The 71790-nt window shown below is 44.0% G+C and overlaps 4 protein-coding genes across 4 annotated transcripts; all 4 read right to left on the bottom strand.

The window, feature by feature from the left end:
- Positions 1–45243: 45243 nt before the first annotated feature.
- Positions 45244–59544, bottom strand: LOC125520104 (3-phosphoshikimate 1-carboxyvinyltransferase 2-like). Its single transcript, XM_087531784.1, has 7 exons — positions 59417–59544; positions 59249–59334; positions 57433–57678; positions 55433–55554; positions 55032–55242; positions 45645–45706; positions 45244–45550 (listed from the first exon to the last, which is right to left on the bottom strand). The coding sequence occupies exons 1-7, from the start codon at positions 59542–59544 to the stop codon at positions 45332–45334; spliced, it is 1074 nt and encodes a 357-aa protein (XP_087387910.1). The 3' UTR covers positions 45244–45331.
- A 447-nt stretch (positions 59545–59991) lies between these two features.
- On the bottom strand, positions 59992–63558 carry LOC125520103 (3-phosphoshikimate 1-carboxyvinyltransferase 2). Its single transcript, XM_048684926.2, has 8 exons — positions 63226–63558; positions 62333–62577; positions 62089–62242; positions 61669–61883; positions 61013–61130; positions 60716–60926; positions 60492–60553; positions 59992–60404 (listed from the first exon to the last, which is right to left on the bottom strand). The coding sequence occupies exons 1-8, from the start codon at positions 63541–63543 to the stop codon at positions 60186–60188; spliced, it is 1542 nt and encodes a 513-aa protein (XP_048540883.1). The 5' UTR covers positions 63544–63558; the 3' UTR covers positions 59992–60185.
- Positions 63559–65302: 1744 nt separating this feature from the next.
- LOC147957595 (uncharacterized) lies at positions 65303–67516 on the bottom strand. Its single transcript, XM_087531783.1, has 6 exons — positions 67286–67516; positions 66890–67191; positions 66087–66798; positions 65920–66000; positions 65620–65845; positions 65303–65574 (listed from the first exon to the last, which is right to left on the bottom strand). The coding sequence occupies exons 1-6, from the start codon at positions 67514–67516 to the stop codon at positions 65303–65305; spliced, it is 1824 nt and encodes a 607-aa protein (XP_087387909.1).
- A 275-nt stretch (positions 67517–67791) lies between these two features.
- On the bottom strand, positions 67792–69668 carry LOC147957594 (uncharacterized). Its single transcript, XM_087531782.1, has 2 exons — positions 69623–69668; positions 67792–68897 (listed from the first exon to the last, which is right to left on the bottom strand). Exons 1-2 carry the CDS (start codon positions 69666–69668, stop codon positions 67792–67794), a joined length of 1152 nt encoding a protein of 383 aa, XP_087387908.1.
- Between the last annotated feature and the right edge of the window lie 2122 nt (positions 69669–71790).

The raw sequence follows: 71790 nt of genomic DNA, 5'->3' as shown, positions 1-71790 counted from the left end.
ACGCTGTGAGTTATTAGTTCTCATGCCCTAATGAATTCTCTTCACTATACTGTGACTGGAGTGTGGGAGAAGAGGAGCAGAGTGGGGATGAGGAGCTGCAGGATGACGATGGGCATCAGGCTGAGGATGACCTAGCGCTGGTAGTGGCTGACCAAGGGCAAGAGATGGTGGTGGCTGACCAAGGGCAAGAGATGGAGGTGGCTGACGATGACCTAGCGATGGTCGTGCCTGAAGGTGGCCTCGCGATGGTGGTGGTGCCTGACAATGACCACGCACCGGTGGTGGCGCCGGCGATCCCACGGCTGGGCAACATGACCATGCCAATTGAGGTAGAAGACTACATCCCACTGCCTCCACCGCCTCCACCGCCTCGCCGCTCTTGGCGCAACAGGCTGAGGAAGGAGAAGGAGAAGAACAATGCATGAGAACTGAACTTTGTCAGGTATGTCAGATCTCCAAAATGATATATATATATATATATATATATATATATATATATATACTTAGTTACCTATGTTATCTCTAATATGCTTAGTTTCCTATAGGTTTGCTTCATTTTACCTAAGTTGGCTCTAATATGCTAACTTAGAGCTTATATGCTTAGTTTCCTATAGGTTAGCTCCAAAATAACTTATGTTAGCACAAAATGATCAAGTTTACATAATAAGCTTATAGTCTTTTTCTTATTCTTCTTCTTTTCCAAAATGACATAGCTTAGCTTCATTTTACCTAAGTTGGCTCTAATATGCTAACTTAGAGCTTATATGCTTAGTTTCCTATAGGTTAGCTCCAAAATAACTTATGTTAGCACAAAATGATCAAGTTTACATAATAAGCTTATAGTCTTTTTCTTATTCTTCTTCTTTTCCAAAATGACATAGCTTAGCTTCATTTTACCTAAGTTGGCTCTAATATGCTAACTTAGAGCTTATATGCTTAGTTTCCTATAGGTTAGCTCCAAAATAACTTATGTTAGCACAAAATGATCAAGTTTACATAATAAGCTTATAGTATTTTTCTTATTCTTCTTCTTTTCCAAAATGACATAGGTTAGCTTCATTTTACCTAAGTTGGCTCTAATATGCTAACTTAGAGCTTATATGCTTAGTTTCCTATAGGTTAGCTCCAAAATAACTTATGTTAGCACAAAATGATCAAGTTTACATAATAAGCTTGTAGTCTTCTTCTTATTTCTTTCCAAAATTCTTCTTATTCTTCTTCTAGTGTTCTTTTTCTTCTAGTATTCTTCTAGTCTTCTTCTTTTTCTTCTTCTAACTTCTTGTTTATCATTTTGCAGATTTGATTTAATTCACGGAAGGTTGCATGGATGGAGTGCTTCTTTTCCATTTGTGTTTTTATTTTGTATCAATGTGAAACTTTTGTGAATTGATGGATAACGGTGTTGGATGAACAATGTGAAACTTTTGTAATATGTAACGATGGAACTATGTGTTGGCTATGTATGTATATATGATGGAACTTGTGTGTTGGCTATGTATGTATATATGATGGAACTTGTGTGTTGGCTATGATTGTTATATGGATGCTTGTTGTATATATATGTGTTGGATATCTCATAGGTGAAATAGTGACATGAGATTAAGAAAAAAATTAAAAAATTGTTACTAATGGCGCACTAACGTGTGGTGCGCCATTAGTATAGCAGACACTAGTGGCGCACTGTGGGCAAAACTAATGGCGCACTGCCTGGTGCGCCATTAGTATACCAGATACTAATGGCGCACCACTGGTGCGCCATTAGTAAAAAATTCTAGTGGCGTGATACTAATGGCGCACCAGTGATGCGCCATTAGTAGGCAAAACTGGTGCACCATTAGTAGCCCTTTTCCTAGTAGTGACTACTCCTACAAGTGCCTAAAGCCTATATCATGCATCAAAACTACTTTTGACCATATAAATTTGACATGCAAGCTCAAGAACAGGGTCACCTAAGCAGCAAAAATTTGCAATGAATAAAGCACTAGAACAAAAACTAATTGGACCAATGGAGGAGTCACATACCAAGGAACAATCTCCCCAAGCAGTTTTGTGAGAAGTGCTTTGAGCAAGGAGATCGAAAATGGCAGCAAGATGAGCTAGAACTCGTGCTTGAGCTGGATATTCGTGTTTGTGGGAGGAAGAAGAAGTGTGTGGGTGCAGGAATAAATGGAGGAGGGTCACCGTGGGCCCACGAGGCAGGGGGGCGCGCCCTCCACCCTCGTGGGCAGGTGGTTGGCCCCCCTGTTGTGTTCTCAGTGCCAAATATTCTCAAATATTTTAGAAAAAATCATATTTAAATTTCAGGGCATTTGGAGAACTTTTATTTTCAGAGTATTTTTATATTGCATGGATAATCAGATAACAGACAGAAAAATATTTATTTTTATTTTATTTAATATAAATATCAGAAAGTAAAAGTGGGGTACAGAAGGTTGTGCCTTCTAGTTTCATCCATCTCATGCTCATCAAAAGGAATCCACTAACAAGATTGATCAAGTCTTGTTAACGAACTCATTCCGAATAACATGGAACCGGAGAAATTTTGAATAACACTATGTTACCTCAACGGGGATATGCACATCCCCAATAATAAGAATATCATATTTCTTCTTGAAAGTTGGAAGAGGAAATTCAAAACCTCCAAATATAATCGATGGAATTTTTCCAATAGAGTTGATACTATGAACTTGAGGTTGTTTCCTCGGAAAGTGTACCATGTGCTCATTACCATTAACATGAAAAGTGACATTGCCTTTAGTGCAATCAATAACAGCCCCTGCAGTATTCAAAAAGGGTCTTCCAAGAATAATAGACATACTATCGTCCTCGGGAATATTAAGAATAACAAAGTCTATTAAAATAGTAATGTTTGCAACTACAATAGGCACATCCTCACAAATACTGACAGGTATAGCAGTTGATTTATCAGCCATTTGCAAAGATATTTCAGTAGGTGTCAACTTATTCAAATCAAGTCTACGATATAAAGAGAGAGGCATAACACTAACACCAGCTCCAAGATCACATAAAGCAGTTTTAACATAGTTTCTTTTAATAGAGCATGGTATAGTGGGTACTCCTGGATCTCCAAGTTTCTTTGGTATTCCACCCTTAAAAGTATAATTAGCAAGCATGGTGGAAATTTCAGCTTCCGGTATCTTTCTTTTATTTGTAACAATATCTTTCATGTACTTAGCATAAGGATTCATTTTAAGCATATCAGTTAATCGCATACGCAAAAAGATAGGTCTAATCATTTCAGCAAAGCGCTCAAAATCCTCATCATCCTTTTTCTTGGATGGTTTGGGAGGAAAAGGCATGGGTTTCTGAACCCATGGTTCTCTTTCTTTACCGTGTTTCCTAGCAACAAAGTCTTTCTTATCATAACGTTGATTCTTTGATTGTGGGTTATCAAGATCAACATAAGGTTCAATTTCTATATCATTATCATTACTAGGTTGAGCATCATCATGAATACTATTATTAACATTATCACTAGTTTCAGGTTCATTACCAGATTGTGTCTCAGCATCAGAAATAGAAATATCATTTGGATTCTCAGGTGGTTCAATAATAGGTTCACTAGAAGCATGCAAGGTCCTATCATTTTTTCTTTTTCTTCCTTTTAGAAGGACTAGGTGCATTTATATTATTTCTCTGATAATCTTGCTCAATTCTCTTAGGGTGGCCTTCAGGATACAAAGGTTCCTGAGTCATTTTACCACCTCTAGCCATAACTCTAACAGCATGATCATTATCTTTACTATTCAATTCATTGAGCAAATCGTTTTGAGCTTTAGTTACTTGTTCTACTTGAGTGGTAACCATAGGAGAATGTTTACTAATAAGTTTAAGTTCACTTTTGACATTAGCCATATAATCACCCAAGTGTTCAAGCATATTTGAATTTTATTTCAATTGTCTACCAAAATAAGCATTAAAATCTTCTTGCTTAGCCGTAAATCTATCAAACTCATCTAAGCATGGGCTAGCAAACTTAGTAAACGGGATTTCAGCTTTATCATATCTATAGAAAGAATTTACCTTTACTACCTGTGTCGGGTTATTAAGACCATGTATTTCTTCAATAGGTAATGGATTAAGATCATATGTTTCTTCAACAGGCGGTAAATTAAGACCATGTATTTCTTCAATAGGAGGTAAATTCTTAACATCTTCAGCTTTAATACCTTTTTTTCATAGATTTCTTTGCCTCTTGCATATCTTCAGGACTGAGAAATAGAATACCCCTCTTCTTTGGAGTTAGTTTAGGAATAGGCTCAGGAATTGGCTCCGGAGGTGTCCAATTATTTTCATTTGTCAACATATTATTCAATAGAATTTCAGCTTCATCCGGTGTTCTTTCCCTGAAAACAAAACCAGAACAACTATCCAGGTAATCTCTGGAGGCATCGGTTAGTCCATTATAAAAGATATCAAGTATTTCATTTTTCTTAAGAGGATGATCAGGCAAAGAATTAAGTAATTGGAGAAGCCTCCCCCAAGCTTGTGGGAGACTCTCTTCTTCAATTTGCACAAAATTATATATATCCCTTAAAGCAGCTTGTTTCTTATGAGTAGGGAAATATTTAGCAGAGAAGTAATAAATCATATCCTGGGGACTATGCACACAACCAGGATCAAGAGAATTAAACCATATCTTAGCATCACCCTTTAATGAGAACGTAAATATTTTAAGGATATAAAAGTAATGAGTTCTCTCATCTTTGGTGAACAGGGTGGCTATATCATTCAGTTTAGTAAGATGTGCCACAACAGTTTCAGATTCATAGCCATGGAAAGGATCAGATTCAACCAAAGTAATTATATCAGGATCAATAGAGAATTCATAATCCTTATTGGTAACATAGATAGGTGAAGTAGCAAAAGCAGGTCAGGTTTCATTCTAGCATTTAGAGATTGCTTGTTCCATTTAGCTAATAACCTCTTAAGTTCGTTTCTATCCTTGCAAGCTAAAATAGCTAAAGAAGCTTCTTGATCAAAAACATAACCCTCAGGAATAACAAGTGATTCTTCATCATCACTTTCATCAGTATTATCAGATTCAATATTTTCAATCTCTCTATCCCTAGCAATTTGTTCATCAAGAAATTTACCAAGTGGCACAGTAGTATCAAGCATAGAAGTAGTTTCATCATAAGTATCATGCATAGAAGAAGTGGCATCATCAATAACATGCGACATATCAGAACGAATAGCAGAAGCAGGCATAGGTGTCGCAAGCTTACTCAAAACAGAAGGTGAATTAAGTGCAGAGCTAGATGGCAGTTCCTTACCTCCCCTCGTAGTTGAGGGATAAATCTTGGTTCTTGGATCTTTCAAGTTCTTCATAATGATAAGCAGATATAAATCCCAAGTGACTCAAATAATAGAGCTATACTCCCCGACAACGGTGCCAGAAAATGGTCTTGATAACCCACAAGTATAGGGGATCACAACAGTTTTTGAGGGTAGAGTATTCAACCCAAATTTATTGATTCGACACAAGGGGAGCCAAAAATATTCTCAAGTATTAGCAGCTGAGTTGTCAGTTCAACCACATCTGGAAACTTAGTATCTGTAGCAAAGTATTTAGTAGCAAAGTAATGTGATTGTAGTGGTAACGGTAGCAAAAGTAATGTTTTTGGTATTTTGTAGTGATGATAGAAATAGCAACGGGAAAGTAAATAAGCGAAGAACAATATATGGAAATCTCATAGGCAATGGATCGGTGATGGAGAATTATGTCGGATGTGGTTCATCATGTAATAGTCATAACCTAGGGTGACACAGAACTAGCTCCAGTTCATTGATATAATGTAGGCATGTATTTCGAATATAGTCATACGTGCTTATGGAAAAGAACTTCCATGACATCTTTTGTCCTACCCTCCTGTGGCAGCGGGGTCCTTATGGAAACTAAGGGATATTAAGGCCTCCTTTTAATAGAGAACCGGAACAAAGCATTAACACATAGTGAATACATGAACTCCTCAAACTACGGTCATCACCAGTAAGTATCCCGATTATTGTCACTTCGGGGTTAACGGATCATAACACATAATAGGTGACTATAGACTTGCAAGATAGGATCAAGAACACTCATATATTGATGAAAACATAATAGGTTCAGATCTGAAATCATGGCACTCGGGCCCTAGTGACAAGCATTAAGCATAGCAAAGTCATAGCAACATCAATCTCAGAACATAGTGGATACTAGGGATCAAACCCTAACAAAACTAACTCGATTATATGATAGATCCCATCCAACCCATCACCGTCCAGCAAGCCTATGATGGAATTACTCACGCACGGCGGTGAGCATCATGAAATTGGTGATGGAGGATGGTTGATGATGACGATGGCGACGGATTCCCCTCTCCGAAGCCCCGAACGGACTCCAGATCAGCCCTCCCAAGAGGTTTTAGGGCTTGGCGGCGGCTCCGTATCGTAAAACGCGATGAATTCTTCTCTCTGATTTTTTTCTCCCCGGAGCACAATATATGGAGTTGGAGTCGGAGAGGCATCAGGGGGCCCACGAGGTAGGGGGCGCCCTAGGGGGGTAGGCGCGCCCCCCACCCTCATGGACAGGTGGTGGGCCCCCTGGCCTTCATCTTTTGCAGGTATTTTTTATATTTTCCAAAAAGTTGCTCTGTGAAGTTTCAGGTCATTCCGAGAACGTTTGTTTCTGCACATAAATAACACCATGGTAATTCTGCTGAAAACAGCGTTAGTCCAGGTTAGTTCCATTCAAATCATGCAAGTTAGAGTCCAAAACAAGGTCAGAAGTGTTTGGAAAAGTAGATACGACAGAGACGTATCAATACCCAAAGGAAACTGTTGGGTACACCTTCTATCACAGATCCGAAGGCAAGATATTTGTTGCTAAGAATGGATCCTTTATAGATAAGGAGTTTCTCTCGAAAGAAGTGAGTGGAGGGAAAGTAGAACTTGATGAGGTAATTGTACCTTCTCCTGAGTTGGAAAGTAGTACATCACAGAAGTCAGTTCCAGTGATTCCTACACCAACTAGTGAGGAAGCTAATGATATTGGTCATGAAACTTCTGATCAAGTTACTACCGAACCTCGTAGGTCAACCAGAATAAGATCCACACCAGAGTGGTATGGTAATCCTATTCTGGAGGTCATGTTACTCAACCATGACGAGCCTACGAACTATGAGGAAGCGATGATGAGCCCAGATTCTGCAAAATGACTTGAGGCCATGAAATCTGAGATGGGATCCATGTATGAGAACAAAGTGTGGACTTTGGTTGACTTGCCCGATGATCGACAAGCCATAGAGAATAAATGGATCTTCAAGAAGAAGACTGACACTGACGGTAATGTTACTGTCTAGAAAGCTCGACTTGTTGCGAAAGGTTTTCGACAAGTTCAAGGAGTTGACTACGATGAGACTTTCTCACCCATAGCGATGCTTAAGTCCGTCCGAATCATGTTAGCAATTGCCGCATTTTATGATTATGAAATTTGGCAAATGGATGTCAAAACTGCATTCCTTAATGGATATCTTAAAGAAGAGTTGTATATGATGCAACCAGAAGGTTTTGTCGATCCAAAAGGTGCTAACAAAGTATGTAAGCTCCAGCGACCCATTTATGGACTGGTGCAAGCATCTCGGAGTTGGAATGTACATTTTGATAGTGTGATCAAAGCATATAGTTTTATACAGACTTTTGGAGAAGCCTGTATTTACAAGAAAGTGAGTGGGAGCTCTATAGCATTTCTGATATTATATGTGGATGACACATTGCTGATCGGAAATGATACTGAATTTCTGAATAGCATAAAAGGATACTTGAATAAGAATTTTTCAATGAAAGACCTCGGTGAAGCTGCTTATATATTGGGCATCAAGATCTATAGAGATAGATCAAGACGCTTAATTGGACTTTCACAAAGCACATACCTTGATAAAGTTTTGAAGAAGTTCAAAATGGATCAAGCAAAGAAAGGGTTCTTTCCTGTATTACAAGGTGTAAAGTTGAGTCAGACTCAATGTCCGACCACTACAGAAGATAGAGAGAAAATGAAAGTCATTCCCTATGCTTCAGCCATAGGATCTATCATGTATGCAATCTTGTGTACCAGAACTGATGTGTGCCTTGCTATTAGTTTAGCAGGGAGGTACCAAAGTAATCCAGGAGTGGATCACTGGACAGCGGTCAAGAACATCCTAAAATATCTGAGAAGGACTAAGGATATGTTTCTCATTTATGGAGGTGACAAAGAGCTTGTCGTAAACGGTTACGTCAATGCAAGCTTTGACACTGACCCGGATGACTCTAAGTCACAAACCGGATATGTATTTTTATTAAATCATGGAGCTGTCAGTTGGTGCAGTTCCAAGCAGAGCGTCGTGGCGGGAACTATGTGTGAAGCAGAGTACATGGCTGCTTCGGAAGCAGCAAATGAAGGAGTCTGGATGAAGGAGTTCATATCCGATTTAGGTGTCATACCTAGTGCATCGGGTCCAATTAAAATCTTTTGTGACAATACTAGTGCAATTGCCTTGGCAAAGGAATCCAGATTTCACAAAAGAACCAAGCACATCAAGAGACGCTTCAATTCCATCCGTGACCAAGTCAAGGAGGGAGACATAGAGATTTTCAAGATACATACGGATCTGGATGTTGCAGACCCATTGACTAAGCCTCTCTCACGAGCAAAACATGATCCTCCATGGGTGTTAGAATGATTACAATGTAATCTAGATTGTTGACTCTAGTGCAAGTGGAAGCCTGAAGGAAATGTGCCCTAGAGGCAATAATAAAGTTGTTATTTATATTTCCTTATTATGATAAATGTTTATTATTCATGCTAGAATTGTATTAATCGGAAACTTAGTACATGTGTGGATACATATACAAACAGAGTGCCACTAGTATGCCTCTACTTCACTAGCTCATTGAATCAATGATGGTTATGTTTCCTAACCATAGACATGAGTTGTCATTTGATTAACGGGATCACAACATTGGAGAATGATGTGATTGACATGACCCATCCGTTAGCTTAGCACCGTGATCGTTTAGTTTGTTGCTATTGCTTTCTCCATAACTTATACATGTTCCTATGACTACGAGATTATGCAACTCACGAATACCATAGGAACACTTAGTGTGCTATCAAACATCACAACGTAACTGGGTGACTATAAATATGCTCTATAGGTGTCTACGATGGTGTTTGTTGAGTTGGCATAGCTCAATATTAGGATTTGTCACTCCAAGTATCGGAGAGGTATCTCTGGGCCCTCTCGGTAATGCACATCACTATAAGCCTCGCAAGCAATGTGACTAATGAGTTAGTTGCGGGATGATGCATTACGGAACAAGTAAAGAGACTTGCTGGTAACGAGATTGAACTAGGTATTGAGATACCGACGATCGAATCTCGGGCAAGTAACATACCGATGACAAAGGGAACAATGTTTGTTGTTATGCGGTTTGACCGATAAAGATCTTCGTAGAATATGTAGGAGCCAATATGAGCATCCAGGTTCTGCTATTGGTTATTGACCGGAGATGTGTCTCGATCATGTCTACATAGTTCTCGAACCCGTAGGTTCCGCACGCTTAACGTTCGGTGATGATCGGTATTATGAGTTTATGTGTTTTGATGTGCCGCAGGTTGTTCGGAGTCCCGGATATGATCACGGACATGATGAGGAGTCTCGAGATGGTCGAGACATAAAGATTGATATACTGGACGACTATATTCGGACACCGGATGAGTTCCGGGGGTCACCGGATATTTATCGGAGTGCCGGGGGTTATCGGAACCCCCGGAGGAACTAATGGGCCAACATGGGCCTTGTGAGAGAGAGAGGAGAGGTCCTAGGGCTGGCCGCCCCCCCCCCCCTTGGGAGTCCGAATTGGACAAGGGGGGGGCGGCGCCCCCTCTTTCCTTCCTCTCTCCCTCTCCTTCCTTCCCCCTTCCCCCTTCCTAGTAGGACTAGGAAAGGGGGAGTCCTACTCCTACTAGGAGGAGGACTCCCCCCTCTCCTTGGCGCGCCCCAAGGCCATCCGGCCTCCCCCCTTGCTCCTTTATATACGGGGCAGGGGGCACCCTAGAACACACAAGTTGATTGTTTCCAGCCGTGTGCGGTGCCCCCCTCCACCATAATCCACCTCGGTCATATCGTCGTAGTGCTTAGGCGAAGTCCTGCGCCGGTAGTTTCATCATCACCGTCATCACGCCGTCATGCTGACAGAGCTCTCCCTCGACACTCTGCTGGATCGTGAGTTCGTGGGACGTCACTGAGCTGAACGTGTGTAGATCGCGGAGGTGCCGTACTTTCGGTACTAGGATCGGTCCATCGTGAAGACGTACGACTAGATCAACCGCGTTGTCATAACGCTTCTTCTTACGGTCTACGAGGGTACATAGACAATACTCTCCCCTCTCGTTGCTATGGATCGCCATGATCTTGCGTGTGCGTAGGATTTTTTTTTAAATTACTACGTTCCCCAACACTATCTCTCTCTCTCTCTCTCTCTGTGTGTGTGTGTGTGTGTGTGTGTTTATGTGTGTTTTGACTACAAGGGCGCTTTGCCTTTTCAATAGATATGCAACCAAATTGAAACAATAGATTGGAATGATGGGGTGGTGTGCAACATAACACCGAAACCTTCCATGCATAGTAGACTGGTTGTAGGCTTAAATCCATTAAAGGGAAAATGTGAATGGTTATAGTAGGGAGTCCGTGGCTGATGAGAGCCTATGATGCAGTAAATAAGTGGTTTTACCCCGCATAATGGTGGTGGTACCAAATCTGAGCTCACTAAAGAAGAATATTGCATATGCTGAAATAGTATAGGTCCACGCAGGGCATGCAATGTGGTGGGACACCGGGGCACCTTCATGTCACTAGTTCCCAACCGATAAATACCAATCTCTTATGCGCCTCTTAGTTCCAGTTTCATTTCCTCAAGCAACGATGTATGAACAGAGACAATCCACACATCTGTAGTAGAAAGCGTATTTTGTATGATCACAAGTTGCATAGGATTGAAAGGCACCAAAAAATATTTTACCGTGAAGCAGAAGCTTCCTCTCCCGTCCGTGTACAACAACATGGCCCGAATTATCTTATTTCCTTTCACATGGGCATCTTTTGGAATAAAAAGACAACAACCATAGAGTTAACATGTTAATAATAGGTGAAGCAACCTGCTACTTACGCCGGGAAGCCACCTCTACAGGGTATAATATGTTCGACTTGAACGGCGCTTTTAATGAGAGGTTGAGGGTTGGTGGTTTGGGGAACTGTTGGCCATGACACATACGGTGTGGTTATTTCTGTTGCGCTACGATAGTATCGGGGTTGCGATGTCCGCACTGCAAGCTGAAGATGAGGACCTATATCATGCCATCATGTGTGATGATCATACATGCATTGGTTGAGTTACTTTTTTCCATGGACTGCATGATGTTGAAGCATGCATTGGTTTTTCCCAGTATGGACCATACGCCCATGGGATTAAAGTTCAGGCATTTATAGTTTTTCCACTTGACTAATTCATTGTAGCCTATTTCTTGTTTTGTCCTCGTGATTGTAATAAACCTTTTCATGTTCTCACGTCTTTGTGTGTTGGTATTGTTTAATAAATTCGGTCTATGTGGTTGACTGAGGTACCATGTTTTTTCGCCTGTTTGGTGATTGGCAGTTTAGTCGTGTCTCGGTGGAAGATCACGTGATTTTATTTCAATGTGTTCTATGTCTAGAATAAGATTCTAGACGTTTGGCCTGGCTTCCCAATTGTGCCAGCTTATAGTTGGAAGGCATGCAACCAACTTGAGCATATGGTGCAATAAAGATATGGTTTTATCACACATAAAGGTGAATATAAAAAATTTAAAACTGGTAAGAGAAGAGCATCCCATGTGCTAACATGGTACTAGAAGCGCACACAAGCAATGTATGGTGGTGGCCAGCATGCACCTTCATGTCACATATACCCCATTGATAAATAGCGGTCTTTGCAGTGTCTCGGCTCCAAGTCCAGTTTCTCTAGCAATGATAAACATAGACCGTCCATATATCCAGAGATTGGAAAGCGCCCGTAATATTTATATAAATTGTGTAGGCTTGAAAAACACCGGGAATTGTTTTCCGGCAAAAGGGAAGGCTATCTTAATTAGTTTTATTTGTCCGACCTCAGGCAATGGAACACGGCAATTAGCCTCGGTGGAAAGAATATTTACTGTCTAGTAGCCTCGTCTCTAATGTACTATGTCTCTCTCTTAGGCAAGGCACACACATCCCGGCCTGAGGCTATGAACATATGAAATAGGATGACAATATGCCATTTGGAGGTGGCTGTGACTTGTTAGAAGGGTCATGGGTTTCAATACGAAAAAATATTCTTGTTTTCATATTGTTTACAATTCTCAAAGAGTTCTGGTATTTCAGAAATATTCACCTTTTCAACTTTTGTTCACAAATTTAAGAAATATTTGCGCTTCGGATTTTTTTAATAAATTCTAAACATAAATGACTGTTTTGCAATTTGTGTCCAAACTTTTCATCAATTATTGAGAATTTGTTAAATTTTGTGGAATTTTTTTCAAGTTTATAAAATTTACATACACAATTTGAAATTTCAAATTTGTTGACCAATTTCATGATATCATAGGACATAACAAAACGTTCATGCTGATTGATAATGATAGAAAGTTAGAATAGGAGAAGCATTGAAATTAGGAAAAACATCATGCTCATGGATGCACCCTGTGGCCTAGTCTCACTCACACCTCTCAATGGTGTTTTTTGGACTATGGATAAATGACCTCAACTTCTTGCAGAAGCCAGGCACGAGACGCATCCATGTCAGGTTTGGATGACTTTTAACACCGTTTGCTTGTTGCAACACATCGAGCAATTTATCGGTCCTTTTTTTATAGCGAAAACTCCAGACTTGTCAATGACCCAAACAACTTGGCATATGCATTGAATTGGTCATAGAAGTTGTTCGAAAACATTTGTGGCCATTTGACGGATGTTGAAAAATAACATGCTTTCAAACGGGCACTTCTGGCCTACGGAGCACCCTCAGTTGAGTATGGTCTATTTTTAGACATCCTTAAAATGACCCCAGCTTTTGTAAGCAGGTGGGAAAAGATCATGGTACACATGCATGTCTGGTTTGTACGACTTTCGACACCGCATGTAGGTTGCGACATGTCCGAACATTTATCGGCCTTTTTTAACTGAGGAAACAATAGAAAATGCAAAACTTGTCGAAAACCCAAAAAACTTGTATGGTGCATTACATTGGTCTTACAAGGTTGTGAAAAATTTGGGGACATTTAAGGGATGTCAAGAAACGAGGTGCTCCCAAATGGACCCTTCTAGCCTACCCAAGCACTCTCCGTTGAACATGATATTTTGTTTAGAAATGACGCATGACCACAACTTCTGCAAGCAGGTGGGAATGCACATGTTAGGCATCCATGCCTGGCTTGAATGACTTCTGACATCGTATGCATGTTGCTACATGTTAACCAGAAAATACAAAACTTGTAAAAAAAACAAAAAACTTAGCAAGGTGACTTGAATTGGTCGTGCAAGGCCATGTAAAAAAAAGGTCATTTCAAGGATGTTGAGAAACAACGTGCTCCCATATGGGGCATTTTGGCCTACACGAACATCATGCGTTCAATACGGTCCTTTTTCGAACATCCTTGAAATGACCTCATTTTTCTCAAGCAGGTGGGCATGCCCTCAGTAGGCATCTATGTCAGGTTTGGATGAATTCTAACACCGTTTGCATGTTGCCACACGTTTGGACATTTATCAACCTTTGCTCACAAGAAAAACTCCAGAAAGTGCAAAATTGTCGAAAACTTGAACAATTTGGCATGGTTCGTTGAATTGGTCATATGAGGCCATGGAAAAAAATGGGGCATGTCGAAAAACAATGTGCTCTCATGTTATAAAACAACTAAGCTGCTTGCGCCTTGCTGGGCCGGCCCAGTAGCGCAAACTCCTGTGACTGGCGTATACTTTCCAGCAACGACCCGGAAGTGGGTACAATTTGTCAAAATATTACCCTTTATATGTTTAGTAGAGAGGGTTGTATCGAAGAGGGGCTTGTTTGAGTATTATATTTCAAGCATTACGTTGAGAGCTATGCTCTTTGTGCTGAGGGAACGCTTCCTCCTTTCCTATAGCTTGCATGCTTAAGATCTTCCTCAAGCAGCAGCATGACATCTAAATCATTGAAGGGTAAATTATTTCATATTCGTAAAACAAATACTCTGTGCAATAGATTTGATTTTACCAAAAGGACCATGCACTACAAAACTGATATTATAAACTCATACATCATCTCATGAGAAGACCAAAAAGAGTAAAAATTCCTTAGACCATGGACAGGCTACAAAGTGCAAGCACAATTCGTTGTAGATTTTCCGAGGCTAGTTCTTCACAAAGGTGCTTAGCACGTCTAAGTAGTTGGGGAAGGTCTTGTGGGAGGTCCCTGATGGTGACCAGCACCTCGGTGCAGGCCAGCAGGGAGAAGGCCATGGCCATCCGGCGGTTGTCATAGGTGTCGATCGCCGTCCCGTTCAGGTCTTCCTCGATGGCGTGATGACGCACTAGGCTTGGTCTTCCTCGATTGGTGCTCCCGGTCATAGGGCATAGGAACGACAGGTCAAATGAAATGCCGAGGGGTGTTACTACCTTCGTTAGCTCAGTCCAGATGGCACCCATTCACACGTTTTCCTTCACTCTCCGAGAGGTAACTACAAAACAGAATGAACAAGTCTCAAGACCAAAATTTGCAAAAGAAACCAACAAACATGTAAGAAGGTTATTACTGGCCTCAGGGGCGAAACCATAGCGAACGGTCGGAGGAGGCATTGTGGCATCAACAATCTGATTATCAATGGTGCGCGGTCTTCGGATCAAGTTGTTATTATGGATCACGTGCGGGACTTCTTCTCTGCTTTGCTTGGGGCGAAACCTCCTTCGGGCTTCTCGATCTCCCCTTCTCTCTGGAACATGGGTTTAAAAGTTTCGGCCGAGGACAACGCCTCGTTGATGATCCCCCTATCTGATCAGGAAATCTGGGACATTGTTAACTCTGCTAACCCGAATGCGGCATCCGGGCCTGACAGCTTTTCTATCCCTTTCTTCCGAAAATTCTGGCATCAGTTAAAGCAGCTGGTTTGCAGTGTCATACAGGGCTTTTGCCTTGGTTACATCGATATCTCCCGCTTGAACTACGCCGTAATTACTCTGATTCCCAAGGTCAAGGGGGCTGAATTAATCTCTCAATTTCGTCCTATTGCTCTGATTAATAATTTTGCCAAATTCCCGGCTAAGGGCTTTGCTAACCGCCTTTCTCCTGTTGCTCATAGAGTTATTAGCCCCTTCCAATCTGCTTTCATTAAGGGCCGTTTTATTTTAGATGGTATTCTTTCCTTGCACGAAATTGTGCATGACCTGCACTCTCGGAGCTCTAAAGCGATTATTCTTAAGTTAGATTTTGAGAAAGCATACGACTCAGTCAGTTGGTCTTTTCTGAAGCAGGTCCTGCTCGTGAAAGGTTTTGATGGAGCTTACGTGCATCGTATCATGCAGTTGGTCACTGGGGGCCACACTGCCGTGTCGGTGAATGGGCATATTAGTAAATTTTTTGCCAATGGCAGGGGTCTTCGTCAAGGGGATCCTACTTCCCCTATTCTTTTTAACTTTGTGGCCGATGCCTTTTCCTATATCCTCACGAGGGCGGCTCAATGAGGTCACATTAGTCCGGTGGTCTCTCATCTAATTCCGGAAGGGGTTTCTCACCTCCAGTATGCCGACGATACGATCATTATGGTTGAGCTGAATGATGCGTGTATTGCCAATTTGAAATTCATCCTTCTTTGCTTTGAAGCGGTCTCTGGCTTGAAGATTAACTTCTCCAAGAGTGAGGTTCTAGTTACTGGTGTTGATGATGCGGAAGCCTTGCGTGTGGCCAGGCTTCTTAACTGCTCTTTAGGTTCCTTTCCATTCAAATATTTGGGCCTCCCAATTTCCCCTCTTAAACTTCTTGTTAAGGACATTGCCCCGGCTGTCGCTAAAGTGGGGAACAGGGTCCTTCCTTGGTGCGGCAGATACAATACTAACGCTGGCAAGGTGGCCTTAATCAACTCCTGTCTTTCATCCCTTCCTATGTTCCTTATGGGCTTTTATCTCCTATCGGCTGGCACCCACGCTGGCTTTGACAAACACAGAGGTGCATTTTATTGGAATGCGGCGCATAATAAGCGGAAATACGGACTAGTCAAGTGGCAGCTTATGTGCCGGCCTAAGAACCTTGGGGGTTAGGCATTATTAATACGTTGGTGATGAACAAATGCTTATTAATTAAGTGGTGGTGGAAAATTATGACTACTGGGCCGATTCTCTTTGGTACTCTATCATCAAGGCCAAGTATTTCCCTCAATCTAGCCCCTTGTTTGCTTCTGCTAGACGAGGGTCTCAATTCTGGAAGAACCTTGTCAAAGTCAGACCAATTTTTTTGGAGCATGTTAAATTTATCGTGGGCAATGGTAGGTCTGTTCGTTTTTGGCGGGATTGGTGGTGTGGAGATGCTCCTCTGGCTGCTCAGTTCCCGGTTTTGTTTTCTTACTGTCCTAAGCTGGACATCTCCATCGCGGAGGTGGCGGATAATAATTGGGACCTGGCTTTTCGCCGCTCCCTGTCTCCTGAAGAGTTGGAGGATTGGCAAAGTCTTTCTGCCCTCTTCCCTGTGCTCTCCGAGGCTCCGGATTCTGTTGTTTGGCCTCATTCGTCTTCTGGCAGATTTTTGGTCAAGTCACTTTACTCTAGGCTAATCGGAGGTACCCCCTCGAATAGATTCTCTAATATCTAGAAGTCCAAAGTGCCTCCTAAGATTAAGATATTTCTTTGGCAAGCTTTCAGACGCCGGCTTCCTGTGGCTGACCAGATTCGCAAGCGCAATGGTCCGGGATCGGAATTTTGTCACCTCTGTGGTGCTTTGGAAAACACGAATCATATCTTTTTCCATTGTGTCCTGGCCAAGTTCGTTTGGAGTTGTGTCAGTTCATGGCTTCAGGTCTCTTGGAATCCCTCGTCCTTCTCTGAGCTTAGGACCCTAGCCAAGGTTCTGGTTGGGGTCACCAAGAGGGTGTTATGGGTTGGCTTGGGTGCCTTATGTTGGGCTCTTTGGACTATTAGGAACAAATTTACTATTGAACATATCTTTCCTTCTAAACCTGCTGACGTTCTTTTCAAATCTTGTATCATATTGCAGCAGTGGAGATTATTGACTAAAGAAGACGATCGGGATGCCCTGGACGTGCTCATCGCTAAAATTCGGGCTTCGGCATCCTTCTTCTCAGGGCTGGGCCCAAACGGATGATCTTTGCCGCGGTGGTTCTGTCTCTTTGGTGGTAGTCTTCTTTCCCCCTCCGGCCTGCGCGCCGTGTATGGCTGGGTGCCATGTATCGCTCTGAAACTTCTTTCGCCTGCTCCAGGCTTTCGTTCGCTGGACTCGCGGTGTTTCGCTAACTGTTTGGGTTATTCAGGTCTGTGACGCTGCCATGTGGCTTTATTTATAAAGTCGGGCCAAAGCCTTTCCTCTAAAAAAAGAAGGTTATTACTACACAAAATAACCTATCCCGACACATAATACTTTCCAGTCCTCTATCCCCAAGTGGATACTACGGAGTAATCCCTTCATCACGACATCCTCGAAGGAGGAAGCATTCACAGTCATCTCTACTCCTAATGTCTCAGTTGGTAGGTCGCGTTCCGGGTTTTATTTTCGTCCCACCTCATCCGGTATTTTTTGGTACTTCTTTGGTACTTCTTTTTTCGTCCCACCTCCCACTTCGTCCGGTTTAATTTCGTTGGTTATTTTTCGCCGGGTAATTTTTCGTCTCGCCTCTCTACCTCTCCCACCGATTATTTTATCGTTGCCTCGTCCCATTACTCCCATCCGAGATGCTCCTCTCTTCCCTCTCCTATGCGCTCGATCCCCTCTCACGCCTACGGTTCCTAGAGATTGCGTCGCCACCGCTTGGCTCCGCCTATCCCTTCCCTCCCCCCACCTCCAGCCACACCCGTCCGACTACCTGCCGGATCCCGCGCCGCCACGCCTGCATCACTCCGGTCTTCTCCCACAACGCGCGCATCGCAACGGCGCTCGCGCCCACGCGGTCTCCTCCATGACCTCGGCGTGCTCCCGTCCTAGCCATCTTTGCCGTCGGGATCACTGCCGCGTACGCCCTCGACGCGATGAGGCTTCGGCAGGGAGCCTTCTCGCCAATTTTCCCTGCCCAGGATGCCAAGATCCGCCAACTAATCTCCTCGGCAAGCTTGGCAACAGCTCACTCCCTCACCTTCTTCCTCCCCTCCTGGGCGCCCCGGGCGGCTCCGCGTAAGGCGATGTGGTCATTGTTCTCAACCACCGCCTTGCTGCTGTCCCATGCCTTGGTGCCCAGCATGGTCGTATCTTCGAGTGTGGCCGCCTGCGGCATCGAGAGACAAGGAGGCCTCTGGACGATTACATTGAGGAGCATCTGTCCTAATCTGACTCCATCACCACCCATCTCTAAAACCTTTGCATTACCCAATCACGACCCATCTCTAAAACCTTTGCATTACCCAAATTAAGGCGATCACTGTTGGTGCGCCGGAGTTGTTAGCCACGCTAGCCGGCCGATTGGTTTATGATGAGATGGTGTGCTATGTACAAGGAGCAAGCTAGCAGGCAGGTGGATGCTTCCGTGGAAGCTAGCTAACCACGAGCCCACTACTTGATCGATTGATCTCGGCGGAACAGCACACGCGAAAACAAGCAATTTTGATGGCTAATAATTGCACGGAATGTGGATTCCGAGGACTATGCCTGATACGACCTGCTCCTCCCGGTGCTCCCGCATAAGGTATCAATTTGCTGCTTCATGGTCTTAGTATTCTTTGCTTGATGGTTTCAGCAGACGAGGATGACTTGTGTTGGATGGGCTGCGAGTGGACTGAGAGCAGCTTGGAAAGGAAGAAGCTGGGCTATTGTTTTACTGCAGATTTTTTTAGATCATTATGCTTTGTGCCACATTATACGCACATATGAACAAAAGTAACTCTTTTATGTCATTGTGATAAACTCGATGATCTACTGATTAGTTGATCTATGCTTCATCGCCTACTGATTTTTCAGTCTGTTTTTAGTGATGTTTCTCAATGTTTCCAAGAGATGTAATTGGCAGTATTTTTCGTATTTCTATCACTGAACAGTTCCATTTGCTTGTTCGGCTAACTTGCCTTTAGAAGCACAAAGGAAAATTTATTGGTTTGTTAGCAGGTTTAGTGAATTTATTTTGTAGATTTTTACAGTGCCTAATTTGAATCGTTAAGGATCATGATATTGCATTATCAGACTATGTTCAGTTTCTATGCTAAGCTAGAAATTTGAAGAAAAAAATTAAGGTGTGTCTCTGGTGTCAATATTAAAAGAAAGAGCCTTCATTTTTCTTTTCAGTTAGAGTGTAGAAATTAAGGCATGTGTATCTTTTGATGAAAAACATAACTATGATATCGATGAGGTAATCTCATGTTACCTTTCTATTATGTTAGCTTGCTAATTTCCTATATCCAGTTCATAATATTGTGGCTATTATCATGAACTAAGTAATGATTGACAGTATACACATTGGCCTATGATCTACTATCAAGTAACGGTCTACTACTCCTTCGCTTATTACTGTCATCGGCATCTTTTTTATCAGCGCTGTGGGAGGTACTCTTATTACTGGCAAGTTGGCCCTAATCATATTATAATAGTTTATTACTTGGTCTCTTAGTTGTGTTATTTTCCTGGGTGTGCATAAAAAATTACCTGAAAATCTACGCATGCTTTTCTCCAAGTCTCCATCATTGATTTGTCTAAATCTCCATATGAGTTATTCATGTGTGGTGTACTGACCATTTTGTTGCTTCAGGTCCCGCAACAAACTGAACAGCTGGTTTTCGCTGAATTTTTTGGCAGATTCAAAGGATACGATCGAGCCAGGGAGGGGGGGGGGGGGGTGGTATGCATCTGTGGGATGTGTGACACCGAGCACCAACGGGAGCACGCAAGCCACGTCGGGAGACGACCACACTCTCGCGCTCAGTAGTAACAACGGATTCGGAAGAACTGCTGCGCGGGTGCTGTCATCCGGCCTTAATTTCAAGGTACGTGGGAGACACACCATTGTAGTGAAAATCCTTTTCTTCTTCTTTATTTTATTTTACTTTCATCTGCGTCATTGTGTGATCACTATTTGTAGGAGTACATTATATGGCAGCCAGAGGATTAGGTGTCTAGAATGGACAGCACCAACCGTTCCTAGGGACCATGGTAAATGCAAAAGGTATAACTATGCATGTACAATTGTTCTTGACTATCAGCAATGTTCATTGCAAGTTCTGCCATGAATCCCCCCCCCCCCCCCCTAATTAGCTTACCCCTGCCGCACAGCCAGCTTTGCACTGTGATTCTTACCCAGACTAGCTTTGCCATTCATTTATGCTATTGGGAATCATGATCATCCATAATGAATAAACCATTCTTCTACTTCTAAACTTGATGGTTTAGAAGCAAGAACTGACGCTGATATTCAAGTGCTCTGCTTCTGCTCTGACATGTCACAGTTATGTATGTAAGTGGTCTACTAACGAAAGTTCAGTGGTGACAAACTAACACTGATATTAAGATCATAATATGGCCAATAAAGCTTAGAAAAAAAACGTGGATGAAACTTTCAAAACATAGAATCCACAATTATATGCATACCTTTGGAAAGCAGGCTCTGCACTATATGAAATTGTTCTGTACTTTAAGGTTTCAGGCTAATTCTAATGAACTACAAGCTGAAAGTGTCAAACAAATATTGTGACATCTATGCTGACCTAACAACACATACACGACCAGAACTTTACATATTCTGTGTGACAGTAGTGCGGCATCGTCCTTTTCATTCATCATCCTTTTTTGTTAGCCATGTGTTAATTGTCCTACTTAATTTCTAACTCATCATATTGCTCTTGATTTTTAGTCATGCTTCGAGCTTTGGTCCGTGCATCTACATGAAGAAAGCATGTCTTGGCTAAAGGTAAAATTGAAACTTGTAGGTGATCAAATCATATGCTTTGGTCTGTATAAGAGTGTAAATTAAGGATTACAAATTTCTTGGCACTAGATTTTGACCTGGCCTGAAGTTCAGATTTTTTGAAGTTGATATATATCTTCTGTAGATCTTTTATTTTTCCTTTGGGTTTGGGGCCAGTATATACAGATGGAAAGTATTATTTTTTTAGAAAAATAAGATTTTGTTCTTCTATTTCACCATAATTCATGTTTACATAGTTTTGAGAGGCACTTAACTTAAGTTTCCTCTTCAACTGACTAATTGTCAAGAAAGGAGATCAAAAGAATATTTCGGCGTGTAAGGAGACACAACGCTTGCATGCGAGGGAAGCTGCAGCAGGGATGATCAGTTTGTCGCTACATGAATGGAGACCACATGCCATGATGTTTGACACACAATTCTTAATTAGAGAAAAAATTAAATTACTTGTTTTTATTCCGTGGTGCAAGGTATGCATGCATGCCACACACATATATCAGTTGTTGCAAGTTGAGATCATCCGCCAACTATCTTAAAAATCAATCTGCCAACTTAATTAATCAATCATGTTGAATTGTTGCCAACTTAATTAATCAATCATGTCGATTTTTAGACGCGGTGACTAGAGGATGCAAAATTCCTGTTTAGTTGATTTTTAGTAGAAGGTTTTGTGCCAATGTAGAACAAAATCTGATTTGATTGGTGTTATATATTGATAGGACTAATTAAGCTGCGTGCATGCTGAATGCCCTTCCTGATGTTTCCTACTGTTGAGATTACGCTTTTGGCTCAAGGGGCATCATAGGTGGTGCACGCCTCCTCCCCTTCATAGTGGTGGCGGATCGGCACGAACTTGTGGGGATGGAACCAGGACGGAGAGTGGGGCGCTTGGCGGTCCGTGGGAAAATACGGTGTGAAGAAGAGAGGGCACCATGGTGAAGGAGAGGTGGACATCATCCGTTTTTAAAGGAGGGGGCTCTAACGAGAAATGCCCCACTACAGCGGGAAACCTAGCAGGAATGGAAGGGTCTGGCAGGAAAAGGAAAGGGTTCATCTTGGGTAGGGCTTTTGTGTTGGGCCCTCTCTCCTTCGTGATGGATAGTCTGGATAACCACATTCTACACCACACATATGGTCTGGGTTTGGATGAACCGTACTATCCGCATTTTGGGGAGCATGCTGGACGCCCGTTTGATGTCCGAACACGCCCGAACGCATTTAGGGAATATAAAGAGAAGAAGGCATAGCCCATGTGTAGTTTGGAGGCAAACAAAGCATCATTCAATACAGTCACTAAATGAGGATGTGGTGGAACAAATGTTTCCTGGCTGAGTCCTTTCTCTTATTTAATTTTTAATTCTTTTTTCTTATTATTTTGTACTAACATGAGGCGCCTTATGAATCACCATTAGTTGTTGGTGTTCCAAATATATTAGAGAGCAACACAACGACTGAAAAGCCACAAACATAGTCAAAGGGCAGTGAATTGAAAGATGAATGATGTAGGGATGTAGAAGGTGACCGATAACAACTTGATGGAAAGGTCTGCTAGAGGGGTGAATGGTGTTTGTTGAAAAGAGAAAGGAAGATGCTTGTGTTTGTTGTCCCATGGAATATCACACACAATATGCGCATTCATGGACAAAAACTCAAGCAATATTTACATTCATTTGTTGGCCCGTGGCAACGCACGGGTTTTTTTTTCGTCCCACCTTCTCTGGGTTGTTTTCGTCCTCCCTCCCACCTCTCAATTTTCCCGCAGTAACGATCCCACCTCCCAGTTTTGTCGGTTTTTTTCGTTGGTTTTTTTTCGTTTGGTTTTTTTCGTCTCATCACTCACCACCCCTCCCACCTTAATTTTTTCTTCTTCCCACTTAAAACCGAATCACATCTGATCCTCCTTCCATTTATTCGTGCTTGCTTTGGCAAGTATCGATTCAATTCAATCATGTAAATATTTTGGCAAGTTCTGATTCAATAAATCGAGAGCAATCAGCGTAGCCAGATTCGGTAATTGGTAATTGAAATCGTAGGCAAGAGATCTCCTCGGGACGAGACTTGCCTGCTCCCCCGGCGTGCGCCCATCTGTGCTCCTGCATACGTGGCATGGTTTGATTGGAACAAAATAAGGCCTGGCCCCACCCCCTTAAAATCAGGGGGGAGATGATTAGATTAAAAAGAAAAAAGAGAAAAAGACAGCCATAGGATGGAGTGGGTGCACGGATGGGAGCATGGGGAGGGAGCAGGCAAGCCGGATCCATCTCCTCGTCCATCAGTGTTAACTTCCTTTTTTTTGACAATATGAGTCCCATCTTCCTAGCGCCAAAGTGTAATATATGGAAACAAACTCAACGAATTATAACAGTGATTAACCCGATTATTACATACCAAACATCAGGTACGTCATTAATTCGCTTCCTTCCCTTCCCTTCGTCCCTCAATCCCACGCTCATGGTGCTGTAGTGGCGGAGTTGCCGATGGCGAGAGGACAACCCGTGGCAGCCCCCATCCTACTCCCTCACTTCCTCCAAATTCCTCGACCCCTACCGTCTCGATCCCGTTCACGCTCTGATCCGAAGGCCGATGCAGCTCTGGCCGATTGACAATGCAGGTTCGGGATCGTTCCTTTCAGCGCCCACTCTTGGAAGAATCGGCAGCGTGCCATGCAGATCGAACCCGGCCGAGATCACGGGATGCTTGCACAGGGCTTGCCGAGATTGCTATTCTGAACCTTTTTGTGAACAAAATGAAGAGTGGGACAGGATCTGCACTTGTGCTAATATAAAATATACTTGTGTAGTTGCAGGTTTTGTTTTAAAAATCCAATTGTTGTTTATCTTTTGTCGCTGAAAAATGATTACTAATTATGACATTGATTTTATTTCTTCTGGAAGTTGTATATTCTTGGATTGAAGGGACTCCCTGACAAGGTGAAAGATCAGGTTACATCTGCATGTCGTTCTATACTTGTTTACCTGATTATTTGATGCATAATTTCACATGGGTAAACTAAAAATATTTAGCCTGGTTTAGATGATGCAACCCAAATTTTGGCATTGGTCGTAATTTGGTAGTTCTTTAGGTGAGTGACACATTCATTTGGAGAAGCACTAGCTGGAATCAGACACCTATTTTTTTAATGTTTCCTGCTTATTATAAGTTAATGTGGCCCCGTTGCAACGCACGGGCGTTCTTCTAGTAAGGCATAGGAAAGGATGATAACACTCGGCCTGTACAGCAAGCGGGGCATACAACCATGCTTATTATAATAATCAACAGAGTCTAACAAAATAAATACATGGATTACCCCAAAGCAACCTTTCTGGCAATCTATGTCGCTACAACAACTAGCTTGAGATGTGCACTGACCACGCACCAACGCACACAATCTAATCCAGTGGCCTTGCCAAGCCACCCGTCGCCAAGCCGAGAGCGCCATCCAGTCTAGCGGACCATCACGACGCACCGCATGCGCATGCTCCAGAATCAACCGTCGCCATCTTCCGATGTGCCAACTTCAGGAGAGATCAACGTATTGACCTCGCAAGGCCCTACCACCTCGATGCCACCTCGACGCCACCTTGGCGACACCACCCTGCGCTCGTACATCAAGACACATGTGCACCGTGACTCTGTTGCACCGTGCCGCCGAGAACCGCCGTCGTCAATGCAGTAGATCCCACGCCGCTGCAACTCCTCACCACTCCAGCAAGCAACTGCTTCCAAACGATGCCTTCAAGAGGGAGAACGATGCGGAACACGTCTCCATCATCCGATCTAGGAGCCCTAGGTCAAGGGTTTCCCCTTGTAACATCCCAAGCAAGGAGATGATGACTGCAGTGATGATGCCTTCCACAAGGTAACGATGCATAGACACCATCATCCTCCACCACAACCGAAGTAGGAGCTCGGTTTTCGCCGGCAGCCACTTCTCCCCAACTCACAGTCAGCTGGATCGCCCTCAAGTCATGCGGATTAGCTCCACGCACCCATCATCCCGCCACCAATGCTTGGCGTCGGATCCCAAGATCCACCACCATCAAGCACCAACTGGACGACCACCACTGGAAAGAGGAGCTCGCAACCACCAAGTCCGGGCCCGCTGCTCCGGTGCCGATGCACAACAAGCACGACGCACAACCAAACATGCCAGTGTGCCGCCGTCGGAGAGTTGCAAAATGTGCCGACAAGGCACAGCCCATGCAGCCATTGGTACCAGATTAAGCCCACCCGCCAGCAGCCTTGCAACCATCGTGATGGGCCGCCGCTGACCCGCGGCACTCCCGCCGGAGAAGAGTGAGCGCCGCCTCCCCAACTCCAGATCGAAGCTGAAAAGATCCCGCCGCCGCCGCCGCGCTGCCAGGACTTTGCCCGGCGAATTCACCAGTGGCAACGAGAGGAGAGGAGGGAGGAGGCCGAACTCTAGGAGACCGGGGGGGGGGGGGGGGGGGGGGGCATAGTTTTCTCATCTAGCTGAGTTTCAGTTAGACCATATATTTATTGTGTAACGTCCCTTGCAGTATTTGTATCCTTACCAGGCTTGCATGACACCGAAGCAAAAACAATGATTTCTCCAAACATGAACTCTGCGCTATTGGAATGAAAGTTCAAGCAACTGAAGTTTTTCTTCTTGACTAGTTTAATTGATGTTCAAATTGAACATCCGTTGACTAAACACCTCTTCTGGTATAAAAACACAAAACGGATTGGAGGATAATCCCCATTGTAAAGAGAAGATGACACACCTTTACGTAGGGCTTGAAATGTGTGCAAAGTGCTTGTAAAACTCCATTCCTTTTTATTTATACGATCTATTATAGTTTGCTTTTCCATAGCCTACATAGAGTTGTTGGCATCTCAGCCCAGGAAGATAGAGAAGAATCTCATGCGCAGATGTGCCGAGAGCAAGAAGGTCAGTCTTCCTCTTTGCAATTTTATGAACGATAGAAATGAATCCTCACTTGTATTAACTTCATGAGTGAAGAGATACACTTTCCCTCGGTATTATCACTGCTCCTATCAAAATTATATAATTGGATTTTTTTCCCCACTTCATCCGGGGGATTCAAACATCATATGATGCTTCATGCAATGGTATAGTGGATCAATCAATTCAAATCAACAGAACCACTAGGTTGAGATTTTTTTGTGGGTGCACTAGGTCGAGTTTTGTCCTAACGATTGTATTAAACCTGTTCATGCTCTGGCCTCTTTGTGTGTTGATGTCGTCTAGGGAAGCCATCATATTTTTTTCAAAAAGGGGGGACTCCCCAGCCTCTGCATCAGAACGATGCATACGGCCACATTTATATATAAATAAAGAAATTCAACAAGGTCTTAAAGTTTGAAAACAAAATAACGGCAAGCTCACAAAGAGCCACAACGCCAAGAAACAAAAGGCCCAAAAACCACAACCGGCTGGCATAACAAAGATAGGTAAACTAATTGCCTATCCTATTACATGACCGCCATCCAAACCGATTGAAGATATCCCGCGCTACCATCTCCCACCGGACAGATCCAGTGACCAAACGCTCCCTGGCCTCCGTCGGAGTGAGTAACGACCACATACGGATCAGCACAGTAGCTTGGAATAAAACCTGCAAAAAATGAATATGTGTTGTTCTATTAAAAGCCAAATCATTTCTGCAATTCCAAATTGCCCACAACAAAGCACATACTCCTGCACGAATGTGTCTAGCTGTTTCGGACTCTATCCCAACAAGCCACATTCCAAATAACATATTGACCGAATTCGGAGGAGTAATGTTAAAGGCAATATGCATCGTGTGCCACAAAACTCTTGCTAACGGGCAGTCAAAAAAGAGGTGCTTGATAGTTTTGTCCCGATCACAAAAACTACACCTAGTAGATCCTGTCCAGTTGCGCTTAACCAAATTATTCTTTGTTAAAATGACTTGTTTATGTACAAACCATATAAACACCTTAATTTTCAAAGGAACTTTGACTTTCCAAACCTCTTTGGAACTAGGAATGACACTAGAGTTAATGACATCGATATACATCAACTTAACTGTGAACTCTCCAGACCTAGTGAGCTTCCAACGCAACTGATCGGGCTGATGAGATAGCTGAACCTCCATCAGTCTACTCACCAAATGAAGCCATGCTTTCCACCGGTCACCTAAAAGCTCCCTCCTAAACTGAATATTGAGGGGAATGGACTGCATAATCGTTGCAACAAGAGCATCACGACGTTGAACAATACGATACAGGGACGGATACTGAAGCGCCAACGGCGTTTCACCAATCCAGGTATCCTCCCAGAAGCGAGTGGTGTTTCCATTACCGACTATAAACTTTGTTCTATTAAAGAAGACATCTTTGACTCTCATAAGCCCCTTCCAAAATGGCGAGTCCGTCGGTCTCAATGTCGCCTGGGACAACGTCTTGGACTGCAGATACTTACTATGGAGAATCTGCGCCCACGTGGCCTCAGTCTCAACTGATAGTTTATACAGCCACTTACTGAGAAGACATTTGTTCTTGACTTCAAGATTCTCGATACCAAGGCCCCCCTGGTCCTTTGGTCGATAGATGATATCCCATTTGGCGAGTCGGTATTTTCTCTTTAGTTCATCACTCTGCCAGAAGAATCGGGATCGATAGAAGTCCCAGCCTTTTCCTAACACCAACTGGTATTTCGAAGAAAGATAATAGAAACATAGGCATACTCGTGAGCACCGAATTAATAAGAATCAGTCGGCCTCCATATGACATGAGTTTGCCCTTCCAGCAACTCAGTTTCTTCTCAAACCGATCCTAGATGCACTTCCATTCTCCGTTTGTCTGCTTACGATGGTGAATGGGTATACCTAAGTACGTGAAAGGTAATGCCCCCAATTCGCATCCAAACAATTGCATATAGGCATCTTGTTCCTCATTGGCTCTACCAAAGCAGAACAATTCGCTTTTATGAAAATTGATGTTCCATCCAGTCAATTGTTCAAATAAGCATAACACCAGCTTCATATTTCTCGCTTTTGCCAAGTCGTGCTCCATAAAGATGATTGTATTATCAGCGTACTGCAGGATGGACACACCACCATCAACTAGATGAGGCACCAAGCCACCCACCTGACCGGCCTCCTTTGCCCTTCCTATCAGAATTGCCAACATGTCAACCACAATGTTGAACAGAATAGGAGACATTGGATCACCTTGTCTCAGGCCCTTGTGTGTCTGGAAATAATGACCTATGTCATCATTCACTTTAATTCTAACACTCCCTTTTTGCGTGAAAGATTCTACCTGGCGTCGCCAAGCTTCATCAAAATCCTTCATGCGTAAGGCATGTTGAAGGAAAGGCCATTTGACTTTATCATACGCTTTCTCGAAATCCACCTTGAAAACAACTCCATTTAGTTTTTTCGTGTGAATCTCATGGAGCGTTTCATAAAGGACCACAACCCCTTCGAGAATGTTCCTATCCGGCATGAAAGCAGTTTGGGTAGGCTGCACCACAGCATGCGCAATCTGTGTGAGCCTATTAGTCCCGACCTTAGTAAAAAATTTGAAACTAACATTAAGAAGACAGATGGGTCTGAATTGCTCAATTCTCATAGCCTCTGTTTTCTTAGGAAGCAGGGTTGTCGTTCCAAAATTCAGTTGAAAAAGTTGAAGTTGTCCAGAGAATAGATCATTGAACAAAGGCAACAGATCCCCCTTAATAATATGTCAACATTTCTTATAGAATTCAGCCAGAAATCCATCTGAGCTGAAAAAATCCTGTGATTAAGCTATGGAGGTGCACCCGATGCAAGCCTATGGTGTGGCGAATATATGCTTTTACTACCCACAAAGGTGAACATAGAAAATCAAAACTGACTATAGAAGAGAACCCATGTGCTAAATAGTGCCAGATTTTTAGGACAGTATAACCGAGCCACTTCCCTGCCCTCTCACGACCTCACAATTTTTGGCCGTCCATTCCTGTGATTGAGACATTTTTAGCTGTTGGATCTGCTTTTTTTAGCTGTTGGATATGCTGTCCTAAAGGGCTGCTTATCCACAGGATTTTTCTGAGCTCTCTGGTTAACTGGGCCATTTCACCCAGGCCAATCATCTAGAAAGGCCCGGATCCGTCCGTCCTGGGAGACCACTGATTGATTGTGTTTCCTCCCTAAGGTGAAGAGGATCCGTTCATCGTTGAGAGAGAGAGAGGGGTTCGTCATGGGATCTGGGAAGCCGATGCAGACCGGACCTGCTAGAGAGAGAGGAGAGCATGGGTCCATCGGTGCGCGTGAGGGTGAGGAAGGGACCCAGCGCTGCAGGCGATTCAGACCGGTGATGGCTGCTCGTTCGTGCGAAACTGCTCCGCTGAATAATCATTCTTCAGTTTCTCTGCGCACACTCATGACGGGTGATGTTTCCATCGTTTCCGCTGCCTCGTGGTACAAGTACCTCTCTATATATGCTTCATCGCTTATCTCTCTTCGAGCCTCCGTTCGCAGTTAACCCGCCGTCCCCGGAGCCAGCCGCCGGTGAGCCACACACTAATCTTACGCATCCTGTTTTCGCCCTACATCCTCTCTTCTCTATGCTCAATTTCCAACTCTGATCTTTTGATACAAAAGACATGCAATAGGGTGGGCAAGTGGTGGCACCTCCATGTCACCATACCCAACAAATAAATATTAGGCCTCCTTTGGTTTGTAGGAATGTCATAGGATTTCTATAGGATAGGATTTGCATAGGAAAATTTCCTTTGAGATCCTTTGGTTTGTAGGAATGGATTCCTATTCCTATATAGGATAGGAATCAATCCTTCACATTTTAGAGGAAAAAAAACATTAGCTAAGGGTCAATGAAAAAATTCATATCCTATGCATCAAATGACATCTCTTTCTCTATAGGAATTGAGATGCATGTCATCTCAGTTCCTATGATTTTCCTATTCCTATAACATTTCTATTCTATGAACCAAAGGAGGCCTTAGTAGAGAGGAAAGCATCTGTTGTGAGTTGTGTAGGTTTGAAAGGCACCTGGAACTCACTCTGTGCATTTAAAAACCGAACAAAAAACCATACCGAAAATAAACCGAACCGAACCAATTTTATGGTTTTTATGGTTTCTGGTTTCGGTATGGTATGAACTTTTCATACCGATTTGAACTTGGTTTTTATGGTATATACCGGAAAACCGAACGGTTAACCGAATAAACCGAAGTAAAAAATAAATTTATATTTCTTGAGATGAACAACCATACAAGTTGTCATTTTTCTTGTACATGAGTCAAATGCACTACTAAGCACATAATTTTTTCTTGTAACATAGTCATTTTTCTATTTTTAAAATGCTAAGCACGTCCATAACCATCAACAGATGAATCAATGCATGCATATATACTTATATATATAGTCATATACTATTTGTGTAGAATAGTATGTGTTTTGAATCATAAATTTGCTAATTATTATTACATCATTTCCAAATTCGCGTCAACTTTGGTTTTTATGGTATAAACCAAAACCATACCGAAATAATTTGGTATATACCGAAACCGAACCGTATTTTAATTGCATACCATATTTACCGAAGTATTAATACCATACAAACTGAAAAACCGTATAAATCGAACCATGTAAACCGAATAAACCGAACGCACAGGGTGACCTGGAACGATTTCACGATGATGAGGAGAAGTCAGTTAACCAATTTATTTCATTAACCTCATCTGGTAGGGAGATAGCGATCAGTCTGAACACCTTTTGCGGGCCAGCAGGCGTGGGAAACTAGTACGGTCCCCGCGGGATGGTGAAGTGACACTCTCTCACCCAAGATATGCACGTCCTGATATGAGATCGAGATTCGGTCACTTCGAGTTGGCAGGTGTCTTGATTGAATCCTACAGGAGGCAGTACTGTATGTGTTGTACTCCCTCCGTTTGGAATTACTTGTCGCAGAAATGGATGCATCTAGATATATTTTAGTTCTAGATACATTCATTTCTGAGACAAGTAATTCTGAATGGAGGGAGTACATTAGAGAATCCTGTAGCTTATGTACTGTACATGTGTGTTGTAGCACGGGCACTTTTCATTTTGATCTGGACCATTTATTCGTGACCTGACAGTGAACAGCTATCGCTTAGTCACATTGAGATTTAGCTCTTCAAAGTTACTGAATCTCAGTCCCCGGACATGAAGTTGCACCTGCGCTCGCTAGAGTATTTATTTTGTTTATGATAGGGACTGTTCATCACTTGTTTTTTCTCAACACGAACGGGGCCTACTTGAATACGCTAACTGTTTCGCCTAGTACAGTTGTATTACTGTGAAAAGGTCACACTGGTTAAGCTTCCATAACTATTTTAACACATAATGCAACAACAATTGGCATTTATCTTCTGTGCCAGGGGCATGCACTCCCTCCATACGATCTCGTCGCATGGAGATGTGCACCCGAATTTGTTTCGTTTCAGTTGAGCTGAGCATTTTCAAGCATTCAGTTGAGAGTTGTGCTATCCTTTGTGCATGCAGATGAGAGTTGTGTTTTTCTTCATGCACGGGAATGCTTCCTCCTTCCAGCATGACATCTAGATCACTAAACGGTTATTTATTTCTTATTCAAAAAATGAATACAGTGTGCAATGCATTTCATTTTACCTCAAGGCACACATGTTTGTATTACACACTCATACAGCATCTCGCGAGAAGATGAAGACAAAATTTTCTCAAACTATGGACATGCTACAAAGTACAAGCGCAACTCGTCGTAGATTCTCCAATGTAGTTTTTGATGAAGGTGCTTACGCACGTCGAAGTAGTTGGGAAAGGTCTTGCGAGTGCACCTGAGGTCACTGATGGTGACTTGGCACCTTGGCGCAAGCCGCCAGGGAGAAGGCTATCGCTCGGTTTCTTTCACTCTTCTGGCGGCAACTACAGATGAGAAGGAACAAGTGTCAGGACCAAAACATGAAAAAGAAATCAACAGCAACACATAAAAGGGTTATTACTACACAAAATAACGTATCCTGACCAATTATGCTTTTGACTCTTCTATGCCCAAACTGATGCTGCAGAGTAATCGCTTCATCACGACATCTTGCGTGATGATTAGATGAGCACTGGGCAAGTTATTTTTGCCACAAATTGCATGACGCTAAAGCAAGCAATGCTATCTCCAGCATGGATTATGGGCCCTTGGGATTAAAGTTCAAGCTGCTGAAGTTTTTCCTCTGAACTAGTCTTATTGAAGCTCAAACTGTGTTTTGTCCTTGTGATTGAAATAAACTTGCTCATGCTGTCGTGCCTTTTGAGTGTTGGTGTCGTCTACGGGAGCCATGCTATGTATTAGCCGTGTCTTAGTGGAATACCTAGTAATAATTTTACAAAATATTATATGTCTAGAATAAAATTCCATATGTTTGGTCTCGCTTTTCAATTATTCAGGTTTGTGTTGGAAGGCATGCAACCGATGAGAGCATAGGCGTGGTCAATATATAGTTTTATCATCCATACGGATGAAAAGGAAAAATCAAAGCTGGTTAGAGAAGAGCACCCCATGTGCTAACATAGTACCAAAAGTGCACACAAACCATGTAATGCAGTGGGCCAGCGAGGCACACCTTCACGTCACATATACTCGATCCATAAATATCGAGCTCTCCAGAGTCTTGATTCCAAGTCCAATTTCTGTCAATATAAACATAGATTATCCAGATGCATCCAGCCTTCCAGGAGTGGAAAGCGGCCGTCGTCAGATATTTACATGAACTGCGTAGGCTTGACAGGCACCAGGAACTGTCTTACGACAAAGCGGTAGTGTTGGTTAACATGTTATATCTCTCCGACCTGACTTGTCTACCAACCTGGCCATTCGCCCGGGCGGAAAAGACCTTCCTGCTCCAGTACCTGAGCTGCAAAAGTGTCACTCTCGGGCCCGATTTACGCGCATCCGGACATGAAGCTGCAATCGTGAGCGAGAGGGTCGGCAGCTTTTGTCCTACCGTCAACAGCTTGCTGGCCATGAAGGTGAAGGTTGTCGGATCTGGCGGCACGGGGAGCCACCTCCCGTCCCCGGCCCGCACCTCCAGTCCCTACACCTCATGCTACACGATGTTGGTCATCAATGTTGTCGCCGTGCCAGCATGGACACGCCGGCCTCCGCGTCCGGCGGCACGCTCGTAGCAGCACAACCGGGCCGGACCGCGTGGGCGAGCGCTCCCGGACGCCATCGCCTCGACGATCATCCTCTCCATCGTTCGTTTGCTGTAGTTCATGTTATTAGAAACTTAAATTAATGGGCTTGAGCCATGTGCATTTTCAAAAAGATCTCAAATAAATTTCTAAAGCCCATGAATAACAGAATAAATGGCAATTGGAGGTGCAATTTTTAGTCCCGCCTGGAGAGTGCAGGTGATGTGAAATTAACTTAAATAATGGATTGGATTCTCCCTACTCCACTTATATATATATATATATATATATATATATATATATATATATATAGACACACACTAGCACATATGCCCGTGCGTTGCAACGGGGGAAGCAAATCCTCGCATGCTCCAAGTGACCCACCCGTGTTACTACTCTCTTCGCCACAATGGTCATATTGTCCACCTATTCATGACAAACGTGATGAATTTCAACATGATGACCTTGTTATCACACCGTTGCACGCTGCTTTCGCCCCTCTGATCCCAACAGATTTTTTGCCCACACTCTCCTTCTAAAAAACAGGATACATTTAAATTGATAAATATCTACCTATTAAAATGTTTCAATGAACAAGCATAATTATGTGGCCTATTCTAGCTAAATTTGGTTATATTAAGAAATATTTTTAAGCTCGCAAAACTTTAATTAGCTTTTAACACTGGATAGAAAGTTTGGGATTGAAACACATATTATTCAGTACATCAGTATGTTCAGAGTGGTGGTGGAAAGAAGAAAAAAATTATAAAAGTATTCTTTGGAAAGAACTATACGGTTAACACAAAAACTCCATTTTATCAATGAAATTAGAAATCTGAATATGAGTCAGGGGCATCATACTAAATACAGTACAAAATTTATCACATACGTGTACAGTGAGAGCTTTAAAAATCATAGCAGAGTCCACCTCTTGAGTATTTAACTGGTTAGCTATTTGATCGTAATATGTAAAATCCATTTCTTTCCTTATTTCCCTCACGTCGGTCCTCTTTCCTTCCTAAGTTTATTTCCCGAGATAGCTCCTTGATACATAGAGGCTGAAAGGCGTATATAAATTGAGAGCATTGGACGTACGGAGGCGAGGTGGGACTATTTAATAGGCCAAACATTATTTCCTTAACAAAACTGTGGTACGGCTCAGTTGGCTGCGACGATGGATCTATGACAAGGAGGTTGCAAGGTCGATCCCCTACAATTTGCCTTGCATTATGTGGGCCATCTTTCCTGGGCCACAGCGCCAACAATTTGTTTTCTGAGAGCATGCGTGTCATTGGGCCGAGAAGCCCATATGTTCGATTGGCTCAAACGGAAGCACAAACGAGCAAAAGCCCTTTAATAGTAACTTACCGCACGACCATCGCCAAATACACAACGTCGAGCGGGAGAGCAGGTCTCCGCAACAGTCATCCCATTCGCTGGTCTCAACTAAAGATTTTGGGAAGTGTTACACACGACGGCTCACGTTATGTGTCTGCTTGACCGGACTCGACCAACGTTGTCATCAACAACATGGCCTCTGCAGCAGCCACCGTTACTTCGCCTACAAATGATCAGTACGTGCATCATGATCTTATCCAATCTCTAGTTATGGTTGTTATTGTGATGTTGTTTATGTTGTCATGTTCATGTAATATGATAGAGCTATGCATGCTAATAATTATTTTACTCTTAAATTAATTACTGAAATTAATTATGAAGTTGACTAACTTTTCAACAGCTCCAACACGCCCTTGGCTGCCGACATATATGGACGACATATTCTAGTGCAGTGGGTTCCAGTGCAAGCAAACTGCATTCAGAAACAATCTACTCACATTTGAGTGCATTTTTAAGCCTGGTTACACATGCATTCCAGACATCGTTTCCCATAAATTTCTACGTTCACTCAAAATTCAGATACAATTAACAAACTGGTTGGACCCATCCATCAGACTGGTCGGGATGCCGAGAGCACAGTGCTGGCGATGTGGAGCGGGGCGGTCGCTCTGCCCGCCACGCCCAAACCACCGGCGCCAGGTTCGTGCTCAAGGTAGCCCACTACTACGTACGTCGTGGACCCCGACGCGGAGAGGGAGCACGACGAGGTGCTCGGTCGTGTGTGCGGGTCGCCACGCTGTACGCGCGGTGTGCCCTCTGACTGACGCACCTCCACACACGCAGCGTCGCACACCTCAAGCCTGACAACATGCTATCACGGGCAAGCTCAAATGCCCGAGAGAAAGGCAAAGCAAGAAGATGAAGACAAAGTTAACATGCCCTTGTGGCATTTTTTGTTTTTTGTTTTTGTTTTTTTGCCAACTCACTCTGATGGACCGGTCCGACCAGTTAGTGATGTCATCAACATTTGGATACAATTCACAAACACTGGAATTTCAAATATTACACAAAATTTCCTGGATTTAGTCAAATTTTGGAGGGTTGTTATCAGTACTCTGAAATTATTAACCTCCATTCTGGGAGGCTGTTATCCTTACTCTGTATGGAGTGCTAAATCGTAAATAAACATGCTGAAGAAATGGAAAAATGGCACGGCCCAGTTTCTTCGTACATTAATTGATTTCTTATTCAGACGAAATATATGTTCGATACAAGGTCATTTTGCCTCAAGGCCCAAACCATGCTACAAAAAAGAGAAGAAAAACACTCAGACCAGGGACAGGCTACAAAGTACTCCCTCCGTTCGGAATTACTTGTCTTAAAAATGTATAAAAGTGGATGTATTTTGAACTAAAATACATCTAGATACATCCATTCCTTCGACAAGTAATTCCGAACGGAGGGAGTAAGTGCTTATAACACGTTAAATTAGTTGGGGAAGGTCTTGTCGGTGCACCTGGGGTCCCTGATGGTGATCGGCACCTTGGCGCAGACCGCCAGGGAGAAGGCTATCACCATCCGGTGCTCGTCGTAGGTGTCGACCGTTGTCACGTCCAGCTCCTCTGGCGGCATGATGATGCATTAGTCTAGGCCTTCCTCCACCGTTGCTCCCAGCTGTAGGGCAGAGGACAGGTCAGATTAAGCACCAAGTGGTGCAACATGTGCCTTTTTTATTTGGGGGGGGGGGGGGGCAACAGGTGGCTGAGATATAAGAAAAGGAAACATGGAACACTAGCCGCCCCCGCCGCCAACCCTCCTCCACCTCGCCGCCGCCGAGGGCCACTGCTGGCCAAAGCCCGGGCAGTGCCAGCGGCGGCGGGGCTTCTCCCCTGGCGTGGTTCTCCCTTTTTCCAGTTGCTCCCGGTGGTCTTGGTAGCGCGGCGCTTCGAAGTTCCGGCGGCAGCTTGCTCTGCGGCGGGGTGGAGGGCATGTCCCCGTCTGGTGGTGCTGCCTACACAGCAGCTGCGGCCTAGGGCTCTTTGGAAACTTGCTTTCGGCTATTGCAGAGACCGGCGGTAGCAGCGCTATCTACGTTGTTTCCTTCTTGAAGGCATCGCCGTGGAGAAGTTCAAGGCCACTCTCTACTACCTCCGGAGGAAACTCTAGATCGGATGATCGGATGACGGCGGCGCTCTGGTGTCGTTCTCCCCTTGGGGGCGTCATTCTTGGAGGTACACACGTGATCGAGGGACCAGAGGACGGATTCTTTGGTGGAGCGGTGCTTCATCTCACACATTGATGGCGGCGGATCTCGGCGACATGGTGATGCGGATACTCGGCGTCCGATGCGCAGAGATGGACTCGCGCAGGACGAGGGTGATGTCTGGCGTCATGGTGACGTCGATGGCAGAGAGGCCTGGCAAAGTCGGTGCATTAGTTTCTGCTCTGAAGATGGATTGACTGAAGATGGCGGCGACGACATACAGAGTGCATCGGACCAGCTTGTGTCCCAAACCCGGTATGTGGCTTGGTTGGGGCCTCTGGCTTTAGATGTTAGGCATTTGTGCGATGTCTGTTTGGTATTAGGCTCGGATTATCGCACCCTTCATCAGGTGGATGGGAGTAGCGACAATTGTTGCTAGGATGGTGGCTTTAGACTACCTGATGTACTATTTTATAAGGTCTTTGTGAATAATTAATAGAATGGCTGCATGCATCGTTTAAATGCAGAGGCCAGGAGTAATCCTCCTTTTCAAAAAAAAGGGCCAAAACATGCAAAAGAAATCAACAATGACACAAAGCTGGGTGATTTCGGGTCGTTTGTCCTCTCTCCGATGCTACAAGGATGATAGGTACGGATGGCACAGAAGGTTACCATCTTTGATAGTAGTTGGACCATCGGCAAAGAGGGCAACAACAATAAGAGTCATTGCGACATCGAGCAATATGTTCATGTTGACATCAACAGCTTTTAGGTGTTCCAGGTGAGGTGTGACCCATGTGGGCTTCTGCTCTCTAATACCTACGGAAAAAAGTTCAATGGAGACTGTGTGGAAGTTTCCTTGAGTGCGAGCCCAACATCACACGGCATCCCTCGGTTCATTTTAGCAGGGGTGATCCTTCACAAATGGTGCCCTTCGTCAATGGTGTTGGAACCTTCTGTAGTAACCATTCGTACACAAATGGTGCGCCAGAAGGTGGTCCATGGTGCTCAGCAAAATGCAATACTTCCCCAAGGAGCCCAACAGCGACGACAGGACACTCATGGTTTCTAGGCGTCCTCGCACGGTGGAGACGCATCATTGGCTTTTCGAGAAAGATGATGGAGGTCACCAAAAAATCAGTTCATGTTGCATGTCACCAAAGCATCAGTCATGTTGGAGGTCATCAAAGTTGTCCTCGCACGGTGAAGACGCAGCACAGGAGATAATTGCATCTATAGTCCTCGTAGTTGCTGGCGACGTCCAACTTGGTCCTAGAACTTACGTATTGCTTCAATACGGTCCCGACACATGAAAATACATGATCAATACGGTCCCTAAAGTTGAAACAACAGTCCTAACTCAACGTTGCATACGTATGTCGTATTTGCGTAGGAGACACATGGGCTAAGAAAAGAAAAAAGCAACCCACCAGAACAAAACGTGGGCCGTGACGTCTGTATAGGGCCCATAAGTCAGTGGGCCGAGAAATAAGAGGAAAAAAAGGGCGGCCCAGAGATTCGAACCCACACACCGTGGCACATACCAGCACGAGCAAGCCACCAGAACAAGCACTTGATATTGTACATAATGGGATGCAAAAAGTATTAGTATTTGCATTCTTGTCTTTTAAAAAAAACGTGAATTTATAGAATGTTTATGAGTTTTTTTAATAAGTTCATCGATTCAAAAAATGTTCTAGCTAAAAAAATAAAGGTTCGCGTCTAAAAAGAATGTCTACGATTTTGTAAAAACATATTTGAAACAATGTAAGGGAATTTTAAAAAATTCCAAATTTTTTAAAAATGTTCAATGAATCAAGACAATATTTATGAATTCAAAAACAGTGCGTCGCAAACAAAAACTGTTTCAGAATACGAGAATTTGTTCCAAAATTTCAAGAAATGTTCGCCTATGCATAAAAACTTGTTGACGAGCTCTAAAACAATGTACGCAATTTCAAAAAATTCTCATGAATTCAAAAAATATTCACAAATTTGTAACAAAAATCATGATTTAAAAAATATTTGCATTTTCAGAAAATTATTTATTTATTGTGTGCGGGGGGGGGGGGGGGGGGGTTACACATGTTATTATTCAGTAAACAAATGGTTTTTTACTGCCTAAAAAATTCCATAATAGTATGTATATGCACAATATTTTCCAAATTGTATAGTATCACAATATCACTGTGCAATATTTCATCAATATATGTGCTTGTATGTGACAGATCATAAAAGATGAATACATGAAAAAGGACTTGTTGAAGAAAAATTCATCAAAAACGCTAACATTGTTTTAAATTCTGTATCATTTTTTAGAGAAGGGGAATTTTTTTTGTATTGCTGTACAAAATTTAAAATTCAGAAAAAGAATTTATAACCGGAACAATTTGAAAATCCGAAAAATAAAAAAATGCAAATGAAAACATTTTTGAAAATTTCTAATAGTTTTTTATACTGTGACCAAATTTGAAACTTCAAACTATTTTCGAAAAAACTGATTCATTAAAAAAAATTCTGAACTAGTTTTGAAAGCGCTAACAAATGTTGAATACTTTAAACATTATTTTACAATTTATAATAAACAGAAAAGGAAGAAAAGAAAAAATAAAAGAAACTATGGTTTAAAACCATGCGCAAAAAAATACTACTTTTTCGCAAAAATAAAAATACTACTGTTTTCGCAAAAAGAAAAATACTACTGCCAGCTTAATTTGCTAGCACACGCGTTTTCAAAAAATGTGTCTGGGCCTGCTATAGTGTGGTGGCTTGCGTGCGCAAATTTTTCCTGGTGGTCGCGGGTTCGAAATTTTTCTGCACGCATTCTACAAATTCTGTTCGCACTTTTATATTCCCATACATTGTTTTGAATATTTTTTATAAAATCGTGGACATATTTTGTAGAAACGAACCTTGATTTTTTAACTAGAACATTTTTTGAGTGGACGAGCGTTATATGTAAGATCATGCGCTTGTTTCGGTGGCTTGCTCGCGCAGATATGTGCCATGGTGTGCAGGTTCGAATCCCAGAGCCCGCGCTATTTTCCCTTTTTGCACGCCCCACTGGCATATGGGCTATAAACAGACGTCACGGCCCATGTTTTGTTCAGGCGGCTTGCGTTTTTTTTTCTCGGCCCACGTGTCACCTACGCAAATACAACATACGTATGCAATTTGTAGAGTCAGGACTGTTGTCTCAACCTCAGGGACCGTATTGACCACGTATTTTTATGTACCGGGATCGTATTGAAGCAATACGCAAGTTACAGGACCAAGTTGGACGTCGCCAGCGACTACGAGGACTATAGATGCAATTATCTCCGCAGCACAGTGACCTCGCATCGGCTTGGCGTTTCGAGAAAGAAGTATGAATATGTGATGTGATTTGATGCTTCTTGGATCTTTGTTGTGCAAAGACATGTAATCGTCAGAGGGTAAGCAACATTTTTTTCCACGTTTTGATAGCTTTTGTTCATCGCAGGAAGCAATGTTTCTTTTTTCTTGCAACATGAACTGCGCCTCTTTGGGTATTGTGTAAAAATAATTGCCAAAATGATCCGTATCTATTATAGAAGTCCACCACAAGGACTAAGCATCTCAAATATAATAAAAAAAATTACCGAGGTCCCCAAACCACCAAATGACCAATATCACCGCCACTACGAGTCACCGATGCGTCGTTGTCACCGCTCCCCTACCGAAACCGACTTGACCTTGTTGATGGCAATCGTGCATGCACGACGAGAAACCCTAACATGTAGTCATAACTCGTAAGACGACAAGAATTTGCACCGGAGTTTTGTCGACTATGTCGAAACAAACAAACTCAAGGAGGATCGAAGTCCCGAAGACAATCTCGAAGAAGAAGTGCTGCATCCATCCGAGTACCCCGAGGACTAAAAATCCAGCCAGCAGCAGAAGTGGAGGAGGCAGGATTCCTCTTCCCGCCACGGGCTGCCGGAGAGGCAGACAAAGGGGAGGTGAATCCGTGGGCTCCCCAGCAAAGCTTGGAAGGGTCAGCTTACCCTAGTAGTCGAGGGGATGGGAAGGAAACACTTGGTGCATAGTACTGTGCAATGTTCTTTGTGCAAGTTGCACTGTTTTCTTACCTAATGGTTTCCTTATCTAGCATGCATGGCATTGAAGTAGACAATTGTTGAAGGACTAAAGTTGATGTTGCTGAAGGATTTCTCTCGACTAGTCTTACTGAAGCTCAAGTTGAATCTCCATTGGATAAACACCTCTTCTGGTATCATCATCTTTTGTTCACAACGAACAAGCAACAGATTGGAGAATAAAACGTTACAACAAACCTTTTGTTAGCAAACCTAGATGGAGGATCACTCTATTGTAAAGAGAGCACGAGACCCCTTTACATAGGGCTCGGAAAGGAGTTATACTGGATGTGTGCAGGGAGCTAATAAAATTCCATTCTTCTTTATCTATACGATCTGTTATAGCTTGCTTTCCATAGCCAACATATTGACCTGATTCTCCAGGAAAGAGTTGTTGGCATCTCAACACAAGAAGGTAGAGAAGATTCTCAGGCGCATATGTGTCGAGGGCAAGAAGGCCAGCTTTCCTTGAGAAGACGTTCTTCCTCTTTCGAATTATATGAATAACAGAAATCAATCCCCACTTATATTAACTTCATGAGTGAAGTGATACACTCTCCCTCGATATTGTCATTGCTTCCATCCAAATAAAATAATTAGATTTGTTTCATTTCCTCGAGGGAATTCATACATTGGATGAGGATTCCTACAACAGTACAAAGGTCCACTCGAATAAATGAAACCATTAGGGTGAGTTCTCCTCATGACTGTAATAAACCTGCTCATGATCCATCCATGGAAGTCATGCTATGTGGTTGCGCTACATACCAGATTTTGTAGCTTGTTTGATGATCGGTGATTTAGTCATGGAGGAGTGTACCGGATGAGAGCCTATTATGTGGCGAATATATGATTTTACTATGCATAAAGGTGAAGATAGCAAATCAAAGCTGGCTAGAGATGTGTAGCCCATGTGCTAAAATAGTACCGAAAGCACACAAAAGACATGCAATGTGGTGGGCCAGCGTACCACCTTCATGTCACCATACCCAACCAATAAATACTAGTTTATCTCATACATGTCGACTCCAAATCTAGTTTCCTTTAGCAACGATGGGCAAAGATCAACCTCTCACGTGCTTCTTAGCTGCAATTCCTATTTCCTCTATCAACAAATACCACCCATATATAGAGGGTGAAAAGGGTCGGCTACAAATTGTGTAGGCTTGAAAGGCACCAGGAAATATTTTATGGTTATGAGGTGGAGTTTGTTAACCAGTTCATTTTTTTTTATCTCGCATTAGTGAAGATGGTAGTGATCGCCCGGGACCGGAAGAGACCTTTGCGGGCTAGCCAATGTGGGAGATAAGTATAGTCCCTGCCTTGTGGTGAAGTCACACTCACTGACCCGAAATACGCACATCCAAACATGAGGTTCCACCTCCACACGCTAGAGTATTTGTTTTGTGCAAGATAGAAAATTGCACATCCCGACATGACGCGATTGTTTTTTCCTCAATACGAACTGGCCCACTTGTGAACGCTAACTATTTCACCCAGTACATTAGTAATACCATTATGAACACTAATTAATGTTCAATAGCATGCTTAACTCATAATGCAACAACTGTTGTCAAAAAAACTCATAATGCAACAACAGTGAACACCGATCTTCAATGCCAGTGGCGTGCTCTTCCTCCGTAGGATCTCACATGGAGAATCCGTACCTGAACTGTTTCATTTAGGTGCTCTTCCTTCGTAGGATCTCTCAAAGAGAATATGTACCTAAATTGTTTCATTTAGGTTTGAGTATTAGAGTATCTACAGTTGGACTTAACAAATCAAGCCCCTAAACGTTCATGGAAGCGCCCGGTCAGTGCCCTGGTGTGTTCATTTTGAGCCCCTATTTATCCGCCCATACAGACATACTCTTTATTTTCTCCGCATGCTACATGACGGACTGATCGGGCGCGTCCATGGATGTTTGCGCCCATGGATGTTTGAGGAGACCGGCTGTAGATGCTCTTATATTTCAAGCACTCAGTTGAGAGAGCTGTGATGTTCTTTGCGCGAGGGAATGTTGGCTCCTTTCCTAGAGCTTGCATGCTGAAGATCCTACTCGACCAGTAGCATGACATCGAAGCTCACTGAACGGTAATTTATTTATTATTCATAATATGAATAGTGTTCAATACATTTCATTTTACCTCAGGGCTGACACACTGCAAAACTAATATTACATACTCATACACCATCTCGCGACAAGACGAAAAAGACAAAAAATCCTCAAACCACGGACAGGCTACAAAAGTACAAGCGCAATTCGCCAAAGATTCTCCGACCTAGTTCTTCACGAAGGTGCTTAGCACATCAAAGTAGTTGGGGAAGGTCTTTCGGGTGCACCCGGGGTCCCTGATGGTGACTGGCACCTCGGTGCAGGCCGCCAGGGAGAAGGCCATCGCCATCCGGTGGTCGTCATAGGTGTCGATCGCCATGACATTCAGTTTCTCCGGCGGCGTGATGATGCAGTAGTCCGGGCCTTCCTCCACCGTTGCTCCCAGCTATAGGGCACAAGACAGGTCAGATTAAGCACCAAGGGGTGCAACAGGAGAAACAGATTGAGGAAGATAAGGTTACAATAAATCTTTTCTTATGCAAACATGGATAGGGGATCACCCTCATTGTAAAGAGAACATGACACCCTTTTACGCAATGGATCAGAAATGAATTATACTGGATGTGTGCAAAGAGCTCAATAACTCCATTCTTCCTTATCTATATGATCTGATATAGCTTGTTTTCCCTAGCCAGCATATTGACCCAATTCCCTGGGAAAGAGTTGTGGCATCTCAATGCAAGAATGTAGAGAAGAATCTCAGATGCATATGTATCGAGAGTGAGAAGGCTAGTTTTCCTCGAGAAAACGACATTACTCTTTTGAATTATGTGAATAATATAAATGAATCCTCACTTGTGTTAACTTCATGAGTGAAGTGATACACTCCCCCTCGATACTGTGACTGCTTCTATCAAAATAACTAATTGGATTTGTTTCCTCACTTTCGATTTGTTTCCCCCATTTCCTCCAGGGGATTCATACATTGGATGAGGATTCCTACAATGGTCCATTCAAGTCAATCAAATCATTAGGGTGAGTTACCCTCATGATTGTAGTAAACTTGCTCATGATTTCACATCTTTGTGTGTTGGTGTCGTCCATGGAAGCCATGCTATGTGGTTGCCCTACATACCAGATTTTGTAGCCTGTTTGAGGACATGTGATTTGGCCGTGGAGGAGTGGAACCGATGAGAGCCTATGATGTGGCGAATATATGATTTTACTACGCATAAATGTGAAAGTGAAGATAGCAAATCAAAGCTGACTAGAGATATGTAGCCCATGTGCTAAAATATTACTGAAAGCACACAAAAGATATGCAATGCGGTGGGCCAGCGAGGCACCTTCATGTCAACATACCCAACAAATAAATACCAGTCTCTCCCGTGCCTCCTGACTCCAATTTCAATTTCCTTTGGCAACGATGGACGGAGATCAATCTCTCGTGTGCCTCTTAGTTCTGGTTCCTGTTTCCTCTGACAACAAAAGACAGGCGAAAGTGATCATTATAAAGTGTGTGGGCTTGGAAGGCATCGGGAATGATTTTACGATAATTAAGTGGAGTATGTTAACCAGTCCAATTCTTAGAGCTCACTTCAGTGACGAGGACAGTGATTATTCCGGACTGGAATAGACCTTTGCGGGCAAGTCGCGATGGGAGACAAATATAGTCCCCGCTGAACAATGGCGCGACACTCACTAACCCGAAATACACACATCCCGACATGTGCGCTACAGTGTTTGCTTTATGTAGGATAGGAATTTTTCATCACATGATGTAATTGTTCCTTTGGCAACACAAACTGGGCCCACTTGTTTACACCAACTATTTCGCCCAGCACATTAGTAGTATCTGTTGAAATGCCATACTAAGTAAGCTTCCATAGCATGCCTAATGCACAATCAACAACAATGAGCACTGATCTTCTATGCCGATAGCGCGCTCTCCCTCCATAGGATCTCGTGTTGAGATCCATACCTGAACTATTTCATTTAGGTTTGAGTAATTATATTTCATGCATTAGGGAATGCTACCCCCTTTCCTATAGCTTGCATGCTAAAGATCCCCCTCGACCAGCAGCATTTGCATCTACTCCTAGATCACAGAACGGTAACTTATTTCTTATTCAAAAAAACGAAAACAGTGTGCAATACATTTCATTTTACCTCAAGGCGCACACGCTACAAAACTAATATTACAGACTCATACACCATCTCGCAACAAGACTAAGACAAAATTTCCTCAAACCATGGACAGGCTACAAAGTACAAGCGCAATTCGTTGTTGATTTTCCCAGCCTAGTTCTTCACGAAGGTGCTTAGCACATCAAAGTAGTTGGGGAAGGTCTTGCGGGTGCACCCGGGGTCCCTGATGGTGACTGGTACCTCGGCACAGGCCGCCAGGGAGAAGGCCATCGCCATCCGGTGGTCGTCGTAGGTGTCGATCGCCGTGACGTTCAGCTTCTCCGGTGGCGTGATGATGCAGTAGTCCAGGCCTTCCTCCACCGTTGCTCCCAGCTACATGGCACAGGACACAGGACAGATAAGATAAAAGCATCTGGGGTGCAACAGGAGGCTGAGATATAAGAACAGGAGACACGTGTATAATTACCTTCGTCAGCTCGGTCCGGATCGCGACCATTCTTTCAGTTTCCTTCACTCTCCAGGAGGCAACTACAGAAGAGAATGAACAAGTGTCAGGACATAACATGGTGAATTCGAGTCCTTTATCCCCTCCCTGATGCTACAGAGTAATCGCGACGCGCATGGTAGATTGCTAGGCACTGGTAGAAAAAGGGCCTGTTGTCAGATGGGCCTCCACGTGGCCTGTGCGCGGAGCCCAGGCAGGAGACCCTTTGGTCCCGGTTGGTGGCACCAACCGGGACCAATAGGCATCCATGCGTCAGCATTTATGTGGTTGGAGTTTTTGTTTTTTTAAGGGAGGGGGGGTTTGGGGGTTTTAGGGGTTAATTTAGGTGTTTCATATATTGTGTTAGCTAGCTATAATTAATAGAGAGAAGTGTCCTCTCTTATGTCCGTGCTTGGTCGACGCTACGTACTATACATACGTATAGAGAGGACTAGACACGCTAGCTAGCTAGTAAGCAAATGAAGGAAACAGAAGATCGTCATGAACATATATGCATACAGAGAGAAGTGATATCGACCACCTCTCCTTCTCCGAGAGATTGGTCGAACAACAAGTTCTCGTATATCTATCCGACACTACCGGCTACATATATACAATAATTATCTCTTACAAATATAATCATACGGACTCAGGGTCCACATAGTATTCTTCGTCTTCAGGGATCACGTGGTCAAGAAAGAATGCCGCCAATTCCTCTTGAATTGCTCGCATGCGAGCTGGTGCTAGGAGTTCATCCCGCTTCCGAAACATCTAATTTAAAGAAGGGGGTCAATACATATATATATATATGAATGAATGAAACTCAACACAAATGATGGTAATAAAATAAAATTGTGAATGTTGTTATTTACGTACTTCATATTGTTCGTCAGTGTAGCCCCGCTCACAGGTCGTGTGGCGGATGGACTCGCAAACGTAGTATCCACAGAAATCATTTCCTTGTTCCTGCCACAACCACTTTACAAGAAATAGAGGTCAATCAAACTGATAAGCAAGAATGTCAAATGGTATTGATGAAACTAGCGCTTGAATGACTAGTAGATGCGCGGAACATGCTACTATAGTACTTACTTTCGGGTGTCTAAATTGCAGCTCCTTCGGCAGTCCCGGAGCTTTTCTGGTGAATTTTCTTCAAACCCTGCCGGACAAAGAAAACAATTACTTGATATATCAGGAAATGAACAAAGTTACTGATATGGTGGATAATGATCGATTTAACTTACTTCGCGAGTATTTGAGTCATGTCTGCATAGTCCTGGGGATCTTTTTGTCTTGAGTCTAAGACGGTTACTAGTCCCTGCTCAAGCTTAATCTCTAGGAGAATATAGTGGAAACTGCACACGCATGCATAACTCATCAATTACATTACTATAACCTTGACTAATATATAAGGGAAACCGAATACGCACAAGACAGTAACACTCACTTGAAGTTGTAAGGAAAAAGTATTATATCTTTGTTTTCATTTATTACCAACGATCGTAGCAAGTTGGCCTCGGTAGCTGCGGCATGAAATTTAACCTGAGTTGCATCTATGAGATATGTGTTAATGAACCCAATATCACCGACTTGTCTTTTCTTCAATTCGGCGATCTTCAATCTGCATAATATAGTGAGGATGATTATAAATACATGCAATGAAAGAGCTGAGCTATATAGAGAGACTTAATGACAGAAGTAGTACTACTTACAGATAGTAGCAGGCGACCGTTGTTTTATCGAGGGCCAATTGATTGAAAAACTGATAGAACTCCTCAAATGAAACAGGCAACAGTTCAATTCCAACGAGGTCATGCTCCTTTTTTACTTTCACATACAAAGTACTTCTCCCCCCAGAGTCTCTGCAGATTTTCAAGTACCAATCATGCAATCTTCGCATCATCGTTGATAGAGATCTTTCATCTTTGACGAGAGGCTTCCTGTACTCGTATCTTTGTATCTGCACCTCCATGGGTTCATAATGTACATCGCCGGGCAGGTAATCTGCAAGATTGCTATAACCGGGCACCATCCTCGGAAAATTAGCGACGTTGTGGCTAGGCACCTTGAGCGAGGGGCACGATTGCTTCGCTTGTTCGCCGAGCTGGGCAATTTGTTTCCCAGCTCGTCGTTCTTTCAGCCTTTGATCACTGACAGTACTTCCTGACCGCTCCGCTTCGGCAAATTCCCTTCCAATAATGCGCTCATAGTTTCCTTTCGGCGAAGACTTGGGTGGTTTTGTCAGGGCAGCCAGAGTGTACTTCGCTTTCACCGGATCTACCTTCTCCTCCGGAAGTGGATGTCTCTTTGCTTTCAACCCTTGAAACCAGTCATCCACTTCGGTTCGTGCGATCTCGGCGTTCTCGTCCGGGGTCCTCTCGTATGGTAACTTCTCTGGAGTCTTCAGAGAAGGACCGATCTGTATGTCCTCCCGCCTCTGGCTGTACTGCTAGACGCCGGCCGAGCAGACGGAGCGGTTGTCTTCTTTACTTGCTTACGAGGCGGAGGAGAAGGACTACGACGCGCCGGAGCAGCCGGAGCGGCGACAGGTCTCTTCCGCCCTTGCTGACGAGGCGGAGAAGGAGGAGGTTGGCTGCTCGGGCGCGTCGGCGCAGGCGGAGAAGGAGGCGGAGTGCCGCCACGCGCTGGAGAAGGAGCCGGTCGAGTGCCCTGATCGTCACTCGCCGGAGAAGGAGGCGGTGGAGGAGGCGGAGTGCCCTGACTCGCCGGAGGAGGAGGCGGTGGAGGAGGCGGAGTGCCCTGACTTGCCGGAGGAGGAGGAGAAGGCAGAGGCGTCCAGTTCGGAAGGTTGATGAGTTCCTTCCGCCATAGGCATAGAGTCTTCAGAGCAGACCCCAGCCTAGTCTCCCCTTCACCGGTAGGGTGGTCAAGCTGGAGGTCCTCAAATCCCTCCGTTATTTCATCCACCATCACCCTAGCATATCCTTCTGGAATCGGCCGGCAGTGAAAAGTTGCGTCGGGTTCAGTAGGATAAACAGAGCCAACAGCCGCCTTGACCTTCAAATTCATCCATTGCGTCATAAGGTGGAAATTTTGAGACTCCGTGATAGCATCCACGGGATAGCTGGCAGGAGCCGTCAAGGCATGCTCCGGCTGAAGCAGCTCGGTGGAAGCCACGCTGCTTCTCCGCTGAGATGGCGGGGTAGCTTCGGGGGAAGCTTCGGCAATACGTTTGCTGCGATTTGATTCTCGTTCCTCTATCGCTTGTACCCTTGCTTGCAGCGCCTGCATTTGGGTCTGCTGCACTTTTTTCCTCCTCTCATGGGATTTGTAACCGCCTGCGTCCGGAAACCCAACCTTCCACGGAACGGAGCCTGGCGTGCCTCGTTTCCGTCCAGGGTGCTCAGGATTCCCGAGGGCCATTGTGAGCTCGTCATTCTCTCTGTCTGGAAAGAACGTCCCTTGCTGCGCTGCTTCGATATAGTGCTGAAGCTTCCTGACTGGTATGTCCATTTGATCGTTCGTCCAAATGCACTTCCCTGTTACAGGGTCCAAGGTTCCGCCAGCCCCGAAGAACCAAGTCCGGAAACGGTTTGGCCAGTTAATTATCTCTGGTTCGATCCCTTTATCAACCAGATCATTCTCAGTCTTGGCCCACTTAGGCCGGGCTACGAGGTAGCCACCTGACCCTGTGCGATGGTGATGCTTCTTCTTCGCAGCATTTTGCTTGTTTGTCGCCGACATCTTCTTACTCTTTTCCGATGTCTTGTGGGCCACAAATGCGGGCCAGTGATCTCTGATCTTCTCATATCTGCCCTTGAATTCTGGTGTCTCATTATTTTCGACAAACTTATTCAGCTCTTTCTTCCACCTCCTGAATAGTTCTGCCATCCTCTTAAGAGTAAAAGACTTGATTAATTGCTCTTTAACTGGCTTCTCTGGATTATCCTCTGGCGGTAGGGTGAAATTTGACTTCAGCTCAGTCCAAAGATCATTTTTCTGCATATCATTGACATAAGACACCTCAGGGTCTTCTGTAGCCGGCTTAAACCATTGCTGGATGCTGATCGGGATCTTGTCCCTAACCAAAACCCTGCACTGAGAAACAAATGCGCTCTTTGTCCGGAGGAGTTCAATCAGTTGGCCATCGAGCGCGATTGCTATGATCTCAAACTTTTCATCCGAGCTCAACTTTTTCTTCGGGCCTCGCCTCTTTACCGAAGTTGTGCTCGATCCGGAGGGCAAGAAAAAACAACAAAGACTTAATTAATATGTGTACATACCAAAACAATGAATGCATCAATTAGCTAGTCAGCAGAAGCTTAACTAATATATATACCTGGCCGGACTCGGTTCGGTCACCGGAGACGTCATCACGGTCTCCTTCTTGCACCGGCATTGGGTCACCGGAGCCGTCCTCACGGTCTCCTTCTTGCACCGGCATTAGGTCACCGGAGCCATCATAATCAGCTGCTTCCAAACCATCGGTCTCGTTGAGAAACAACGAGCAGATGGCATCACTTCCTCGTGTGATTATGTCCCCCAACAACTCTTCTTGTACTTCGTCTCGGGCGGTGTCCATAGTTTCTACAAATATTGACAACATGGCAATCATTATTCAAACATGACAGATGGATATATTAGTGGCAAAAACGTAGAACTAATATTAATTAGTGGCCTCGACGCTGCTTCTCTAGGGTTTGGGGTGGCCTCGATGCTGCTTCTCTAGGGTTTGGGGTGGCCTCGACGCTGCTTCTCTAGGGTTTGGGGTGGCCTCCACAACGCTTCAAGGATAAAAAAAGAAGAGGAAGAAGAAAAAAAGAGGAGAAGTCTTCTCCTCTTTTTTTCATCTTCTTCCTCTTTTTTTTATCGGGAACGAGGGTCGTCGAGGGTCATCGAGCGATAGAGGAAACCCTAAATAGCAAGTATCATGGGTGTGAGATACATGTGGCCGTCGGTGTCGGACACTACATCCACGTCCCACAAGTGACGTGGGCGTTGAAGCCCGCGCCACTTGTGGGACGTGGATGTGAATTCTCCTCTCTTTTTTCTTCTTCTTCTCTTCTTCTCTTTTTTTTTCTTCTTCCTCTTTATTTTATCGGAAACGAGGGTCGTCGAGGGTCAGGGTCGCCGAACGGTAGAGGAAACCCTAAATAGAAAGTATCGTCGATGTGAGATACATGTGGCCGTCGGTGTCGGACACTACATCCATGTCCCACAAGTGACGTGGGCGTCGAAGCCCGCGCCACTTGTGGGACGTGGATGTAGTGTCCGACACCGACGGTACATGTATCTCACACCGGCGATACTTTCTGTTTAGGGTTTCTCCTCTACCGCTCAGCGACCCTCGACGACCCTCGTTCCCGATAAAATAAAGAGGAAGAAGAAGAAGAAAAAGAGGAGAAGAAAGAATAGAGGAGAAGAACTCCTCTATTCTTTCTTCTCCTCTTTTTTTTCCTCTTCCTCTTCTTTTTTTATCCTCTTCTTCTCATGTTCAAGAGGATCGCCGAGGGGTCGGGAGGTTGCCTAGTGTCAAATAATTCAACAAAACCATGTCTTCATTATTAGGCGAAAGTAACAGGTGCATGATAGTACGAAGCTCTCCAAAGTTATTTTGGAACGGAGTCCCAGATAAGATAATTCGCTTTTTGGTACAAAGTTCAGCAAGAGCCTTCCAAATATCGTTATTTGGAAGGCCTTTGCTGAAATTCATACAAAAAGGCAAATTATCCTATCCGGGACACCATTCCAAAATAACTTTGGAGGACTTCGTCATGCCCTGGTTACTTCCGGCTAATGATGAAGCCATGGATTTCTTCAATACTTTGACACTAGGAAACCTCTCTCGACCCCTCGGCGATCCTCGACCCCTCGAACCCTCCACGACCCTGGACCCCTCGACCCCTCGAACCCTCGACGACCCTAGGCCCCCTCTCGACCCCCTCATGTTGAAGTTATCGGGTAGGGGGTATATCGACAACGACATACCCAATACATGCATACATACATACATATCACATGCATCCATACATATATGAACAAAATTAATATCAACTAATTAACAACCTAAATTAAAAAACTAATACATATAGGAAGAAGAAGAAAAAAGAAGAGAAGAAAGAATAGAGGAGAAGACTTTCTCTTCTTCCTCTCCTCTTCTTCTCCCTCTTCTTCTCCCTCTTCTTCCCCTTCTTCCCTCGACCCCCTAAACTAGTTCTCAACCCTCGACCCCCTAAACTAGTTCTCGACCCCCCCTCATGTCGAAGTTATCAGGGAAGGGGTATATCGACCCCCCCCCCTCATGTCGAAGTTATCGGGGAGGGTTATATCGACCCCCCTCCTGTCGAAGTTAACGGGGAGGGGGTATATCGACAATGACATGCATACATGGAAAAAAATGCTATCCATCTATACATACATAGCCACATACATATATACATGGAAATAATTCTATGAAAAAAAATATGAACAAAAAAATGCTATGAACAAAAAAAAATACACATAAACAAAAAAAAATACATATATGAACAAAAAATGCTCTGAACAAAAAAAATAATACACATATATGAACATCTATACATACATATAGCCACATACATATATACATTATATATACGTACAAAAAATGAAAAAAATGATAAACAGGTGGCGGTGGCTCACAACAGCGAGGTTGACTGGCGAGGGCGACGGCGAGGGCGGCGAGGGCGTCGGCGGGGGCGGCGAGGGCGTCGGCGAGGGCGGCGGCGAGGGCGGCGGATGGCTCGGGGAGGAGGGCGGCGAGGGCGGCACGGGCTCTGGGAGGAGGGCTCGGGGACGAGGTGAGATCGGGGGCGGCGCGGGCTTGGGCACGACGGCGAGCTCGAGGGGCGGCGTGAGCTCGAGGGGCAGCGCGGGCTTGGGGACGACGGCGAGCTCGAGGGGCGGCGCGAGCTCCGGGGCGGCGCGGGCTCGAGGGCGGCGAGGGCTCGGGGGCGGTGCGGGCTCGAGGAGCGGGCGGCGGTGGCGACGAGGAGCGGGCGGTGACGGCGACGGCGACCTCGGGGCGGCGACGGCGAGCACGGGCAGCCTGGCGGCGTCATCGGGGCGGGATCGAAGAAACTGAATCAAAATTTTCATAAGTGTGGCTTATATAAACGGAGCATTGGTCACGGTTCGTGGCACAAACCGTGACCAATGCCCCCCTTTAGTCCCGGTTGGTGCCACCAACCGAGACCAAAGGCCTCTTTTCAGCAGCCCAAAGGGCGGGAAGCGGCGGCCTTTGGTCTCGGTTGGTGGCACCAACCGGGACTAAAGGGGGGCATTGGTCACGGTTTGTGCCACGAACCGTGACCAATGGCCCCCTTTGGTCCCGGTTGGTGCCACCAACCGGGACCAAAGGCCTTGTGCGGCTGCTGCGTCGAAAGTTTAGTCCCACCTCGCTAGTTGAGAGGGGTGCGCAGTGGTTTATAAGCCCCACTGCCGCACCCCTCTCGAGCTCCTCTCCATTGCAGGCTTACGGGCCTAATTGTCACTGCTATGCCTGTGGGCCTACTGGGCCTCCTGCGGGCCTGAATCCTGGCCCTTGGATGGGTTTCTAGTCGTATTCAGGCCGTGGGGGCCCAGTAGGTGGCATTTTTTTGTTTTTTTGTTGCTTTATTTTTTTTTGTTTTTTGCTTTATTTTTTAATTCTTTATGCTTTTAGTTTTAGAAAAATTATAAACTTTTTGTTAATGCCATTAGTTTTCAAATTTGAAAACACTTTTTTTGTTTTTTGTTTTCTTTGTTGCTTTATTTATTTTATTTTGTTTCTACTTACAACAAAATACTTATTGTTGCTATTTTTTTCCAGTTTTTTGTTTTGTTTTCTGCATTATTTATTTTCTTTTGTTTTTTGTTTTATTTTTTTATTCTTTTTGCTTTTAGTTTTAGAAAAATTATAAACTTTCTGTTAGTGCCATTAGTTTTCAAATTTGAAAACACTTTTTTTAGCTTTTTTGTTTTCTTTGTTGCTTTATTTATTTTATTTTGTGATTAACTTTACTATAAAAATAGTTTTTTCTTGTTTTTTTGATTTGTTTTTTGCATTATTTATTTTCTTTTGTTTTTTTGCTTTAATTTTTAATTCTGTTTGCTTTTTGGTTAGCAAAATTATAAACTTTCTGTTAGTGCCATTAGTTTTAGAAAAATTATAAACTTTCTGTTAGTGCCATTAGTTTTCAAATTTGAATAGTTAAATTTTGAATTCTTTGAAAATTGTTTGAATCACAAGTTTGTGATTAACTTACTAAAAATGAGAATAGATGCACTTATAGAGAAAATTCAACCTAAATTCCTAGTAAATTTCTATGAATTTCAGAGAAATTCACTATGAATTTAGGTTAAACTTTTCTCTATTAAGGCATCTATTTTCACTTTGAGAAGAGCTCAACAAGGCAGAGAGGGAAGGACTTATAAACCGGTGTGAGCCCCCTTCGGTTGGCGAGGTGGGACTAAACTCTGCTCGCAACAAGGACCAACCCTTTAGTCCCGGTTTGTGGCACAAACCGGGACTAATGGTCATGGGCCAGGGGCGAGGAGTAAAATTATAAATTTTTTGTTAGTGCCATTAGTTTTAGAAAGTTGAAAGTTGGCATGGGGCAGGGACTAATGGTCATGGTATTACGAGGGCCGAATCATAGACAGGACGAGGGCCGACGGGGGCGGATACCAAAACCATTGCACTATATAAGATGCAATAATAAAAGTAAGAAAATAATACAAGTATCTATGTAAACATACAAGTAAGAATAGTTTTCCTTTCAGAAAGAAGATAAAACAAGAGGCTCACCACGGTGGTGCCGGCGATGAGCTCGACGCGGGTGATCGACGGCGGTGAAGACGGGGACGGGGCGTGACGGACCACTAAACCTAGACAAATATTATGGAAAATGGAGCTTGGAGGTCGAGCTTGGAGAGGAGAAAGCTTAAGTAGTGTGGCTCGGGCATTTCATCGAACACCTTGTGTGCATAGGAGGTGAGCTAGAGCACCACCAAGCCCTCTCCCCTCCGGCCAGAGAAAAACAGAGCACTGAGGTGCTCTGCTCGCGAGCGAGGGGTATATATAGGCACCTCATTGGTCCTGGTTGATGACATGAGCCGGGACTGAAGGGGAGCCTTTGGTCCCGGTTCAAGCCACCAACCGGGACCAATGGTGGTGGGCCAGGAACGAGGCCCATTGGTCCCGGTTCATCCCACCAACCGGGACCAAAAGGTTCAGATGAACCGGGACCAATGGCCCACGTGGCCCGGCCGGCCCCCTGGGCTCACGAACCGGGACCAATGCCCACATTGGTCCCGGTTCTGGACTGAACCGGGACTAATGGGCTGACCCGGCCTGGAACAAAGCCCTATTTTCTACTAATGAGGTATGGAAGGCCATAGAAAGTTTACCATCTCTGATAGCAGTTGGACCATCGGCAAAGAGAGCAACAACAGCAAGAGTCATGGCCACGTCAGGCATTTTGTTCATGTTGACATCGACAGCCTTTAAGTGTTTCCTTCCAAAGGGCTGACGCGGTGGGCCAGTAACAGTTACACTAGTGTCAGTCCATGTAACCTTAGCTCCCATCATTTCAAGTACCTCAGCGAATTTCACATCACCCTGCAATATTACACATCGTTAGGGAGGAGAATGACAGCACATGGAAGCCACTTACAGAATACAGCAGTTTGAGAGATTCAGCTACGAATATCCACTTAAAGCATGTTTGGTTGAAAATGGTATACATTCAATAATGTAATATGTCAAGTATGCTCAACCAAAAGGGTAAAATTGGATAGTAGAATTTTACCTGCAAACTGGTGGTGCCGCAACCTTCAACAGTCACAGTCCCTCCGGTGATGGCAGCACCAGCCAAGAAATAGCTCGCACTTGAGGCATCACCTTCAACATAGGCATTTCCAGGGGACCTGTCGATTCCAGAGAATGGATGGCTCGTTTACGAAATAGTTACTGCAATTTTTATGAAGTTCGAACTAACAGTTTCCAAGTACATAATTAAGAGTATGTTCAGTAAAAGCATGGATTTGTATCCTGATGGGCCATATGGCAGCAAGGGCATAAGATAAGAAGGGCCAAAAGAAGCAAAATCAAGAATCATCTGCATAGATGCTCATTGCCAAACAACTGCTGATATTCTCTATTTTCAGTCCAATTTTAAGATGGATGATACTTCTGGTGTGATCAAGTCTATGTCCAGAAAACAGAACTGTGCAATGCATTGTAGGTAGCAGGGTCTTCAGAGCTACTGAGCAGTCGACAGATTTTGTACAATATTACTCCCTCTATTTTTATATACAAGACCACAATAAAAATTACAATATACAACTATACAAGGCCACAAACACTAATCGAGACAAAATTAATGGTGTTTGCCTCGTACTAGCAAAGAAGGACATTCATTATCCCTTGCATGCATGTGAGTGTGAGAAGGTTGTCTTGTATGCGACCTCATTAATCAACCAAAAGGAGTGAGAGCATTGGCTTGTTGTAGGTGGGACAGAAAAATATGCATTAATAAACACGACAAACAAGGAGACAACCTAGCTTGCAATATTGACTTAAGCACACATTTACTTTTGCTTTGGTACCTGTAATATGTGTTTGTGGCCTTGTATACAAAAATGAAGGGGTATCTCCTAGTTTATCAATAATTCAAATGGGGTGTGTCTATAAATATTTGGGTAGACTGAAAATTAGAATCATTTCTTAGTACTCCACTATTAGAAGAAGTAGAACAATGTATAACTTGTATTTTTGTCCGAAAATATTGTGTAGAACCATGGTCTACCCAAACCTATGCTCGGTACCGCTCATTTCCTGATACTTATTATGGGGATTTGTGCATGGCGGGTAAGATAAACTATGGCAAAAACCATTAAGAAAAGATTAAGAGGTCTATAGTTCTAAGTAAACCTACTGGATGCCTACGCCATATGTAATAAAATAAGCATGTTGCTTTGGATGTGGCGAATGTTGTCTCACACCAACACTGTTCATATTATTTTATTTCCTTTGTTATGTATGCCAGATATGGTCCCACGACTTGCTCATGCAATGCCCTGTGCGTCTCATGCTCCACATTTTAGTGATTTCCCGTATAGAACAAGAGTAGATGAGGCTAGTTTGTTTTAATTTTTTTGTTGCATGGTGGATGTAGTTGGGGTCTGATTCTGTTGTATGCTTTACTTATAAGCTGTGAAACTTAACCACGTATGTGGATGCGGCGTACCTTTTTTAAGATGAGCAGTGCCTAGCATAGCTTTACACTGTGTCAGTATATACTTGCATTTTCAAACATTTTTTAGGCTGTAAAACCTTATTGAGCATTTCAAATTGTTCTGTGCAGTCTTTATAGATATAAAAGAATGTATGCGGTGTGTCGGTACAGATTTACAACAGTAGATACCCTTGAAGAAAAATTATTCTTTGTATGAAGTGAAATACTGGAGAGCTTGAGCGTCTGTTTTAGATTTTAATTTATTAGAAATGTCAGGACTCCGTTTCATATAAAATGTCAGGACAGAACTCTGATTTTCATGAGATCTTTTAAAAATGTGCTACAGTGCTTAGGGGCGTGTGCCAGCCCATCTCGTTTGAAATAAAAATGACACTGTGCAGGCCTACTACAACATTGATAAGTATACCATGGTTAACGGGGCTTTAGAAAGGTTAGAGCTAACTAATAAATTTGAATTCAACCAGGGAACATATCCACATGTAAAGCAGTAGTGCATCGTACGGCGCCCAACATGGGTTCAGCCGGACCATGGTTCTGAAACACTCCCCTCTATTTTTGTCCTCCCTTAATGTAGAATCTGTCCCCCCAACTATCAGAATGCTCCGCGGTCATGCCAAAACGCTCCATCAGTTTCAATGTCATTTCAATGTAAGGAACGGAGATCAGTTTATCAATAATTTCAATCTCGACATCCCCAAGAGCCAAAGGAGCAGCCATCGGTAAGGAACTCAAGTATTGACTGCTGATGGAACCAGAGAGCTTAACCTGTGAAAATATTCCATCTTTAGCGCCAATCTCTGATAGATCACGCAATACTCACATGCTGAAATTATTCAATGTTGATTGGTTCTTAAAATTTTGTGCGTGGTGTGAGATAGCATTGCATCGTACTAGCCATGATAATAATTTCTCAATGCAAGAACGTATAGAAGAATCTGAGGCACGGATGCGCCGAGAGCAAGAACGTCAGTCTTCCTTTGAAGAAGATGATCTTCCTCTTTTGAATTATATGAATAACATAAATGAATCCTCACTTGCATTAAGTTTATGAGTGAAGAGGTACACTTTCCCTCTGCTCCGATCAAAAGAAAATAATTTGATTTGTTTCCCACTCCCTCGAGGGAATTCATACATTTGATGAGGACCCTACAATGGTACAATAGTAAGGATGGCAATTTTATCCATGGATATGGATACCCATGGATATCCAACCCGAATGGATAGGGTTTGGATATGCTTTTGCGCCCATGGACAGCGCCAAACCCGACCCGATTACTCATGGATAGGGTATGGACATAATCTTGTACCCATGGATATATCCAAACCCGGCCCGATCCGTCTGACTTCATGAGCAATATTCTGCTACCCCTACCCCATAGTCACATGTCCCACTATAATTTTATCTTTTATCTAAAACATCCAAAAGAAATTACACAATCCCCACTCCAACGCACCTTCTCATCCTAGTATCTACACTAATTAAATGACTTGTCGTTGAGAATCAGTGCCATCTCCTTGAGTTACTCCTCTCATAGCCCTAGAGGTGGCCGCCGCTGCCAGCCGCTACCCCCACGTAAGGTGGATCACTGCAGCAGCCACAACTGGCCTGCGACAACCTAGCTCCATATCTCCTTGACCCCTCTGTCTTTGCTTTTCCACACACGCATTGATGCATGGCCGCAGCAGTGGGACAAATGCAAGGGCTATGACTACACGGCAGGGAGTGAGCACGCCAATGCAGAGTGCACATTGTGCAATGAGTTATGTCTTATGTATAGGTCTTGAGAGGACCTGAAGGATATCCAATGGGTATGGATATCCATCGGATTTGGACATGGTCACAATTTTTCGCCCATGGATTTTTTCATGGATATGGATATGGATTTAATATTGCTCAACCCGGTCCAAACCCGACCCATCTCCATCCTTATACAACACATCAATCCATTCAAATCAATGAAACCATATTAGGGTGATTTCTCCTCGTGATTGGAGTAAACCATTGGGGTGACTTTGTGTGTTGGTGCCGTCCACGGAAGCCATGCTATGTGGTTTCCCAACGTACCGGATTTTGTAGCATGTTTGATGACCGATGATTTAGCCGCGGAGGCGTGCACCCAGTGAGAGTTTGTGAGCCGATGAATCTATGATTTACAACGCATAAAGGTGAAGATCGCAAATGAAATCTCACTGGAGAAGCGTAACCCATGTGCTAAAATAGTACTGAAAGCACACAAAAGAAATGCAATGCGGTGGGCCAATGTGGCACCTTCGTGTCATCATACCTCAACTAATAAATAGCAGTATCTCCCATGCCTCTCTGACTCCAATTCTAGTTTCCTCTAGCAACGATGGGCGGAGATCAACCTCTCTCATGCCTCTCAGTTTCAGTTCCAGTTTCCTCTAGCAACTGAGAGATCGTCCATATATCTGGATAGTGGAAAGCATCTGTTCTGAATTGTGTAGGCTTGAAAGGCACCAGGAACGATTTTATGGTGATGAGGCAGAGTCAGTTAACCAATTTCCTTCTCTCACCTCACCTGGTAGAGGAGATGGCGGTCGTCCCGAACAGGAAGATACCTTTGCGGGCCAGCAATCGCGAGAGGCAAATACAATCCCCACGGGATGGAGAAGTGACACTCTCTGACCCAAGATATGCACATCCCGACATGGGACCGAGATTCTGCGATTTCGAGCATGAAATCTCAAAGTCATTGACGGCCTGTGTACGGGATTTGGGTTTGACGGGGAGGGCACGGGGACAAAATTAGCTTGCAGAGATGGACTTTTTGCAAACTGTGCGTGCAGAGCATCCCACCCGAATCTGGACCATCAATCTACCATCTTATGGTACAGATCCATTTTTTCTATTTTTGCATCACAGGCTCAGATTCTATAGTACTTGCTCCCCAACCCAACGACACCGCACATCCATCTTCTATGCCGGTGGCATGCTCTCCCACCGTCGGATCTCACGTTGAGATCCGTACCTGAATTGTTTCATTTAGGCTCGGTATTACCTTTCAAGCATTCAGTTGTGTGCGAGGGGATGCTTCCTCCTTTCCTATACTACTAGCTTGCATGCCCAAGATCCTCCGCGAGCAGCAGCATGACATCTAGATCATAATTTATTTCTTATTCAAAAAACGAATACAGTGTGCAATACATTTCATTTTACCTCGCGCACTACAAAACTAATATTACAGACTCATACACCATCTCGCGAGAAGACGAAAAAGACAAAAATTCCAGACCATGGACAGGCTACAAAAGTACAAGCGCAATTCGCCATAGATTCTCCAATCTAGTTCTTGACGAAGGTGCTTAGCACGTCGAAGTAGTTGGGGAAGGTCTTTCGGGTGCATCCAGGGTCCCTGATGGTGACTGGCACCTCAGCACAGGCCGCCAGGGAGAAGGCCATCGCCATCCGGTGGTCATCGTAGGTGTCGATCGCCGTGATGTTCAGCTTCTCCGGCGGCGTGATGATGCAGTAGTCCGGGCCTTCCTCCACCGTTGCTCCCAGCTATAGGGCACAGGACACAGGAGAGGTAAGCACATGGGGTGCAACAGGAGGCTGAGATATAAGAACAAGAGACATGTGTATTATTACCTTCGTCAGCTCGGTCCGGATCGCGACCATTCTTTCAGTTTCCTTCACTCTCCAGGAGGCAACTGCAGAAGAGTGATTCCAAAACAAGTGTCAGGACCAAAACATGTAAAACAAAATCAACAGCAACACATAACAGGGTGATTTCAAGTCCTTTGTCCTCTCCCTGATGCTAACAGAGTAATCGCTACGCACATGATAGGTATGGGAGGCCATAGAAAGTATACCATCTCTGATAGCGGTTGGACCATCGGCAAACAGGGCAACAACGGCTAGAGTCATCGCGACATCTGGCATTTTGTTCATGTTGACATCAACAGCTTTTAGGTGTTTCCTTCCAAATGGCTGACGCGGTGGGCCAGTAACAGTTACACTAGTGTCAGTCCATGTGACCTTTGCTCCCATCATTTCAAGTACCTCAGCAAATTTCACATCACCCTGCAAGATTAACCTTAGTAAGGGAGAATGACAGCATAAGACAGTATGCTCAACCAAAAGGGTGAAAATGGATAGTACAATTTTACCTGCAAACTGGTGGTGCCGCAACCTTCGACAGTCACAGTCCCTCCGGTGATGGCAGCACCAGCCAAGAAATAGCTCGCACTTGAGGCATCACCTTCGACATAGGCATTTCCAGGGGACCTGTCGATTCCAGAATAATGGATGGCTCGTTTAGGAAATGGTTACTGCAACTTTTATGAAGTTTGGACTAACAGTTTCCGAGTACATAAGAGGAGTATGTTCAGTAAAAGCGTAGATGTGACATATAGCAGCAAGGGCATAACTTAGAAAGGGCCAAAAGAAGCAAAATCAAGAATCATCTGCATAGATGCTCATCGCAAAATATTCTCTATTTTCATTCCATTTTTAAGATGGATTATACTTCTGGTGTGATCAAGTCTATGTACCAGAAAACGTAACTGTACAATTCATTGTAAGCAGTGGGGCCGATTGCCTAGGCAGTAGGCACTGGTTTCATAGTACAGTGCACCTTCATAGCTATTGAGCAATCAATAGTTTTAGTAAAACATTTATTTCCTAGTTTACCCATAATTCAATGGGGTTGCGTCTATAAATATTTGGCAAACTGAAAACTGATATCTTTCATTAGTACTCCACTATTAGAAGAAATGAAACAATTAAAAGTTTATTAGAAGAAGTAGGAAAATGTAGAACTTGCTTGTATTTTTGTCCTCCCTTAATGTAGAATCTGTCCCAACTATCAGAATGCTCCGCAGTCACACCAAAACGCTCCATCAATTTCAATGTCATTTCAACATAAGGAACGGAGATCAGTTTATCAATGATTTCAATCTCGACATCCTCAAGAGCCAAAGGAGCAGCCATCAGCAAGGAACTCAGGTATTGACTGCTAATGGAACCAGAGAGCTTAACCTGTGAAATTATTCAATCTTTAGCACCAAGCTATCATAGATCATGCAATACTCACATATTGAAATTATTAAATGTTGATTGGTTCTTAAAATTTATTGCGCGGTCTAAGGTTGCATTACATCGTACTAGCCATAATAATAACTTCTCTGACAGAGAACAGAAGTGTGCACAAAGTAGATAACATGCAAGTTGATGAGTAGCTAACCTTGCCACCAGGTAGACCTCCTTTGCCGTTGATACGGACAGGTGGGCAGTTTGTGCCAAGGAAACAATCGACATCTGCGCCGAGTTGTTGCAAACCTACAACTAAGTCACCAATAGGTCGCTCCCTCATTCTTGGTACGCCATCAAGCACATAACTGAAGTTTTTTTTTAATAAAAGAAACGATCAGTCTCCAAACATACCCATGGATCTCATACTTATTTCCACTAGGATAAAGAAAACATACGTTGCATTTCCACCAGCAGCTACTACAGCTGCCGTCAGTGGCCGCATTGCAGTTCCAGCATTACCCAAGAAGAGCTTTACTTCCTCTTTGGCGTCCTTTTCGACTGGGAACCTGCCGCCACAGCCAACAACCACAGCTCTTTTTGCAACTTTATCTGCTTCCACGGAGAGTCCAAGGGCTTCCAGGGCCTCAAGCATGTAGTGGACATCCTCACTGTTCAACAGGTTATCCACCACCGTTGTTCCCTAATGACCAGAAACAAGCTACGGATCAGCTGGAGATGACAGTGAAGTAAACCAGCTCCAATTTCTCATCTTACTATAAATAAGTAAGAGAACAGGACATGCTGCAATATTGCTTTCTGATCAGTGGAAACATATAAAGCCTGGAGGATCCTAGATTTAGTACCTATATAGCTCATGAAAACTAATGCCACGAATAGCAATTCAACGATTTCTCGTGTAAAATAGTATCGGCTTTTGTGGTCACACCGTCTCACAAAATGTGAATAGACCTTAGGTTGCATCATTTTAAATGCAGATACATGAATAAGAGTTCATAACAGCATTACAACATGCTACTTTTCATAAAGGAGCCATCAGAACAATTTGGTAGCCTAAATTAGAGGAGGGTCTCCTGGTCATTCTGATGCATCGATATCTTGATCCAAATACAAGCTACACAATACAATGATCTGGTAAGCAAACGCATGAATTGGCTACCAAACAACCTGCCCTCGTTAACCTATGGTCGGATCGACTGGAGTTAAAATCCCCATGATCTCGCGAGCACCTAGCTAGCATGGCAGGGTGCGTCAGCTAAACCCCCTAGAATCCCATCTCTGCACCCAATTCGCATCACCCAAAGGAAGAGCGGGAGGAGGGGGGAGTCACCTCGGAGAGGGCGGAGAGGAGGAGGATCCGGTTGGAGAGCGACTTGGAGCCGGGCAGCTGCACGGCGCCGGAGATCTCGCGGATGGGCTGCAGCACGACCTCCTCGGCGCCCGCGGGCGCCGCGGGGGCCGCCACGGACGTCGCGCGCGCCGCCGCGCCGCGGGGCCCCCACAGCCGCACCGCCCCGCGGTGGGCCGCGCGGGCCGCCGGCATCCGCAGCCGGCGCGGGTGGGCCGGGGCGGCGGCGGCGGCGCGGTCGAGCGACACCGCGCTGGAGGACGCGGACGCGGCCACGGTCGCCGCGGCAGCCATCGCCATTGCCTGTGCCGCCGCGGTTGGTGGGACTGGAGGAGGGCGTCTGGTGGGATTGGGCGGGCGGGCGGGCGGGTTGGTGGGCTGGAGACGGGGGGAGGGACGAAGGTAGGAAGGAAGAGAGAAATAGGGGGGAGGTCGGGGCGAGGTGGTGGTAAGTGAGGACGGGGCAACGCCACCAACCCCTACACACGTTGCAGTTTCATTCGCAAATCTTTAACATATGACCGTCTTAGTCGTACTGCCATGGGCTATACCGATATACCGTGCACTCAACATACTTTGTTAAAAGAGTCAATTACACCACAGGTGTCTAAACTTGACACAAAAAGTCAGTTTAGTGCTAAAACTTGTGGCATACGTTGATCTGGTTACAAAACTTGGCTTGATCGTTCATATACGGTCAGAATCGCGTTTGGATACGAATAGAGGGCTGACTGGGATCGCCAGCGTGGCGACGGGCCCATTGTCAGTGGCTGCAAGGCACGGCAGAGGCGTATGGCCTGGGTGTTTGCAGAAAACCACCTGGAAGCTTTATTTTTGTCACAAAAAACCCCACGACCTGAATTCTGTCTGTCCAAAATCGCTAACCCGCGATCCCCAATTCCATAGCAGAGTGGCGGCTCTTCCCTTGGTTCATCAGAGCGGCTGCACGCCGGCGGCGGCGTCGCCATAGCAGCGGCCCCGCGGCCTAGCGGCGCGGCGGCGGCGGCTCCACAGCGGCGCAGCGGCCCCGCGGCCCAGCGGCGGTGGCGGCGGCGGTTAGCTCACGCATTTCTTCTTCCTGTACCCCTCTCTCACACCTCTGACAGTTCTTCTCTCTCAAGCATCAGGTCGTGTACTGGGGCAAGCATCAGGTAATTAAATCCCTCTCCCCTACTCTTACATCACTGGTTGTTGTTTTGTCATGACCAAATTAATGTGCGTATGTACTTAATAGTTTGCAATGTGTGCCTTTGCAGGATGCTAGGACATGTGGTTATTTCAATTGGATTGACAGGCCATGGGAGGGAAGGGAATGGACTATCATTGCTGAACTTGCTAACAAGAATGAGGTGCTGGAGAAGAAGATAATGCAGAAAGATGGTCAGATTGAAGCTGAGAAGGAGAAATGCGGACTGGAGAAGAAGATGATTGGAAGAATGCACAAAGATCAGTTACAATCTAGTTAGAGATAGGATGATTATGCTTGCTGTGTTCATGTACTTTGGGTTAGTTGCAATCATGTTTGCTATGGCCGGCAAGAAGTGATGTTGTCATTTCGGTGTAGTAGGTCATTGGCGGTGTTGAAAATTTGTATCGACTCTTTGCTAAATTTCAGAGTATTTTGTGGCTTGTGCTTTAGAATTCCATATTACCTTTTGACGAATCAGTATTTGTGCTTTAGAATCATACAACTAAAACAGAGGAAAATAATTTGTGTATGCAATTTTTGTTAGTATGAATTTAGAGAAAAGCATAAGCATCAGTTTATTCTGCAGTTGTATATGCAGTTTTGACATCAAAATATCAAAAAGTGCAGTTTTTGTTAGTAACACAGTAAAAAAACAGCAGTTTTTGACAGGACAATTTCAAACTTCATAGCAGCAGAGCATCGTTAGTACTGCATTTTTTCTTAAAGAGAGCAGTGAAACACATGTTCAGATCCTTACATTACAACATAAAAAGGGAAATTAGTCTTATGGCATGTCTTATGACAAAAATTCATACATAAACTTGCACTTGTATCTAGTTCACTCATGAACTAAGTCCTTGGCATTGTGACCTATAAGCTTTGGAAATCACCGGTCCAGTCTTCTTCTGGTGCATTTTGTGTCACTGGCTCCTCTTCTGCTTGCACATAAGAACTCTCCAAATTTGGTCCAAACATAAGGTTCCAAAACCCAACACCTGGTCCAGTATATGCTTCCCCTGCTCCTGTTTCAGCTGCTTGGTTGCTTGAATGTTGTACATATCCTCCGTCTGCTCCGCCAGCTAATCCCCTACCTCCCCTGCCTCCCCTGTTGTGTGCTCCTCCAGAACCTCTTCCTCCCCTGCCTACTGCTCCTACAGATCCTCTTCCTACCCTGCCAGCTGCTCCACCAGCTCCAGCAACTCTTCTCTTTCTTCCTCTTGAAGCTACAGCTGCTTGGTTGCTCGACTGTGGTACATCTTCTGGTATGTCTTCAGTGATTCCTCTTCTTCTAACCCTGCCTCTTGACATAGCAGTTGTAACCCTGGGAGGGGGTATGTCATTTCTTGCTTGTGCAACAAATGTAGATTCTGGAAGAGGTACATGATCCATGCTTGGTTTGTATGCTCCCCTCTCCTGAGTGGACCAAAATGCACAATTAGACAAAAATTTAGAAACCAAAAAAATTAGCATGGTCAACAGAAGGTTACCGTTTGCTGCATGAGATAAACCATGGACCCTGGGGTTTGACTTGGATCCATGTGTGCATGTACTGTGTGTGGCATAATGTTCTAAAGAAAGCATAAACAACTTGTCAGTATATGTTGCCAAGTGTATATGAGCAGTAAATTGAGTTGGTCAACATGTTACATCTTACAGAAATGATTGTAGGATCATCATACTCCTCTTCTTCATCATATGCAACATTTGTAGGTTGCGGTGCATCTCTGTTGGTCTCCTCCCACTTCTTATGTCCTTTCTTGTTGTGATCTGCACTTCCACAAATAGAGCAGTGCATGGTTACACCATGCTTTGTCAGCTTCTTCCCTCCTTCTTTCATTAACTTCTCTTCTGGATCTTTCTTTCTGTTCCTCCTTGGTCTGCCCATTACTTTAGTGTACACAGGTGGATGTACATCAATGCCATGCATCTTAGTCCAATGTTCTTGGTCCCTCACAGGTTTTACATTAAAAGCATAAGCCTTTTTGTATGTCCCTACTGAATAGCACTCATGCACCAGGCTTGCATGATCAATTCTCTCATTTCTAGCACAAGCAATAGCATGGTGACATGGGATGCCAGACAGGTCCCATCTCTTGCAGTCACAGGTTTCCATTTCCAAGTCCACTATGTAGGAGTGGTTCATTGAAACAACCTTGAAAACTTTCTGACCAGCTCCAAAGACCATGCAGTTTGCAGCCCAATCAGTGTACTTGTCCAACTTTTTCTGAATTTTTGGGCACAATCTCATACTCCATTTCCTATCTTGTGCAACTTCCTTCTGCTTGCTGTACAACCTTGCTGTGATCTTGCTATTTATGTTGTCCACCATGGAGAAAATAAGAAGTTCTCTGGATGGCAAAATCCAGCTGTCATTTCAAATGAAAACTTGTTAGTTCATTCCATTTAACACTTTAGTGCATTTAACAGTTCAGAAAAGCACAACCAATAAATGTGTACCTATTAAATACTTCAGACATATTATTGAGCAGGATGTCACACTTTGGAAAAGGATTAAAAAAAGCTTTAATCCATGTTCTTGGTGGCCATTTCTCAACCCATTCGTATGCACGCACACTGTCTGCCTTCATCTTATCCATTGCTTTTTTATATGTTGGATTGTTAGTGGCTCTTGCAATAGCCCATAGATTATTCTTTAGTTGTTCCCCCTTGTGAAGCTTATGGAAATTCTGATACATATGCCTGACACAAAATCTGTGTTCAGCATCTGGCCACACCTTTGCAACTGCAGCTATAAGACCCTGGAGAACACATAAACAATGCAAGTACCCATTAAATCTAACTACACTATATTATAGCAAGCAATAAGGTAAAAATATAAGTTGTTGCACATACCTTTTGCTTATCACTCATTATTGTGTATGGAGAGGTGTTGCATATGTTGAGGTCATCCTTTAGGCTAGCCAAAAACCACTCCCAGCTGCTAGTGGACTCCACTTCCACAATCCCAAATGCTAGGGGGAAAATACAATCATTGGGGTCAATGCCCACTGCTGTCAGTAAATTCCCTTTGTACCTGGTCTTAATGTGACATCCATCTACAAATATTATTGGCCCACATCCCATCAACTAGCCTCTCTTGCATGCATCCAATGACCAGTACAAAGTTGAGAAATGTTCTTTTGTCTCCTTGGTCTTTTCATCAAAGATCTCCTTTGTGCAAAGGTAGAACTTGTTCTTGCAGGGTTTGTTTGTCTCAACTCCTCTCCATAATCCCATAGCATCTTATACTGGTCATCATCCTCACCTCTGATCTGCTTTACTGATGCTCTTCTAGCTCTTCCCAATTTGCTCCTGCTTGGAATTAGATTGTACTCTTGTTGAACCTTCTCCTCAAATTTCTACAATGGCATCTTCTCATTGCCCCTGAACTCGTCTCTGAATTTCTTGGTTAAAAATGGAGCAGTCAGACCCTTGAGCTTCCATTTCTTAGGGCATGTGTGCTCATCAAAGTACTTCTTGATCACAAAGCTATTTTTCCTGTTGTCCATCCCTGCTTTCAAGTACCATGGGCAATCATCAATGCATACTGCTTCTACTATAGTTGATGTGTTTCTGGTCTTTTTGATTGGAACCCTATTTCTGATGCTATAGGAGGTAATAGCATGCATGAGCTCCTCAACAGTACCAAACACCATACCTAATCTGAATACAGGGGCATTCAAATCAGTTTCTGGATTAAAAGCCTTGAAGTTGTACTTGAGCTTGTCCCTCTCTTCTTTGGATAACATTATGGTTGGATCATCTAGAGCATCCTCGGCTAGCTCTGTTTCATAGTCACATGTGTAAACCTTCTCTCTGTGATCATCCACCTCTTTGTCAACATGTTCCTCAAACAGATCATCATCCCCATCCATAATATCATAGTCACTGTCATAGAATTCCTCATCTGTGTCTGAACCTGCTGCACCATTTTCATCTTCTTCCTCCATTTCTTCAGAAGCACATCCTAAAGATGTTGCTTTAGTAAGCAATCTTCTTGCTCTCCTTTTAGTTGAGTTACTTCTCACTTCAGCTGAGCTAGCTTGTTCTTTGCCCTTGCCATCTTTTGTTGGGGTTATGACCTTTGGCAACTCGGGCAGTCCATCAACTGTAACATCATCTCTAAGAAGGCTGCTCGGTGTCTCTCCATGGTCTATGAGCAGCAACAGATTCTTGTGGACTGTACTAGCTGCTATCATTGCAAGGCTATCAGCATCACAACTCATCTCTCTTATTCCTTCTTTAACTGTCCTACCAGGCTGACACCAGTATACAACATGCTGCCCTATTTCTCTGTCATAGCCCAGTTGCTTCACAAAGTCTTCAATCCACAGTATGGACCAAGTGTCAGAGTCACAGTGATCAAACCAATCAACTTCATAGTCAATGTAGCTTCTGTTGTTGTCAGCTCCATAGAAAAATCCTTTGTGATGAATTTCAACCGTGAACCGCCCATCAAAATCACCTACAATGCAGAGAATGCAAAAACATTCAGTAAAATATACACATCTTCAATTAATTATGCTTATAACAGCTAACATGTTCACTTCATAGTGCCAAAAACAGCATGCAACTGCAATTTAGTGCAAAGAAAAAAAGCAGGGATCTATAGTTCTCACAACCAAAATAAATTCAGTTGAGAATGCACATCTTCATTTAACACTAATGTCAAATTCCATTACGATTCTGTCATGTCCAGTCACAAATAATGGAACTAACTAATGGATTTGTAGTTAACACTGCTTACTGCTTAAAATTCCTAACTTTCAAATATCTACTGTTGTCCAAACATTCAGTTATCAATTGTCAAACATTCAGTTAGCAAGTGTCAAAAATTCAGTTACGTACAATTTCATCAGAAATAGAAGCTGCTGTACCACATCCAATGGTTTCACTGGAGCAAACATGTTCTAATAATCTTATACACGGGGGGTTAGTTATTCAGAGAATCTGAATATTTTAGATCATGAAAACAGAGCCCTTTTGGACCCGGGAGAAATCCTATACACAGCCCACATACGGATGAATGCAAAGGGGACTTCTTACGTCAGTGCATCTAGCAAGCATCCACTGACGAAATCAAGACCAATCTAAAGATTTTCACCGATTCAAGCACATTGACTAAAACCCTAACATAAACAGGGGAGAAAGGGTGGCGGATAGAGAGAGAGAGATAGAGGGCATGCTCACCATACACAGGGGCTGGTTCCCCGGGATCTCGCCGACGGGGCTCCATCGTCATCGACGCCGCCGATCAATGCCGTCGCCCCGATCGACGTCGCCGTCGCCTGCAAACGATCAAGAGGAGAGACACAAGAGGAGAGCACGAGGCGAGGGAGTCGACGAGGGAGGGTTTTGGTAAACTAATTCAGCCATATGCGGAGCCACATAACTAACAGGCCAAACCTCTCCCGCCTGTGCACGGGCTTTTTCGTGACAAAAAATAAAGCTTTCAGGGGGTTTTCTGCAAACACCCAGGCCAGACGCCTCTGCCCGCGCCTTGCAGCCACTGACAATGGGCCCGTCGCCACGCTGGCGATCCCAGTCAGCCCTCTATTTGTATCCAAACGTGATTCTGACCGTATATGAACGATCAAGCCAAGTTTTGTAACCAGATCAACGTATGCCACAAGCTTCAGCACTATACTGACTTTTTGTGCCAAGTTTAGTCACCTGTGGTGTAATTGACTCTTGTTAAAAGAACATTTTTTTGAATACGCACGAGCGTGCGTATTATCTTATATCCATATCTACAAGTAAAGCAGGACGCATTTCTCCGTTGAAAAGATTTTTTTTTCTTTTCTATTCAAGGAGGTATTAAATTTTTGTGTCGTTCAGGTTTTAGAGTTTTACAGAAAAGGAATATCAAACGGAGTCCAATTGACGTGCCAATTTTTGATGATTTTTTATGAACCAAAAGAAGACCCCGGAGTAAAAGAGTTGGGCTAGGAGAGTCCCGGGGCGTCCACGAGGGTGGGGGCGCGCCCACCCCCCCGGGCGTGTGGTCCTGCCTCATGGACGCTTCGGGCACCTCCTTGACGTGAAACCGACGCCAAAAATTCATATAAATACAGAAACCTCGGAAAATTAACCTAGATCGGGAGTTCCGCCACCAGAAGCCTCCGTAGCCACCGAAAACCAATCTAGGCCCTCTCTGGCACCCTGCCGGAGGGGGTCGTCATCACCGGAGGGCATGGAGGAGGATCCCGGAGGGACCATCATCACCATGAAGGTCAAGGACCAGAGGGAGAACCTCTCCCCATCTAGGGGGAGGCCATGGAGGAGGAAGCACAAGGGGGAGAACCTCTCCTCCTCTCTCTCGGTGGCACCGGAGTGCCATCAGGAGGGGAATCATCGTCGCGGTGATCGTCTTCATCAACATCACCATCATCATCATCACCCTCATCTCTTTTACGCGGTCCACTCTCCCGCACCCCGCTGTAATCCCTACTTGAACATGGTGCTTTATGCCACATATTATGATCCAATGATGTGTTGCCATCCTATGATGTTTTGAGTAGATATCTTTTGTCTTTGGGTTGATTGATGATCTAGACTGGTATGAGTTGTATGTTTTACTTTGATGCTGTCCTATGGTGCCCTCCGTGTCGCGCAAGCGTGAGAGGTTCCGCTGTAGGGTGTTGCAATACGTTCATGATTCGCTTATAGTGGGTTAGTGAGTGACTGAAACACAAACCCGAGTAAGGGGGTTGTTGCGTATGGGAATAAAGAGGACTTGATGCTTTAATGCTATGGTTGGGTTTTACCTTAATGATCTTTAGTAGTTGCGGATGCTTGCTAGAGTTCCAATCATAAGTGCATATGATCCAAGTAGATAAAGTATGTTAGCTTATGCCTCTCCCTCATATGAAACTGCAATAGTGATTACCGGTCTTGTTAACGATTGCCTAGGACAATTCCGCACACCGATCCACCATTATTCCACACTCGTTATTTATAATATTTAGTAATATATTATAACTTCATGATAACAGCACCTACTTTTATATTTTAGCTCTCCGATATCATACAAAGATATCATCTTCATACCCACTACCTAGTTTTGTTTCTCGTTGCTAGTTGGAAGCAAACGTTCGGTGTACGTAGAGTCGTATCAGTGGCAGATAGGGCTTGAGAGAATATTGATCTTACCTTTAGCTCCTTGTGGGTTCGACACTCCATACTTATCACGTCCACCTTTGGAAATTGCTACGATGATTCCTTGCACTTGGGGATTATCAAGCTCTTTTCTGGCGCCGTTGCCGGGGAGCAACAGCGTGGGGTTGATATTCTCGTATGTGCTTGTTTGCTTTCTTCACTATGTAGATTTTATTTTTCCTTTTTTTTTCTGTTTAGTT

This window comes from Triticum urartu, chromosome 7A (assembly GCF_056163025.1).
Source record: "Triticum urartu cultivar PI428250 chromosome 7A, HENAU_Tu73, whole genome shotgun sequence".
NCBI lineage: Eukaryota > Viridiplantae > Streptophyta > Magnoliopsida > Poales > Poaceae > Triticum > Triticum urartu.
Note: the sequence above shows the minus strand (reverse complement) of the source record. Positions and strands in the feature narration are given on the sequence as shown.

Coding starts and splice junctions, on each gene's coding strand:
- LOC147957595 (XM_087531783.1), bottom strand. CDS start 67,516: ATGGGATGTGGGCCAATAATATTTGTAGATGGATGTCACATTAAGACC. Junction 66,001..66,086: donor ATGATCCTACAATCATTTCT/GTAAGATGTAAC, acceptor TGCTTTCTTTAG/AACATTATGCCACACACAGT. Junction 65,575..65,619: donor GAGAAGAGTTGCTGGAGCTG/GTGGAGCAGCTG, acceptor TAGGAGCAGTAG/GCAGGGGAGGAAGAGGTTCT.
- LOC125520103 (XM_048684926.2), bottom strand. CDS start 63,543: ATGGCGATGGCTGCCGCGGCGACCGTGGCCGCGTCCGCGTCCTCCAGC. Junction 61,131..61,668: donor AAGGGAGGACAAAAATACAA/GCAAGTTCTACA, acceptor TGGAATCGACAG/GTCCCCTGGAAATGCCTATG. Junction 60,405..60,491: donor TCCGGACCGAGCTGACGAAG/GTAATAATACAC, acceptor TGTGCCCTATAG/CTGGGAGCAACGGTGGAGGA.
- LOC147957594 (XM_087531782.1), bottom strand. CDS start 69,668: ATGGAGCCCCGTCGGCGAGATCCCGGGGAACCAGCCCCTGTGTATG. Junction 68,898..69,622: donor GGAACCAGCCCCTGTGTATG/GTGAGCATGCCC, acceptor TCTGCATTGTAG/GTGATTTTGATGGGCGGTTC.
- LOC125520104 (XM_087531784.1), bottom strand. CDS start 59,544: ATGTGCATATCTTGGGTCAGAGAGTGTCACTTCTCCATCCCGTGGGGA. Junction 59,335..59,416: donor CATCTCCTCTACCAGGTGAG/GTGAGAGAAGGA, acceptor TACACAATTCAG/AACAGATGCTTTCCACTATC. Junction 57,679..59,248: donor AACTGAGAGGCATGAGAGAG/GTTGATCTCCGC, acceptor GTGATCTATCAG/AGATTGGCGCTAAAGATGGA.